The sequence below is a fragment of the Castor canadensis genome, chromosome 11 (genome assembly GCF_047511655.1).
Source record: "Castor canadensis chromosome 11, mCasCan1.hap1v2, whole genome shotgun sequence".
Classification (NCBI taxonomy): Eukaryota; Metazoa; Chordata; class Mammalia; order Rodentia; family Castoridae; genus Castor; species Castor canadensis.
The window spans coordinates 101,788,437-101,846,989 of record NC_133396.1 but is presented as its reverse complement, the minus strand read 5'-3'; the positions used below and the strand labels follow the sequence as shown (position 1 = coordinate 101,846,989).

At 36.6% G+C, this 58,553-nt stretch overlaps 1 long non-coding RNA gene across 5 annotated transcripts; it reads right to left on the bottom strand.

Annotated features, from left to right (window-relative positions):
• Positions 1–16,774: 16,774 nt before the first annotated feature.
• Positions 16,775–39,286, bottom strand: LOC141413888 (uncharacterized). 5 transcript variants are annotated; one of them, XR_012438882.1, is made up of 7 exons: positions 39,016–39,286; positions 37,535–37,604; positions 29,880–29,905; positions 28,779–28,870; positions 27,214–27,355; positions 22,427–22,968; positions 16,775–21,293 (listed from the first exon to the last, which is right to left on the bottom strand). It is a non-coding gene; the product is annotated as an uncharacterized lncRNA (long non-coding RNA). The 5 variants fall into 5 exon arrangements; XR_012438885.1 differs by having other exon boundaries at positions 27,214–27,350; XR_012438886.1 differs by lacking the exon at positions 22,427–22,968.
• Between the last annotated feature and the right edge of the window lie 19,267 nt (positions 39,287–58,553).

The window sequence follows — 58,553 nt, the reverse complement described above, 5'->3', positions numbered from 1 at the left end:
GGAAACAAGAATGACAGGAAACAATAAGCACCTCTCAATATTAACACTGAATGTAAATGGCCTCAATGCCCCAATCAAGACATAGAATAGCAAACTGGGCTAAAAAGCAAGACCCAACCATTCGTTGCTTATGAAAGACTGATCTCACTAGAAAAAAAATAAACACTATCTTAGAGTCAAAGGCGGGAAAAAAGTTTTGCAAGCAAATGGGCACCATAAACAGGCAGGAGTAGCTTTACTCATATCTGATAAAGCAGACTTCAGACTAAAATCAATCAGAAGAGACAATGAAGGTCACTTCATATTAATGAAAGGAATAATTCATCAAAAGGAAATATCAATTCTTAACATACATACACCAAACACAGGAGCACACATCTACCCTAAAAAAACTCTAATGGTCCTAAGAGCACTGATAGACAGTAACACAGTGCTAGCAGGAGAACTGAACACCCCACCAATAGACAGGTCATCCAGACAAAAGATCGCAAAAAAACTTCAGAACTACTCCACACGTTAAACCAAATATACATGGTTGATATCAACAGAGTGTTCCACTCAGGAACTAGACAATACACATTCTTTTCTGCAGCTCATGGAACTTTCTCTAAACTAGATCATGTTTTAGGACACAAAGCAAGTCTCAACAAATTCAAAAAAATTGAAATAACCCTCTGCATCATATCAGAACACAGAAGAATAAAACTAGGCATCAACAACAAAAGAAACCCCACCAAATATTCAAACATGGAGACTGAACAGCATACTGCTGAAAAGCCAATGGTGACTGAAGTAATAAGGGAAGAAATCAAATACTTCCTGGAATCCAATGAAAATGAAAACACAACCTACCAGAATCTGTGGTACACAGCAAAGGCTGTGCTAAGGGGAAAGTTTATAGCTGTAAGTGCCTACATTAAAAGAAAAAAAAAAACAGAGACCTCTCAAGTAAACAACCTAATGATGCACCTTAAGCTCCTAGAAAAACAAGAACAAACCAAACCCATACCACCATATGTAGAGAAATAATAACGATCAGGGCCAAAATAACTGAGATCGAAAACAAACTATACAAAGAATCAATGAAACAAAAAGTTGGTCCTTTGAAAAGGTTAAAAAGGTCAACAAACTCTTAGCCACCATGACAAAACAGAGGAGGGAGAAGACCCAAATTCACAAAATCAGAGATGAAAAAAGGGACATAACCACAAATATCAATGAAATCCAGAGAATCATTAGCGAGTACTTTGAAAACTTATATTCAAGTAAACTGGAAAATCTAGATGAAATGGATAAATTCCTAGACACATATAACCAACCAAAATTGAACCAAGAAGATATTAACCACCTAACTAGTCCTATTACTTAAAATGAAATTGAAGCAGTAATAAAGAGTCTCCCTACAAAGTAGAGCCCAGAACCTGATGGATTCACAGCCAAATTTTACCAACCCTCTAAAGAAGAACTAACACCATATTCCTCAAACTTTTCCAGGAAATAGAAAGGGAAGGAACACTACCAAAGTCAATCAGTATTACACTGATTCCAAAACCAAAGATGTAACCAGAAAAGAGAATTATAGACCAAGTTCTTTAATAAATACAGATGTGCAAAGATTCTCTACAAAATTCTAGCAAACAGAATCCAACGACACGTCAAAAAGATCATGCATGGTGACCAAGTCAGTTTCATTCCCTGGATGCAAGGATGGTTCAACAAATGCAAATCCATAAATGTAATACAGCATATAAAAAGAAGAAAGGATAAAAAAACACATGACCCTCCCAATAAATGCAGAAAAATCCTTTGACAAAATCCAGCACCCTTTCATGATAAAAGCACTTAAGAACTAGGAATATAAGGAATGTTCCTCAACATAATAAATGCTATATATGATAAACCTAGAGCCAACATCATACTAAATAGAGAACAACAGAAACTGTTTCCCTTAAATTCAGAAACAAGACAAGGCTGTCTGCTTTCTCTACTCCTAGTCAGTATAGTTTTGGAATTCCTAGTCAGAGCAATAAAACAAGAGCAAAAAATAAAAGGAATTCACATAGCAAAGGAAAAAGTCAAACTATCCCTCATTGCAAATGACATGATCCTACACCTAAGACACATGAAAAACTCTACCAAGAAAAACCTACTAGAAATAATAAACTTTTTTGTCAAAATAGCAGGATACAAAATTATCATACAGAAATAAGAAGCTTTTCTATATACCAACAATGCACAGACTGAGAAAGAAGGGGAAAATCCCATTTACAATAGCCTCAAAAGCAATAAAGCACTTCAGAATAAATTTAATGAAAGAAATCAGATTTTTTTTAATGAAAACTATAAACCACTGAAGAGAGAAATCAAGGAAGACATCAGAAAATGGAAAGAACATCCATGTTCATGGATCAGTAGAATCAACATTGTGAAAATGGCCATACTACCAAAAGCAATCTACATGTTCACTGCAATCCCTATCAAAATTCCAGTGACATTCTCCAAAGAAATAGAAAAAAAAAACATGAAATACATATGGAAATACCAAAGACCTCAAATATCCAAAGCAATTTTGAGCAAAAAGTCCAATGCTAGAACCATCACAATACTCAACTTGAAGCTATACTACAGACCTATAACAATAAAAACAGCATGGTATTAGAACAAAAACAGACATATAAAACAATGGATCAGAATAGAGGATCCAGACATAAACCCACATGTCCATAGCTAACTTATCTTCAACAAAAGAGCCCAAAGCACACAACGAAGAAACAAAAGACTCTTCAACAAATGCTGCTGGGGAAACTGAATATCCACATGTAGAAGACTGAAACTAGATGCCTGACTTTCACCCTGTGCCAAAATCAACTCAAAGTGGATCACACACCTTGATATAAGGCCTGAATCCCTGAAACAACTCCAAGAAGCAGTAGGAAATACACTGGAACAGATAGGTATTGGGAATGACTTCCTAAACAGAACTCAAAAGGTTCAGCATTTAAGAGGAACAATGAACAAATGGGACTGCATCAAACTAAAGAACTTCTGCACATAAAAGGAAACAGTCACCAGATTCAATAGACAGCCCACAGAATGGGAGAAAATCTTTGCCAGTTACTCATCCAATAAAGGACTAATATCCAGAATCTATAGGGAGCTCAAAAAACTCAGCCCCCAAAGAATCAACACCCCAATTAAGAAATGGGCACATCAATTACACAGGGAATTCTCAGAGGAAGAGGTCCAAATGGCCAGTAAATACATGAAGAAGTGTTCAAATCCCGTGGCTATAAAAGAAATGCAAATCAAAACAGCACTTAGATTTCATCTCACCCCAGTTAAAATGCCATAATCGAGGGTAATAACAACAAAAAATGCTGGTGAGGATGAGGTGAAATGAACTCTTATACACTGCTGGTGGGAATGCAAGTTATTAAAACCACTATGGAAAGCAGTATGGAGCGTCCTCAAAAAACTAGAGCTAGAACTGCCCTATGATCCAAAGATACAACTCCTGGGCATCTACCCCAAAGAATGTAATACAGGGTACAGTAGAGACACCTGTACACTGATGTTCATCACAGTACTATTCACAATAGCCAAGCAATGGAAACAACCCAGATGCCCTTACAACTGATGAACGAATCATGAAATTGTGGTATATTTACACAATGGAGTATTAGCCACAAGGAATGATGACATGGGGCTTGAAGGTAAATGGGAACAATTGGAGGAAATCATGCTAAGTGAAGTTAGCCACTTCATTTTTGTAGTGGAAAAAGACCCATGTTTTCCCTCAGACAGGGTAGATAGATCCAAACATAAACATATGTACAAAAACAAGCATGATCACATACAAACTCAAATGTAGAACATGTTTGTAACAGTAGAAGTACTCTATGGAACTTGGGGAAAGAGGAAAAGGAAAAGATAATAAAAGAGCATCAGTAACATCACATACTATAAGAAGGAAAAGTAGAAGATACAAGGATGTGTATTGAAACTATTAAAAAATGGGGAGGAAGGAGGTAAAGGGGTAAGGGAGAGTATTTGAAGGGATTGAACAGACCAAAGTAAAGCACACCCACAGAGGGCATACATTAAGACACCCCATTGAACATCAACTTAAATATTAATTATGAAAATCAGGACTGAAAAATAGGCACAGTGGGGGGGTACTAGTGAGAAGGGGGAAGGTGAAGGAAGGAGATTAAGGTGATGGTATATGGTAGATGGACTGCATATACCTATATGAAACAGAACTAAATAACTTCTTGCAATTGCTTTAAGTGGGGTGGGGAAGGGACTGAGGGGCAGAGCTGATGTGTGCAATGTAAATAATGTACAATATAAGTCTAATCAGAATTGTCACTACAAATCCCTCCTGTATAATGAATATTTCCTAATAAAAATTTATTTTAAAAGTTATCACAATGAAAGAAAAATTGAAAGGTGAAATTTAAAGATACTATTTGCAAAATAACAACAAAATGGATATAACTCTAAAATATATAGAATCCTTATGTAGTACACACTAATACACATTTATGTAAACACTGATTTTAATGTAAAACATCAGTATACATAACACTGATAAGAGAAACCAAAGATAATTTAAATAAATTGATAGATGTTCCATGTTCCTGAATTGGAAGACTCAATATTATTTAAGATAGCAATATAAACTGCTTAGTAGTTGTGTGTTTAGTTATTCAATATTGGATATTTGGCAAGCAAAGTTCTTCAACTGCAATTAAGTGTAGTAAATTAAAAAGACTCTTTCATTACTTAACCAACGAGCATTGGGAAAGAACACCAAATCACTAAATCCCTTGCCTTTTAATTTTATTCTAGTTCCATAAACTGATGATGATTCATAGCAGTTATATGCATTAACAAATATTTTAACAAAATATCCATGCCTTTCTCACAAATTCTGCTTCAGAAAATGGAACACAAGTATTGCCAATATGTATCAAACAGTAGAACAGAGAAATAAGTCAAACATCAGCTTTTGTTTTAAAAAGCCAATATACTTAAATTTTTGACCTACCATAACTGAAGTAAATCCATTATAACAGAAACTAATTTTCAAGTTGCTAAGTGAAATATTCATTTCACAGATATGAAAGACTCAAAATGTCTATGTCATAAGTTTGATACCTTATTTTGTGAATTGTCAATATTTGTTGTATCCCTAAATAGTTTCAATACTTTACCTGTATCTATAGTTTTCAGAAATTTGACTATGATGGGTCTTTCTTTGCATTTATCTTGTTTTGGGTTGTCCTAATCCCTTGAATAAAGTTTGTCTCTTGCCAAACTTGCAAAGTTTTCAGCTACTAATTCTTTAAATACTTTTTCAGTCCTATCTTCTTTCTCCTTAAATTCCAGGAGTCCAGTGACACAAATGGTAGCTCTTTTGTGAATGTTCCCCAGGTCCCTGATGTTCTGATCATTATGTTCACTCTATTGTCTTTGTTGTTCAGATTGAAAAATTTCTATTTTTCTATCTTCCAGTTCACTGATTCGTTCCTTTGTCCCTTCCATTCCGGTGTTACACCCACTCACTGAACTTTCTCCAATTCTAAAATGTCCACTTGATTGTGCTTTGTATCTTCTGCTTCATGGCTGAAACTTTCTGCTTCCCTGGTATGATTTCCTGTTCTTTCATTTATTTCACACATATTCATAATTGCTTGTGAAACTTTTGCATGATGGCTGAGCTCAAATCTTTATCAAATAATTCTCACATCTGTGTCATCTTAATATTGGCATCCATTGACAGTCTTTCATCATTGAGTTTGAGATCTTCCCCATTCTTGTTAAGATGAATGGGTTTCTATTCAAATGCAAACTTTTTATAATGTTTTGACACTTGAAATCTTATTTAAGTATTCTGTTTCAGATGGCTTCTTCTGGTGTTGTTAGGTCAGAGGAAGTGCCTCATTAGTCCCAGGTAAGGATAGAAACCTAGGTTTCCTATTTGGCTTCCACTGACACTTAAAGGGGGTCTGTCTTCCAACTTTTGCTGGGTGAGGGTAGGAAATGTAGTTCATCACTGGGTTGCCCTTGAATCTACCCTGACCAGGGGCATTGTGCATCATTACCACTTCCATAGGACCTTTACTAACACTAAGAGCATGGTGGCCTTATTACTGTAGGGTGTTGGTACAAGTCCTGACACCTACTAAGACTCCTCTGATAGCACTACAGCAGGGAAAGAGGTAGAAGTTCAGCTCCCTTTGTCATCTCACCCCAACATTTGAAAACTTTCTTACTTTTTCATGCAGAGATTTTCACACTCCTAATCCCCATTCCAACCTAAATATCCAAGTTCATCCTAACTTACAGAATGGAAACTTTCTTCTCTTTAGCATAGTCCAATTCCTTAAGAAAACACTTGTAGTTTGTATATAAGAATAACTTTGTTTTGAGTGACACCTTTAGGTTACTTCCTATGTGATGAATTTTCTGATTTTTTTCTAATTTACTTGCTGAGATGTCATCAAAATCCATATTGAGCTCACCGTTTTTTAAAAATAAGCAACATTATTTATTTGAGTATACATTCAGATTTATAATATTACAATATCATTTCAACATCCATAACTTTATCATTATGACTATAAGCTTCTAAAATCAAAGGATTTGAATTTTTGTAATTTTAACTACTTATTCAAAAAATATCACATAAGAAAATTGACTCATTTGTATGTATTGTTCTATAAATGTACATGTACAAACCTATGTAATCAGCACCAAAATTAGGCTATAGAATCATTTCATAACCCAGAAAAACTCTCATTCTGTTTCATTATAGGCACAACCAATCCTCGCTCATAATCTTGGTAACCACTGATAGTTCATCAGTATAGTCTTGTCTTTTTAGGAATATCATGCAAATGGAACCATATAATATGCTACATTTTGAAACTGGCTTCTTTTACACAGCCTAATACAGGTGAAATGTAGCCATGCTATTGAATATATCAGTAGTGTGTTCATTTAAATGTTGAATGACATTCATTCTATGGATATACCTCATTTTGTTTATCACCCGCTGAAGGAGATCTCAGTTATCTGTAGGTTTGGGCAATTATGTGTAGGGCTGCCATAAACATTAATGTATCAGGTTTTCTGTGAGAATGAGTTTTCATTCCATTTGGGTAAATAACAAGGAATGGAGTTGCTAAATCTATGATGAATAAGGTTTGATTTCAAAAGAAACTACCAACCTATTTTCCAGAGTGGCTGCACCATTTTGCTTACCAAATATGAGAATTCCAGTTGCTCTGTTTCCTTACCAGGTAGTATTGCTATTGTCTGTATTATTTTTTATTTTATCCATTCTATAAGATATGTAGTTGTCTTATAGAAGTTTTGCTAACTATTTCTGTAAGTGATAATATTGTTGAACAGCTTTTTGTGTTTATTTGTCATCCTTATATCTGTTTGGTGGAGTATCTGTTCAAATATTTTATCATCTTATCAAGATTTGTCTTTCTATTTTTGAGAGTTACTTATATATTTTGTTACAACCTATTCTTAGATATATTATTTGAAAACATTTATTGCTTTTTTTTCATTCTCTTTACAGTTGCTTTTGCAAAGAAAAATTTTTCAATTTTGATGAAATTTAATTCAATGTTCTCTTTTATAATTGTGTTCTTGTTATCACGTCTGAAAACTCTTGTCAAACTCTAGTTTAGAAATATTTTATACTAAAAATTTTATAGTTTTAGGCTTAATATTACTTTTGGAAATGATATGAGGTTTAGGTCAAGGTTTTTTTTTTTTACATATTGATATCCACTTGCTCTAATATCTTCGTTGAAAAAAATTAGCCATTCTCAACTAAATTGTCTGTACACCTTCATCAAAAATCAGCTGTACATGTTTATGTAAAATTGACTTCTCATTTAGGAATATAATGTCTCTTTCAAGATCCACTCCTGTATCTTTGTATTACTTCATTTCGTCTTCTTTGGTTCACTTATTTCTAGGAATATTAACAACAAACATCACAGTGCTGACTTCCACTATGTCTTTGTAGTCTTCTCAAAAGAGTGAAGAGTTTTCCCCAAGCCAAATTGCTCTTCATTACACAGCAGCAGAAGCTTATGTCTGACAAAATCACTCATGAAACCAGCTTGTCCTGCAAACCCTCTTCCATATATTCCAACTGGAAACAGAAATAAGCTTTCTCCAAATTTTTCCTTTATCTCCTCTCCCCTATACAAAGCCTTCAAGGAAGTGCTTTCACATACAAATTAATTTATGCAAATGGTTCCTATGGGCCTCTGACCCTAACAAATCAGAATCCAATAAAGGCATAACTTAGCCTCACACTAGTACTTCACACTGCATTCAGAATGTTTCCATGTTTTAAAAATGTCACCAATAATGAAATGACTGGAACCTGAACCAAAGTGATGAGAGCAGGAATGGAAAGTATAGTAGTCAACCCTCCCTTATTTCAGTTTCAGATGCTTAGGGTCAACTTCAATATGAAAATATTAAATGGAATTCCAGAAATACATAATTCATAAGTTTTAAACTGCACGCGGTTCTGAATAATTTGATGAAATCTTGTGCCATCCATCTTGACCTGCCTGGGACTTGAGTCATCCTTTTATCCAGTGTATTCATACTGTACATACTACCCGCCCTTTAGTCACTTAGCAGCCTTCTTGATTATCAGATTAACTGTTGCACTACAGGACTTGTGTTAAAATATCTCTTATTTTACTTAATAATGGTCCCAAAATGGCCAGGGTAGTTATGGTAGCAATTTGGATGTGATGAAGGGAAACTATAAAGTGCTTCCTTTAAGTGAAAAGATGAAAGTTTATAATTAAATATGGAAAGAAAAAAATTATAAACTGAGGTTGCTGAGATCTATGGTAAGAATGAATCTTTTATTTATGAAATTGTGAAGAAGGGAAAAAAATTCATGCTACTTTTGCTATTACACCTCAAACTGCAAAACTTACAGTCACAGTGGTAAAGTACATAGTTAAGATGTAAAGCCATCAAATTTGCATATCTATGTATAGAAGAAAACATAATATATGTATATGTGTGTATATGTATATACACATACACAAATGAGATCTACTACATGAATTCTCACACATCCACTGATGATTTTGAAACAATCCCTTATGGATAAAAAGTGGACTAATGTAAACATTATTACAAAATATAAACCAGAACTTGGTCCAAGATTGAAAATGGAACATGAGAAAGACACTGGAATGAAAGATCACTCTTACCATTCAGAGCACAAAATTCATGAGATGATTCATAGAGATATGAAATATGATTTTGAAATAATTAAATAGACTTTAAGTAGAAATACTCAACAGAAAGTTGGAAATGTGGTTAAGGGCCACTTAAAGTATAAAATAGGGAGCTACCAAAATAAGGTGGAAGAGTTAAGCTTCAAGAATGTGAGAACAGCAAAGGGCTGAGGACTGAGGATCAAAATTAATGAGTAGCACACAAGTAGTTGAGTAGATAAAAACCAAGAGAAAAGATGTCAATATAAACAGAAGAAGGCTAATTGAAAATAGGCCAAAAGCTTTTCTTTGCCACAGGTGTTAATTTTTGTTTTAATGTAACAATATTCCAGTTGTTTAGTTTGTTTTGTTCACCATTGCTTTTGTTTTTGTTTCTGTGCAGTTTCCCTGTTCATTGAAGTAGCAGTGCTATTGTGCTTGCACTGCTTAGATTGTTGAATAAGGAAGAAAATACTGTTCCCTACTTGTGGTCTGGGACAACCAGAAGACTGAGATTTTTATACTGGAAAAATTAGGATAATGCATAAAACACATACGGAAGTATGTAGGAATGACTTGAATCCATCTTCTTAAACATTGTATCATTTATATTTCATGTAATCTTTTTTCTTATGTTACTGATGTAATAAGTCACATTTTCCTTTTTCCTTAAGATAGTAAAAAGTATTTTTCTCTAGTATTTCAGACTCACATAAATACATCTGAATATGCAAAATATTCTTTCATATGTGTATCTAATATTTAATTTAGTCATTTACAAATTTTTAGTACTTGGTTTCAACATAATTTTTATTCATGACAAAAATATTTGTAGAAAACTATAATTTCAAATTTTTAAGATAATCCATTTTTATTCATTCTCACATGAAACAGATTTAATATGAACATAAATTTCAATTAAATGCACAAAGGTGACATTTTATTGGATTCTAATATGCTTAGGTTCTCTCTGCTATGAAATTCCCATTGTGCACAAATGGTCCAATGACTTTTTTTTCGATAATGAATGCAAACCTAGAGTTAATCCTTCTCCCTCAGTGTATTAACCCCAAATCTCACTTCTAATAACTCTATTCTCTTCTCCTTAAAAAATCATTCTAATTACTTTCAATCATTTTCTGCTATAAAGTTCACTAGGTTTTTGTTATTTACACATATTCCATATAGTTATGAGCGAAGAATGTGTGTCTCTATTAAATTCAAGTATTCAGATCAAGGAGCCTGTGGACAAAAGGCATTATTTTAAGGCTTTTTTTTAATTCATTTATTCACATGTGCATACATTGTTTGGGCCATTTCTCCCCCCTACTCCCCACCCCCTCCCTCTCATTCCAACCCCCCCTCGCTTCCAGGCAGAATCTGTTCTGCCCTTATCTCTAATTTTGTTGAAGAGAAAACAAAAGCAATAATATGAAAGACAAAGTGTTTTTGCAAGTTGAGATAAGGATAGCTATACAGAGATTCCTAGCATTGCTTCCATGTACAAATGTATTATATCCCAAGTTGATTCACCTCTGACCTTTTCACTAGTTCCTGATCCCCTTCTCATATTGACCTCTGTCACTTTAAGGTTTCTATATTAGTTCCTCTGCAATGGGGACATCAAACACTTTCCTGTTTTGGGTTTCTTACCTATCCCCATACCTCCCGTATGTGCTCTCCCCTTAGTATGTGACCCAAGTCCAACCACCTTGCTGTATTTGCCCAAGATCTAACATATGAGAGAGAACATACGATTTTTGGTCTTCTGAGCCTGGCTAACCTCGCTCAGAATGATGTTCTCCAGTTCCATCCATTTACTTGCGAATGATAAGATTTCATTCTTCTTTATGGTTGAGTAAAATTCCATTGTGTATAAATACCACATTGTCTTAATCTATTCATCAGTAGTGGGGCATCTTGGCTGTTTCCATACTTGGCTATTATGAATAGCGCTGCAATAAACATGGGTGTGCAGGTGCCTCTGTAGCAACCTGTGTCACATTCTTTTGGGTATATCCCCAGGAATGGGATTGCTGGATCATATGGCAGATCTATGTGTAGATTTTTAAGACGCCTCCAAATTTTTTTCCAGAGTAGTTGCACTAACTTGCATTCCCACCAGCAGTGTATGAGGGTTCCTTTTTCCCCACATCCTCACCAACACCTATTGTTAGTGGTATTTTTTATGACGACTATTCTAACAGGGGTTTTCTGATGTTTTCTCCTGGGAATTGCTCCTGATGAAATGTGCACATTAGGGTGGGGTACATAGAGTCTAAAGCAGATACTTACTATTATGGCTTAAAATTTGTTGACCAACAGTTCATAACATTTTTTTCAAGCAAGACATGTTTTTTAAAAAATATAATCTAAGTATAATCTGTTTTCAAAACTGAGCTTTAAAGCATTTTCTCTACAATCTCTCCTGCTTCCCTTTCTCCACCTTACTGCTTTGGCTCTCTTATCCTTCTTGGCTTCCAACTTCTGGTAATGATCTGCAGTTTGCCCCTTTTGTGAAATCACTGGGCACATGACCCTGGAATGATCTACTACAAAGACCCTAAGTTATAAGTGAAAAAACTGAGTCTTACAGATTTTAAAGAAACCAGTTCAGCATCATGCAGCTAGCTCATTTGTGGTTGATTAAGAGCTAGTATATTTTTCAAAATACTAGGCTGCATCATAAAGATGGATAACTAAAAGTTATTTTTAAATGTGTTTCCCCTAGGAGGGTAAATCATTCAGTGGGAAAAATTGGGATGACTTTAGGATTTAACTTAAAAATTGTTTTAAAGCTACAAATGCAAAGGTATGAAAAAGATAGAACAAGAGCAAGAACAGAAGCCTGACTCACAGTTCATCCACCCCACTCCAGCCACGATGACCTTCCCTTTAGTGGGGGATGGAGAAAATGGATTTTAAATCCTATCTTACCAGACGACCTTAGTCGAGACCATTTCAATCATTCTAAATATTTTTATAACCTTGTCTGCCTCAGAATTCTTCTTGAGCTGCACATTTACATGGACTATGTATGGATACATTTTTGTCAAGCCATTAAAAATGTCTACATATACCCCAGGATAAAACTTTCAATACATTTTTGCAAACAATGAGATCTCTCAAGTGACTCTTCCCAAAATTAAGCAGATCTTCTCAATTTTTTCCCCATTAATACTTACATAAATAGATAGGATTTTATTTGAAATGTAGTTTGTCTTATGAAAAACAAAAGGGAAAATATTAGATTCAGCTTTTAAGGGACATTTGATTGCAGAAGTCAAAAAATGTATAAAAATAAGTTAACTCTATTCTGGTGTGCTGAAGTACCAAGAATTGTGATTTTGCACAAACCTTTTCATTGTTAAATATTTATAGAAGGAGAAAAGTACCCATGAAAAAGTTGGCAAAAAAGCAGAAGATAAAATATTTCTGCGATAGACAAAGTAGGGGAAAAGAATAATGTAACTGACAGTTTACCATGTGTTGGACCTTCGACTTATAGTCTTATTTTATCCTAATAAATTAAGGAATTTTATATGTACTTAACCTATGAAGGAGGAAATGAAGCCCTAAGTTCATATATAGTTAAGGAGCCATGGAAAAATAGACTCAAATGTTGCCCCTCAGATTTTCACTGTTCTTTCCTAGGATTATTGTAACAGCTTCCTGTGAGATCTCCCCCACCTACAATTGACTGTCCTCAAATCAGTCACTACCCAGGAAACACAGCCTTACTAAAATGGAAAGCAAGCTGTGTCCCTGTCCCCTGTTTGAATCATTCTGGTTAGGGCTTTTGTTTGTACTCAGGATAAAATGCCATTATTTTCCCAGGTCTACAAACCCTAACTGGTCTGGCTTCTATCTCCAACCTCATACCCTATCAGTCACTCACTCAGACCCTTCAGCCACAGTACCTTCCTTCTGTTCTAAGAATGCAAACCCTAATCCAGCTTTGACTTTTCAACATGCTACTCCCTCTGACTGTCCTAGTCTTTCCTTTAGGTCAGGTTATGGCAAAACAGATCTACAGGCCATATCTGACACCCTCACCCCTGTCTGTTCTTGCAAATAAGGTTTCGCAGGTCTGCAAGCACCCTCATTCTTTGTTATGTCTATGGCTGCTTCCACAATACAATGGTGGAGCTGAGAAGTTGACAGAGACCAAATTAGCTGCAAAGCTTAAAATATTTATTATCTGGTCTATTGCAGAAAAAAAGTTTTACATAAAAGCATTTTCTCTAGTTTGTGGACTGGCTGCCTCTGTCTTATCATTCCTAAGAGGTTTTCACCTCAATCACCACCTCCAAAGAGAGTTTTCTCTTATCACCCAATCTAACATGGCCTCTTGCCACAAACCATATCACCTGTATTATTGTCCATTATTTATTAACTTATTCACTATCCACCTCCCCTGTCTAGAATATGTGTTCCATGGGAAGATAACATTTTAAGTGTAACTACATTTTGAAGTTATTAACAGAATAATATCTTAATAAATATATTTAGTAAATGAATGCAAAGATAAAATGTTTGATTTTTATTGCTCTAAAAGCTCAAGATTTTCCATTATATTATGTTCCTTTCTAACAACAAAAGACTGTCTAGCCACATGAAATAACAAAAAGAATGAAGCAAATTGGGCTCCATTCTGCAAATCACTTTCATATTCAGTGGATATAGATATCACACCACCCTCAGGAAAACCACAAAGCCTATGAAATGCAGAAGACACATTTGTAGAGTGTACTCCAACTTAATTGGCAGTGTCACATCGCATATCTATCTATAACAACCAGGCACGAGCATCTGGAAGGTTTCCACAGGGAAGGAAGTTTGTTCTGGATTAGTCCTAGAAAACACTTCAAAGCATGCAGTTTTTCATTTGAGCTCAGCAACTTTGCTTTTTTCTTTTCCCTCCTTCCACTGATGTAATTACTGTCTTCCTGCTGACTAATCCTGGCATATATACAACACTCAGTTTAAAACTACCATGATCTGAAAGTGGGTGTCCACCAGAATTCATATTCTGGAACCTTACACTTAATTTGACATTATTAAAAGGCACGCTTTTAGGGAAGTGATTAAATTATAAGGGCTCTGCTGTCATGAATTGGACTAGTGTCTTTTATTTAAAGAGATTTGAGTGAATTTTTTTTTGCCCTTTTTGCCTTATGAGGATATAGGAGGCACCATCTGTGAAGAATAAACCTTCACCAGGTACTTAATATGCTAGAGATCTTGAAGTTCTCAGCCTCCAGAACTGTGAGCAGTGATCTTCTGCTGTTTGTAAATTACACAGTCTAATGTATTTTGTTATACAAGCCTGAATGGACTAAGACAAAAACTCATAAGCAAGACAATTGTCCACATTCCTAATAGTTTATTTCCTTTTAATTTTTGTTCATTTTGAAGTTCATTTTTTATATACTTTTACCTGCTACTGAAATTTGGTGCCAATGTGGTGGTCATATAAACAAAGAAGTGGCAGTAAGTCAGCTCATGTGCTGCCCCTTTCTTGAGAAAGCTCATCCTTAAGAGCCAATTGTCTTCCTTTAGGTGGTCATTAAGGGATAGGGGTGTCAAATCCTTTGGCAAGCCAAATTACTAGCACTACCTCCTGGTTGTCGCTGACTGTGTAATATACTATCAAGAAATTCTTGCTTGGGCTCTGATTACCTGGGACATCCTCAATTGATTTATAAAGCTATGAAGTGAAGTTATAGGATTAGATGATCTCTAAATCCCTTCAGTTCCAAGAACCTGTGTTTTATGATAACTGGCAGGGACTTCAAGGCAGTGAGCGAGTATATGGAGGATTGGCAGTGAGGTTGTATTGACAGGAAATAGAGTGTTGTGTGGTTTGAGGATAATTCCTGAATTTATGTGATCCTCAGTTTCCTGGGTATGATATGGAAATAATAATGCCCACTTCTTCTGTAGACATGAGAATTATAATTCACTAATTGTGTGAAGCACTTAGAGCTGTACCTTTCTAATAAATAGAACCTATTTTATTGTTATTTTTCCAGTATGTTCTAGTTTCAATATATTTACAGTAATATGATACCACTACACTGGTTATATTTTTTATGAAATCATTATCCTAGAAAATGGGACATACTAGAGATAAATTTTAAAGGACTGGAAGAGTAGGGAAGAGTTGATAACATGAGCCAACAGAATGAGAGCTTGTATCAAAATTCATAGAGTTAAGCACAGGTCCCCACATGAACTATGGCCTATTTCTTTCTTTAAATAAAAATCTTGCTCTCCAGGGGGACCCTTATTAAAGATCTCTGTGAATGTAAGGGAGAGATAGGTAAGAAAATTTGGCCTTTATCTTTGAGCTAACAAACAGCTCTTAATAATGTAAAACAAGATGGAACCTACCTTATTAGAACCAAGATTTAGAAAGGAAGGAGCAAGCTTTGGGTAGGTGGTATCGGCCCAAATATGGTTAGAGGGGGCCTATCTTGTACTGAGGAGACTTGGGAATTGGTAAAATTCCTTATTATATTTACCAAATTTCTTAGCATTGAAAACCTTTACTTTCTAAACTTATCCAATTTATTCTGTGTAATGAAATGAAGAAAATCATATTCTCCAAAATTTCTCTTAGGGAAACTTTATATTTATTCAAAAGAAATTACTTTCTTTGGAGTATGAGACCCTAAGGAAATGCTCAAGTAACACAATACAGCAATTAAATTGTTCTGCCTAATGAAGGGATGAGGAGTTTTAACAAGAGAGAATCTTTGAGAGGGAAAAAGGGGCCAGTGAGTCAGGAAGATAGTGGGAGTTCCTGAAGAAAGTAGCAGGAGTGGAAAACCCCTATTGAATAAGTGGCAAACTGATTCAGGAAAAGGTTAGAAATGCTAATTGTAGGGGGAGTTTGAATGTTTGCTTTGAATGTGCAAAGAAACCCCCTCCTTTGTGTTCCCTGATAGATCTTCAAGAATATCATTTTTATTTGTGCTTCTATGGATATTTTGAAGACCTAAAGAGATGTTAAGTTCTGTGTTCAGGTTAGTACAGGAAAAAATAGAATGTTCCAGGAATTCATAACTTAGAGAACAGGAGTGGGGGAGGTAATATGTGAGTCAGTCATATTTCTTTATGACTTCTAATAATATTTTTAATGAAGCTTTAAAAATGCCTCATCTCTACTATAATACAGAAATTTAAGACCAGAGAGAGAAGAGAACTCTAAATGTGATAGAAAAACTCTTTCAAGGGAGAGAAACTTAGAAGGTAGCATTCAGGAAATAGTTCTACAGTCTACCCAATAGGATGTCCCACTCCACAAACTTGTCTAGCTCATTCCTTGGAGAATTTTATGCTCTCTTCATTGAGGGCAGTGCTTTAAAAAAGAAATATAATGGAAAGAAAGTATGTAATTTTAATATTTCTAACAGCCAAAATATGAAGATGTACACATAAAAGAAGTAAATTTCATTTAATGATATATTTTATTTAACCCAATATTTCTAAAATATTATCATTTCACTATACAATTAGTATACCATTACTATTAATGAGATAGTTTACATTTTTCATACTAAGTCTTTGAAATCCAATGTATACTTTATACTTACAGCATAGCTCCATTCGGACTAACCATATTTTAAGTCCTCAATGACCCTAGACTGGACAGCATTGAATTAAGATGTCAATCCTATACACAGTTGTATCACAGACAAGTACAAGTAATTTCCAACTAGACCTGTGGACAAATTGATAATGAACCCATGTTTGAAATGCTAATTGCATAGCATCTGAATTTGGAAAATTAATAGTTTTGAATTACAAATAAATAATTTTTAAAAGAGCCCCAATAATTATTGAGCAATACTACATGTAGCTACAGAAACAGGTGTCCATATATTATCACATTTAATCCTTTAAAGCACACCTGATACAGGATCATTATTGAAATGGAAGTCATGGACTTGTGCCCAACATCCACTTCATCCTTCTAGGTTTCTGAAGTGCAGAGTAGAAAGCTAAAATCTATAGTTCCTAGACTCCCTCAAAACTAGATTCTTAGTATGTCTTAGGTTCAGCCAATCAAGTACACATTGATGAGATTTTGATGCTGGAAGTGAGATAGAGGTTGTGTATCTTCCATTTTTGCCATTTCTATTTGGCAAGCCCAGAGACAGTTTCTCCAGAGGTGCTCATCATCTTGTCTTTACTTATGTGTGTTGAGAAGCAGGGCCCTGGTCTAACATGTTTCTAGAGCAGATTGGAGCAAATGCAATTCGACTCTAGAGGCAAAGACAATAGTGGCAGCATCTTTCTAAGTGTGTGGACTTTTGAAATTTATGGATTCTTGATGATGATGTGTAGAATGAATCAATCTATATCTTGTAAGAGAAGCAGGAGTTCCTTTGATGATTCAGTTTTGTGGTAAGAATGACTGCTGCATTCTGTTCCTTTTTTCCCATCATTCTAAAAGCCTTTCCCATGCAATATCACACAGATCCATCATGTAGATCATACAATGATGTTAAAATAGGGTAAGTACAAGGTGACCAGCATGCTAGAGAGCTTGGTAAGATACATTTAATACATGCATTGAAAAAATTCAGAACATCCAGAAATTCATCATTCAATTTTAAAGGTCTAGTGGTCAGAGGTATGCTACAATATTTCCTCCAAAGGAAACAATAAATTTCTGAATCTTGCATCTCCTACTACAAAAAAAGGAAACATAGTACATAAAAGGCATTTGCTCAGTTACAGGGGCAATGCAGTCCACATCTGGTTATAATGCTTTGGCCTTTATATTACCTGAGAGACTCCAGCTTTAAAGTGGGGCCTGGAACATAAGGGTCTCTATAGCAGATACAGAATGCAATACTCAGGCTATTTGCTTTACAAACCTTACTTAATTGGAGGTATCAATGATAGGAAAAGGTACAGTGTAGAGTTCATAGTTCATTCAGAAGGCAAATCATATCACAGGCCTCTAGGTTCTGAAGCAAGGTCATGCCACCTAGAGCAAGGGATCACATTTTCAAAAAACCAGCTCTGGCACACTACTGGGCCCTCATAAAGGTAAAATGGTTGATAATAATGGACACCAAGGACCATGCATCTAGAAATTTCCTTCATGAGTTGGATGCAGCTTTGACTCTCAAAGTCATAAAGTCAGTCAGGCTTAATAACAATGCATCATAAGATCCAAATTGTACATCAGAGATCGAGCACAAGCAGGACCGCAAGGTAAATAATCATTTAGCATAAGTCCCCATGCTATCCACTATGGTTACATGTACATCTCCCCACCTCAATGCATTCTAGTGATTTTTATGGCAGCTCTGTGTAGCCAGCTAAAAGAAAGAAAAGTCCCAAGCTTGGTTTTTAAATGGGTTGACTCAATATGTGGGTGAAAGTAAAAAATCAGTGATAATTGTATCAGAGCCTCACTAAGGGAAGTCTTCAAAGAGAGAGGCAAGGGAAAACTTTCCCAATTGGTGGAGCTTTGGGCAGTATACTAAGTTATTCACTTTTCGAATAAATGATAAGTGTCCCAATATTAAAATATATATGGAATCATAAGCAGAGCAAATAACCTAACTTGTTAGTCAGGGACCTAAAAGGAAAAAGATTGGAAGGTTACAGACAAGGATGTCTGGAGTAGAGGCTTGTAGGTGGATAAATGGGAGAGGGCATGAAATGTGAAGATATCACATATTTATGCCCACCAGGAAGCATCAGCTATGGGAGAGTTACTAAACAACCAATTAGACAAAATGACTCAGCCAGTTGATATCAGCCAGCCTTTGTTAGTGGCCACCCCAAACATGATTTAATGAGCACATCTTCTTCTATAGTAGCAAATGTAGAGGCTATGTGTGATGGTTAATCCCAATGGTCAACTTGGCTTAATTGAGAGACACCTGGGACATTAGTAAAGTACATGTCTGAGTGTGCCTGTGAGGATGTGTTCACAGATAATCGGCATGTGGTACAGTAACTGAGGGGGGAAGACCTGCCCTGAACGTGAACTATGTGAGCTGTACTACCTGATAGATGCAGACCCAAATGGATCAAAAGCAGCAGAAGGAAGTCTGCTAGTGCAGGTTCTCTCTCTCCCTTTCCTTTTCCCTCTCCCTTACTCCCTCTCCTTCCTTCCCTCCCTCTCTTCTTCCCTTCCCCTCCCCCTCTCTCCTCTGTGTCTCTCTCCTCTCTCTTTCCTGGCTACCTTATCTTTTTCTTCCACACACTGCCACACATTCCCTCCACCATGATACCCTGCCTCTCCTTTGCCCCAAATCAATGGAACTAGCTGATATTGGAATAAAACCATGAGCTAAAATAAATCCTTCTTTAATTAAGTTGGTTTCTCCCAAGTATTTTGCCACAATGACAAAAAGTGGCTAATACACTGTGCATAGCCCCAAAGACATGTATTGTCACTTACCAATCCTTCTATAGCTACTGCCACCTCTGATTATTTAACAGTAAAACCCAGGTATGGCTCTGTTTATCACAAAGTTATCACCAGTTATTTGGTGGCAAGTTAATTACATTGGGTTTTTTCCTTCATGGAAAGATAACAGTTTATTCTCACACCATTAGAAACTTGCTCCAGGTATGACTTTACTTTTCCTACCTACAGAGCATCAACTTCCACCATTTTTTGGGCAGGGTGAGGCACAGGATAGACCCATCTTGCAGTAAAGCATGTGCATGAATGGGCCAATAACCATGGGATCCACTGATTGCATCACGTACTGCAAAATCCAAAAGTAGCCTTTCTGTTAGGGCATTGAAATGGCCTGCTAAGGCTGTAGCTCAAGTACAAGCTCAGAATCAACACTTTAAAAGCAGAGGGGTCTTTTCCCTCCAGAATTCAGTATGTGTACTGGATCAGAGACCACTATATGGAGCTCCATCCCCAGTACAAGAATATATGAGTACAAGAGCAAGGAGTGAAAATAACAGTAATGCTACTTCTTTACTGTCATTCCCAGTAGCCCCTTGAGGGAATTTGTACTTACTGTGTGTTAATTCTGTGCTATGCAAGGTTAGAGGTCCTGGTTCCTAAAAGGGGCACTCTGTGTAGAGGAAACAAGGGCGAGAATGAATTACAACCTGTATCTGCCACATGGGCATTTTGGACCAACAGGTAAGAAAAAGAGCCATCATCTTGACGGGTTGATTAACTTCGGTCAACAGAAAGAGTAGGTATGTGTTTACACCATGGAATAAATAAAATAACAGGAATAAAAATGTGTGGGACCAAGTGATCCATTTAGATATCTCTTGGCAATTTGTTATCCAGTTGTGATTGTGAAAGGACAGGTGCAGCATCCCTTGTCTGTGACCAGGGACTCAAACATCTCAGGAAAGAAGGCTAGGGTAGCAAATCAAAACTGCCAGGACCATTAGAGGTGATGGACAAGGGTGACAGGAAGGTAGAATTAGTAGATAAGGCAGGAAATGATTGCTTTCTGTTGTGACCCCAAGACCAACTACAATAATGAAGACTGTAGTTTCTCACACCGTCCTCTGTCTTCCAGGATTCTCTTCAAGAAGAGAGGTTCAGTAGATCCCTTGAAGATCTACATCCTCAGTGTATAATGAAAATGTTCCATACAATATAAGAGGTAGACTGTGGGAGACATGAAGATATCCTGTTCAGATTACCCCATTTAAGAAAAAATTTATTACTTACATATGAGAAATATACATAGCTAACAGCCTCAAGATGTTAACTTCTTAAGGTCCACCTGGCTTTTGAGTCAAGATCATGCTGGTGTGGAGTTCCCCAACGAGTGACTAAATAATATCATGGATAATGTCCCAGCATTTCCACCAACACTGGATTCCTTTACCAAGCTGTCATTTCTCCATTGCTCACCATTGTGCCATCAGGGACTTTGTCAAATCTGTATCATGGACTTCTTAGCCTAGCTTCTCTCTTTTTCCTTTTATAGATGATACACCATAAAAATCTTTTTGCACTCTAATCTCCAACTCAGATTCTGTTTCCTAAAGGACACAAATGAAGCAAAAAGTTAGCTTTTTCATCAAGTTTATTCTTTGTATGATAAAACAATAAAGTATAAACACAAGAATAGTGTTAACATATTATTTCTAATTAAATAATGTGGAGCAAGGGAATAATGAGTAACAGAGATGTTATTGGTGGACCAAGCCTGTAAAGCCTCTTTGAGAGGGTAGCGGGTAACTAGAGATTGAATAAAGCAAAAGTATAATGAGATATGCAAATGAAATCTGAAGAGATTAAGTTATTTTTTATCTTCTACCATATTCACCACAGTGACTTCATCAACATCATCAATTTTATTGAGCCCAGTCCATTCTGGGCTAAAAAATAGTGACCTGGTGTCCTACCTGAAAGGAATATCAAGACATTTTGATTTCCTGATAGAAAAGATTCCTTCAAATATCTTCTCTTTAACCTTCATATCTCTAAGTATTCTTATTACCCATCTTTGCCTGTCTTTGGGGAAGAAGAGTCTTCTCTCGTGGCCAACACTAATCCTTCCATTTGTAACAGAAGACAGGCAATCTAATGGTGTTCTCAACTGCCATAAAAAAATTACACATTTCTGCCTCCAGGGAACACTGCCATTTTCACAAAGTATGAACCAGAAACTGCTGATGCATCATACAATACAACAGATGAAGCTCAGTGCCATATTGCCAAAGGACATGTTCAGTAGAGTCTTCATTAATTCATCATTTAGTGAGCACTTGCTTGTGTGCCTGGTGTTAACAGTGGCTATAGAAAGATAGCCACAACCCCAAATCTTCAGCCAGCTGTCTCCTGCTGTAAAGTCTTACTAGGGCATACCCAGCAGAGATGACAGTTCAGAAAAATGCATGCATTTGTCCCTAAATAGGGTATAGTGTCATTCTCCAATGACCAGAGCTATTTCACATGTGCAGCTTGAGATGTCCTTCAACCAGCCCAACTGGAGTCTAGATGTAAAGCCTTAGAATAATTTCTTTTCCACCAGGTCTACTCCAGGAATTTTAGCAGCTGGAGGGTTTTTGTTTGTTTATTTTAGATGTGAGTTTTTAATGAAATAGTAAAAAGGGGGACAGAAAGGTGATCCTAAGCATAAAAATGTAAGTCTTCCTAAAGCCCAGAGTACCTTGATCCAAAGAGCTCACTCTAGGAGTTTACTCCAGGTTTTCCTCCCTGGCCTTTCCAGTATTATTGGTCTTTCTTGGTACAGGATACTCCGAAGTCAGAAGGAATAGGTATTACTACTGCCCCAGGTCCACGGGAAACAAGAGAAAGGAAAAGTGTCAATAACTCCAGTGACCTTCCTCACAAAAAATACATGATCTCTTTGGTCCATCTGTTGAAAGATACACAGCTTTTCTTTTTGTCTCCCCAACACCAACACTGATTCATAGTTTCCCCAGAAACTAGCTTCTTCTATTGTCAAGCATTTATCCTGATTTTCATGACCTCTCATTTAAAAAGCATGATAAATGATTGAGAAATTATTATATGTAAAGTCCAGTATTTCCTCTATCCAGGTGCATCAGAATTTAAATTCAGCTAATATTCTTGCCATTTTTGTCTGGATAAACACTGAAGGATTGTCTCCACGTGACAACACAATGCACTCACAACTTGCAGTTCTGATCTCTTCTTCACTCACACAACTTCAGAAATTGTGATTTCCTGTCAATGTGGAGACAATAAAAACTTTAGGAGCCATGGTGATGAACTCTTAGAAAATCTTCATCCAATTCGCAATCAGATGAATTATCCTCTTTCTCCCACTAAGATAAAGTCTACTACTTGTTCAGAACAAAATCTAGCACTATAAGCTTTAAAATAGCTCTCTCAATTGTATAACAATATACAATTTGAAACATGTTCTTAGGCACATTGTCTGCTCTGAGCTTCAAAAATGGAAAAAATAAACATTGAAAAGTGAGCATAGCAGGAATTACTAACTCCATTTTATAAAAGCAAAATTTGGTACACATTTATGTGAATCTGCCAACTCCATTTATTCTTTACTGTAAGTGCCTTTGTCCACAGTCCACAATGTTTGATCCGCAAAACCACTTTTTTGTATAATGTGACTCCCATCTCTGGTCAGAGTTGGCTGAATTAGGAAAATTGATCTGATCTCGGTGGGATCACTATGAACTGTGACAGAAATAAAGATTTTGGGAAGTGAAACTATAGAGCAGAAAGTAAGATGGGGAAACAGGAAGTAAGTGGTAGGGAAAGAAGAAAAGAAGTTATCCACAGACAAAACTGTGACACTAAATTTGAGAGCTTTTGTCAGAAAAAAAATAGTAATCTGAATGGGAAGATTGCAGAGAAAAACAGAGACAAAAATTGAGAAAGAGTTCTAAAATTTCCCAATTTCATGGTTTAATTTCTTCATAGATCTGGTTACATTCTTGTCTTTCAGCTGTATGGAATACTGTTATAACTTACAATGATTTTTTTTCTTTTCCTTGAGCTAAGCCTAATTGGTTTCTATATTTGCAGCAACATGGAAAATACAACCCAAAGTGATTAAATTTATCCAAGATCACATTTTCTGATAATGAAAACTGAAAATTTCAAACCAAAACATAGATCCCCTGACTTCTGTTATGATGAATTATTGCTTAAATCAAGAGGCAGTGAAGATAGAAAGGTTTGTATATTAAAATTAAAAGGAAGAAGATAGCTCTCAGACTGAAAATGCCAAGATGATTATGCAGGTACAATGATGGTTCCCAAAAGATATGTTCACATGGATCCTGTGAATGTGACCTTATTTTGAAAAAGAATCTTTGCAATGTAATTAAGGCTATTAGGATGAGATCATTCTAGAGTAAGATGGTCCTTAAATCTAATGAAAAGTGTCTTTATAGGAAAAGAACATGGGGAGGACATACAGAAGAGAAGTCAATGTGAAGACAGATGCAAAGATTGGATCACAAGCCAATAAGCACCAAGGGTTGCCAGCAGTTCCTAGAAGTCATAAGAGAAGTATGGAATAGCAAACCTATGGCTATCTTGATTTCTTTATTCTTGTGGTAGAATAAATTTCTGCTGTTCTAAGTCACCAATTTGTGGTAATTCATTATAGCAGCCACAGGAAACTAATACAATGCTGGCAATGTAAATTAATAAAAAGAATAAAATATTAGAGAATGTGAACTTATTAACAGCCTGGGCTATTTAAACTTCAATGTCCACATGAGAAGCTAAAGGCTACGAGTCACTTAATTCTGTTTTGGTCATCTAGCTTTTACTTAGCACTTACTGAATGTCAGGTGAAAAGTACCCACTGAGGATCCAGAGAACAGTAAAAGGCATTTGGCCTTAAAGAGTTACTGAAAAGTAGCTATTATTCTTAAGTTTATTAGTTTTTATTTGTTTGGTAAAGAGTTATGGAGAAATTGGGCTTTTTCTTTCTTTTTTCTTCTGCTATGGCCTCATCAGGGAAGAAATAGTGCTTCCTTGTTAGCACTAACAATATACTACACATGTACCTCCACTATGCCCATCATCCTTAAAAGGAATCAGTACAATGTTTCTTACTCTGGATGATCTTAGACTGAAGGAGAGTGACAAATGATGTCTTTTTGCTGAAATTCTAGAATTATTAAAACCACCAAATGGAATGGTTGCAGACTATGGCCAAGGAGAGAAGTATGTGACATAGTTCCAGGCTCTTTAACCTCTAAAGAAGAAACAGGAGAGAACTGGATAAAATGAAATGGCTTAGCATCATAGAGAGCTGTGCCCTCTTCATGCACAGCACCGCATAAATAGAAAAATCTCAGAGAGAAAGGACTGATCACTCTCCGACCACCAACTAAGTGCCCCTGGGCCTTAAGTTTGGTTTAAAAGTTGGTTCTCCTGATGGTGCCCTTGTCTAGTTGCTGAAAATACAACACCACTGGTTAAAACAGTGACATCTCCCCATTTGCCTTTATTGCTGCTTTTTCTCTTCCCAGCATCCCAGCAAGGCTCACTATTAAGGTCCAGGAATTCTGTAGACTTTGATAGACATAAGATCTCAATCTCCCAGGCCCTACTTCCACCCTAGTCTTTTGATAGGATTATAAAATATATTTATTACATAAAATGCTACTTTTCTTGAACAGAAAGTAGATGACAATAAGATAAGGAAAAATTTTGTATTCCTTGTCCTTTAAACTTATTAGACATTTATTGATCAGTTATTACATAATTTTACTAATGCTCAAAGTCTCTGCTATTCTCCCAGTGAGTAGAAACAGTATGTGTTAAATAAATATATAGTATTTAAAATGACAACAAAGTATAAGAAGAACAAAGGCAAAGGAAGTACAGTGCTAAGAGGGCAACTCTTATTTTTTTATATAATGGCTCAGAAAGGCATTTTAATGGAAGACTTTGCAGTGGAAATTTGAAAGAATAAAGGAGCCAACCATGCAATTTTCTGAGCAGAAGAAATGAGGAACATTTCAAAGACCTAACGGCAAAACTGTGTTTAGCAGGTTAGAAGAACAGCAAAGAAGCCAGTGTGGATAAAACATGGTCATGTGGAAGAAAGAAAGAGCGAATGAACTAGCGAAGTTGTTCTCAAGTATTGCTACACAGAATTACCTGAGGAGGTTTGTTGTTGTTTTGTTTGCCTTTCACTAATACCAGATTATGATTCCTATTATGATTTAACCAGAGCAGAAACCAAGACCAGGGCATCAAATTATTTTTAAAACTCTCCCAAAAGATTATAACATGCAGCAAATTCCAATTCTGAAAATATGATAAGGTTCCTAGCAGCATGAGCCCATAGAGGGTCATCAGTGCCTCTAACAGAGTGAGATTAGTCATGTCTGTGTGTGGTTCCCCAATCAGTTCTATGTCTGTTTCAGAACTTGGTTCTAAGTTGGAGGCTTTTCAGATGAGTGCAAAATAAAGAGATATGAGTTGGGATTATGCAAGAAAGTGACAATGAGGGACCATGGAATCTAAGGTGGATAAGGAGAGTTTAGGGTAAGAAGGGAGTAAGGAACAGTGATAGGATTACAAACCCAAGCAATGTGTGGGTCAAAGATTCTATCCCTGGGATACTGAAGGGAGAGAGTTGAAAAGACAGGCAGTGGTGGCGGTGGTAGAGATTACAGGGGGAAGATACAGTTATTGATAGAGGAAACATCTAGTGTATGACCATAGAAGATGTGATAAAGGTAGAGTGAAAACAAGAATTATTGAGGGATAAGACAAAATTGTGTGGCCAGAGTTTTGGAAGGATGAACCATATGTTTATCAAAATCACTAAGAATTTTATCAGCAGCATTACCATAGTAGTGATAGCAATCTAGAAGACAGAATGTTCAAAAATGACAGGCATAACCAGTGGTGTCTACAGTGACTATAAAAAGAGGGGTTCAGGCAGTGATAGAAGGATCTTCAAAGCAGGAAAGTTTTTAAGAATGATGGAGAAAACATGGATTGAAAACAACAGAGAGGTACAGAGAGCTACCCTACTCTCAAGCCCAGGAGATAAAATGTATGCCATATGAGGGAGCTGCAGAAGATACAGTGCCTTGAGCAAACAGGTGAAGGCAGTAGAGAAAAGATTATGCCAGCGTTAGGCAACAGATTCCCCTACAGAAAGGATTTGGGATTTGGGAGGGGCTGAAGGGCAAATTTGATTGTGGATAAATGTCTGATCCCAGAGGGATAACTTGGCATATTTGATGTGAATATATATATAAAGCTTTACAAATGGTGCCTAGTATAGAGTAAGAGCTCTAGAAATGTCAGTTATTATTAGTAACAAATGATCTTATGTATCCAGGAGTACTGCATTGAAGAATTCAGCCAGTCCCAAGTTGAAAAATGTTTGAAAAAATTTCAGAAATTTCCAAAGTGCAAGACAGGAAACTGCTATGCATCAAGCACTATACTGAGTCCACTCACATGACCTGATGTGCAGGCATCCCTGCTGCAGCCTCCTGCCACTTCACACACCTTCAGTCTCTCTCCAGCATTCCTTGTCTGAGCATTGTTTTGAGTCTTGTTTGCATTCTATGTAAGTAAACCTACAAGAGGTGCATCTGTACTGGATGTATACAAATATTTTCTTGTTATTATTCCATAAACAAATAGTACAGAAAAATAACTATTTACATAGCATTTATACTGTATTTAATATCATAAGTAATCTAGGGATGATTTAAGAAAGATGAACATAGGTTATAATGCAAATACTATGCCATTTTATATAATGCACTTATGCTTCTGAGGATTTGGGTATCCATAGTGGTCCTGGAACCAATCCCCCATGGTTGTTAAGGGATAAATGTATCATGCTGACTGGTGAGAACAGGGATGTATGTCAACATGGAATTAGTTCCAAAGGACTTTGGAGATGATTGCATTAATAAATCTGTAATTTCTGGGGATAAGGTAATAATATAGATCTTTATAGATTCATGTGGAGTTGTAATAAAGGAGAGTATTAAGGTCCTAGAAAAAAGGATTAAAGAACTTGGACCATCAAAATCTTATGTAGTTAAAGAAAAGCAAATTTTAAAATGCACAAATCTCTATAGAAAGAATGGTATCAGTAGACCTGAAATTCCCAGAAATTCTTGAAAGCTTGAAAACAGTAGCAATGAGTAGCATGTAGCGATTGTAATTACATTCACACACTCTCTAACACTCCTTCCTTCAAAAGGTGAAACCAAACCCTCTTCCCTGTGCTTAGTGACTTGCTTTTAATTGAATATAGCATACAAATGTGATGGCATGCAATTTTCACAGCTAGGTCATAAACAGCATTATGATTTTTTACTTGTTCTCTTTCTTAAACACTCACTGAACTTTCATGCCATGAAATTATTTATACACAATGAAATTTTATTCAGCCACAAAGAAAAATGAAATCTTGTCATTCTCAAGTAAATGGATGGAACTGGAGATCATCTTAAGCGAAGTTAGCCAGGCTCAGAAGGCCAAAAATCACATGTTCTCCCTCATAAGCAGATTATAGACTTAAAATAAAAGCAGTAATATTAGTGGATATGGGTCACACACTAAGGGGAGAATGTGCACAGAAGGAATAGGGAAAGGGAAGGAAACCTAAAACTTGAATGTGGTTGATTTGCTTACTGTAGAGAAGCAAAAAAAGTAATCTTAAATTGGCAGAGGCCACAGTGGGAAGGGGACTGGGAAGCAGTGAAAAGGTCAGGTAGAGATTAACCAGTGTGGGTTGTAATATACTTGTGCATGGAAGCAATGCTAGGAATCTCTCTTTATAGCTATGTTTATTTCAAACTAGCAAAAACACTGTCTTTCTTATTATTATGTTTTCTCTTCAACAAAATCAGAGAACAAGAGGGCAGAACAGGTTCTGCCTGGAAGCAGGGAAGGGTGGGTGGCAGAGGTGGCCCAAACAATGTATGCACATGTGAGTAAATGTAAAAAAGATACAAAATTTTTTAAAAAGAGAGACCTCTTGCCAATGACCAACTCTTACTCACCAGTCATGTCAGTCAGCCATATTGGAAACAGATGTGAGCACATACACACAGCCCAGTTAAACGTTCAGAAGACCACATGCCAACACCTTGACCTTATAAGAGATTCTGAGTTAGCATCACCCATCAAAGTTACTCTCAGTGTCCTGAACCATAAAAACTATATGAGATGCTAGATAGTCATAGTTATTTAAAGGTGGCAAGTTTTAGCCTCCCACCATGGTTAATACATTATGTTTGAAATTTGACTGAACACATTTTTGGTAGAAATTTTTCTTCATATCCTTAATTCCCAAAGCAAGGGAATTAAAGAGTCAAGGAATATGTACCCTTTTTAAGCAGAATACATACCAATTTAGGACAGTGTGGAGATAAAGTAGGAACAGAGATCTTTCTTTTCCCCCACTTACTGACTAACAAACATCTTATCCTGAAACAAGTCATGCACCAAGCTCAGACAGCAAAGGTTTATTTTTTAAAGCCTCCCTCAAAGCATGGAAAATAAACAGATTTATTAGTATAGTAATGCACAAAAGCTACATTAAGAGGCAGTCACTCTTGGCAGTGTAAAAGGTCTGATTGTCTATAGATGTTTGACCCTGGGGCTATATCATCCAGCTTCTCTTTTGTTGTTTTGTTTTATCTCTACTAAAATGCACTGATTTTCCTTTCAAGCTACAAAATCAGTACCTACTTGTTGCAACAATAAAAACAAAGCAACTGCCAGCATATAAAGAAAAAACCAATAATCTCCCCCTTTTCTTTCACTTCCAAGATAATCAATATTAACAGTTTGTCCTATTTCTTTTTACCCTATTCTCTATGCACTTACAAATATAAAAAAATTCTTTTGTTTCTTTTATTTTTATTAGACTATACCACATACATTACTCTGAAACATGCATTTTTTCACTTAAAATACAAGTGTCACTTCATATTAACACAAACAGATCAAACTCAATGTTTCAGATTGCTGCATAATATTCTATAATAAGGAGAGATAATGGTTTATTCAACTATTCTCCTGTTGATTGTTGTTTCCAGCATTTATGATTAAAAGTACAGTATAGAGCCAGAGGTATAGCTCAGTGGTAGAGCACTTACCTACATCTTCAAGGTTCAGGTTTGATCTCCAATATTGACAAAAAAGAAACAAGACAGAGAGAGAACAGAGAGCAATAACCATCAACCATCCTTTCACTTGGACCTATATGTCTTTTCTATACCTTATTTCTCAGTGATTTATGAGTAAAATGGTCACTTTTATTTTATAATAATATTTTAGATAATCACATGTCTCCTAATACTGTTTGGACTTGTATTTCTCCACTAGTCATGTTGAGCATTGTTTTCATTTATTTTGGGATATTAACCACTGTTTTGGTCTTCACAAGATTTGCTGAACTAGACAACAGAAGAGTTTAGAAGTTTTATTTTGTTTTGTTTACTTTCTGAGTTGAATTAATAAACTTTATTATTTAGAGCAGTTCTAGACTAACAGCAAAGTTAAGCAGAAGGCACAAAGTTCCCATACCCTCTCCCCAACCCCCAGTCTCCTCTGTCATCACAGACACTAGTACACACAGTATGGTTCATCAACCGACAATGATATGCACATCATTATCAACTGAAATCTATAGTTTGCATTAGCATTCCGTTTTGTGTTATATGTACTATAAGTCCTGACAAACATATATTTTCCATTATAATGGCATACAAAATAGTTTCATTGCCCTCAAAAATCACCTGTGTTCCACCTATTCATCCTTCCCTCCTCTGTAACCATTGGGGGTGTTTTTCAAAATGTATCTAAGGCTTCCAACACAACCCTTTAAGAGCTAGTTAGATTCTTTCTGAAACAGGAAGATAGACATGGTAGTGATGGCTCCCAGTGGCTGCAATAAAACTCTAGGCTGATAGCCTTTGACTGAAACAAGATGAGTGGTAAGTCCCATGTTGCATGCTGCCAGATATCAAAAACTGTTCATTTTTTTTAGGGAAACAGAAAAGGTGAGAGAAGTTAGAACTGTTGATTCAGCTTGTACTAAGGAATCAGTTCACTCATGCAACAAATTCTAATATTCAGAGAAAACACAAATCCTTTATTTTTTATATAATTAATCTGCCTTTCAGATAGAACCTCTATACTCATTGGTTAGCAGGAATAAAGAGAGAGAGAGGTCTCCAGCCTACTCTGCAGATTTTGTACTTTACAGAGTCCCTAATCATATGATCCATTCCTTAAAATAAAATTCCTTGAGAGACACAGAGATAGAGAAAAAAAAGAGAAATGGAGTGATAGCTGTCTCTCTAGACTACCTGTCTTCTGGTTTATCTATAAATAAGCATGCATATATACACATGTTGCAGTCTGTGATGTGTAGTGGGTGAATCAATGATCTATTCTTTTGGCTTGAGTTACACTTCCATGAACATCAGCCATATCTTCCTGAGTTCAGCTGGATGCTCATCTGTGAGTGTCTACCACATCCTCCTTCCAAGGCCCCATTTGCCAATCCTTTCCTGCACTCCAGCATCAATTATGGAATTGGGAATCTTTTCCACACGTTTTCTGGGCATACTATGGCTTGGAAATGCACTGCCTGCCTTCCTTCTGTCTGACCACATAATTCTGCTCTTTTATCCAGGGTGGGCTACCCAGTCCTGGCCTGGGGACTCCTGCACATCAGTAACTTGGGTTCCAAATCATGTCTAGGATAGGATAGCCCTGCCCTTGACATTGCTCTCACTTTTCAAATGCTCCCCTCACACATCTTGAGCTGAGAACCCACATGTTGCATCTCAGGCTCTCTTGAATTTTCTTATTGTCCCTAAAATAGCTAATGATCATAGAAATAGTTTCTCACCTGCACTGTGGCAAAGGTTAGAATTATATGAAGGGATACAGAGGCTTCTAGAATAAGATAGCAAATTCTTTTTTAGCACAATAATCTAATTTGCAACATTATTTAGCTGTTGCATCAGAAGCCAAATATTATCTATGTTTTACTCTGTGCATTTGTTCTTTAACATTTATATCCTATCCTATTTATTCCTATCATATCCCAGGTAGATCTGCAGACCAATAAAGTAAAGGACACAGCCCTATGGCAAACAAGTAACAGTTACATTATGTTCACTATATACTGTTCTAAACAATTACGTATATTAACTCATTTAATCCTTATAACAACCCTATGAAGTAGATACTAATACCATTCCCAAATTGAAGAAACCGAAGTAAATGAGTATTAAAACTTGCTCAAAGTCACACAGATATAAGCCATGAGCTAGGATACAAACCTAGGAAGTCTGTCTGTACCATCTTTACTATTAATCAGTACTCTAAGCTGGCATTACATTCTCTGTGACTTGGAAGAATTGAAGTGTGACTGGTTCATGTGACATGAAGCAAATGATCAAATAATGACCAATGCAACATATCTCAAGTTCAGAATAACCTAGAACAACTTCGCAGGGAGTCAGAAGGTTTTAGAGTTAGGCTTAAAGAATGGATAAGACCAGCACACATGTTGAAAAAGATAGGAAAAAACAACCATCATATATGTGTCCCAATTTAAATTTTCATTTATAAAACATACTTCATCTCCAGAGTCCCAAAACTTCAGCAACAGATGGAATTATTTTGAAAAGTAAACTTTTTAATAGTGCTTTCATATGTAGATGACATAATTATATTCAGAACTTTACAGGAGCATTTAAAACATCCCTTAATGTGACAAATTGTCTTAGAGAAGCTGGACTACATCACCTCTATGAAGACATATGGACACATGTTTCCCAATAAAGGATAAACATGCCTTCTGAAGGCTTCTGTCCTAGAGGATTTTGTGGTTCATTATTCACTATAAGAACATTGTCAGTGGCCATCCTAGGAAGTCAGGCTTCTCATCAGTTTGATCTGTGAGTATCCAGCTAGTACCAAGAATTCTGGAGAGCAGGAGGATGTTCCAGAACCATTATGAGAGTTGAAAGGGATGGGTACAAATCTCTGAACTGATGCAATGAGGTCACACAGGAGCCAGCAGGAAGCCTGTGAGCAGGCATCCTTAATGAATGCAGAAAGTCAGCCACATCTGCATGAACTTGTGATGACTTATAATACTTGTATGATACACTCCAGGACCAAACCAAATGACATGCGCTCTATCTAACAAGATGATTACTGCGAAAGGAAAGCAGTGTCATTTATTTGTTAGAATATCACTGACAGACACGAAATTTCATGAACAACAGCTTTTAGTACCAAATCACCGCACCAAGAATGCATGAAAGGGTAGACCGTTCAAGTTCCCTTGACTAACCCCCTCATTTGTGTACTCACCAATTCTAACCTAGATATCATGGGGTGATGTTAGATAGCTGGTATGATGGGGCCTCAGAGTTTAAGTCAAAGTATCCCTCTGAAAAATGAAGAGAATATACTGGAAGAAAAAAAGTAGCAGATTGAAGAGAATAATACCAGTAGGAAAAAATAGATAGGAAGAATAAATCAGATTAAATTTCAAGTTAAGATAAGTGAGCAAAGACATCTCAAATTCTGAGTTGAAATAAGGGTAAAAAAGAGAGACCACCAAAAGGGCAAGGGGGTCTATCTTCACTGAAGAACTGACCTAAAGACTGTGAGTTCAATGGAGAACAAGAAGGTAAAACAGGTCCTGTCTAGGGGTTGGCACCAGTGGGAGGGGGAGGATGTAGGGAAAGGGTGTAGGAGTATGAATATGGTGGAAATATTGTATACTCATGTGTGAAAATGAAAAGGTTAGACCTGTTGAAATTGTTCCAGGAATGGGGAGAAGCGGATAAAGCAGATTGATGGAGGGGATAAATTCAACTGTGATATATTGTAAGAACTTTGGTAAGTGTCATGATACACCCCCAGTACAACAATAAAAAGACCTCCCCAATAAATAAACAAATAATTATGTTCCTAAAAAAGGTTAAAAAAAAAAGACTGCATTTGAAACCAAGCATTCAAAAAGTCCTTTTCCTTTGGTGAATTTTTTATGAGCATATTATAGATTACGGGGGGCACATTGTAACATTTACATAAATGCTTACAATATATCTTAATTAGATTTACTCCCCTTTCACTCTCCTTCATTCCCCTCCCCCCTTATTAGAATAATTTCCACACTTTTCATTGTTTTATGTTCAGATATGAATACAAAATACTTCTACCATATTCACCCTCATTCACCTTTCCTTATGCCCTCCCACCTCCCATTGGTACCCACCCCCAGAAAGGACCTGTTTTACCTTCCTGTCCTTCATTTATTTAAAAGGAACATTTTTGTTAGTTTATGATAGTTACACAGAGAGGTTCATTGTAGCATAAATTTTTGCCCATAGAGAGTTCTGCATCGCACTATGAACTCAGTAGCCCATCATGGGGAAAGGGCACTTTTGCTGCAATCCAACTCCACAACAGTCTCTCTGGGAGTAGTGTCTCCCAGTTCTGCCCCAGTGAGCCAGAGTGGAGGTGCCTCCCTCTTCAGGGATCATCAGGGCTATAGCTCTCCTGAATCTCCTGTAACAGATCTCCCCAGAACAGGAGAAGTTTGCATGTGACATGTGGATGCTTTCAGACTTTTTCTTCTCCCAGGGACTTTGTAGACCTCTTGCCACTGACACCTTCCACTAGAACAGAAATTTTCAAATTGCTCCCGGGGCCAAGGCTTCTACAACTCAAGGGAGGTAGAGCCCTTTATCTTTATGAGTTACAAGAGTAAGATTTTCCAGCCATGAGAAGCAGAAAACTCTTCAGTCTGGGGCCATCTCAGCACCTGCTAATTCCTGAGCTGTCTATATTGCAGAAAACCAAAAACAGTGCAACATCATGTCCTAGTCCACCTACTGAGGGCCATGCTGCTCTTACATCTTTTCCACAATAAGACAGGGTCCTTCTCAGTCCATACCTTCAAGGCACATACCATATAGTGCAATATGAGGCATGACGGTCCTTTGCTCCAATTCAGACAAATGTCAGAAGGAAGTTACAATGGAGAAGAAATTAAAAGAATTTAAACCAGTATCCTGTTCTCTGCCTTCTTCCCCCTCCCTTGCATGCAGACACACATTCAACTATAATTTCATCCTTTATCTCACAAACTCCATCACTTATCACAACAAGTGTTGCAGCTTGGTTCTTTCTTATGTCTTACAAATTCAAGCCACTCAACAAGTCTGCTCAGTCATTTTGGCTCTGGAGGGAAGGGGCCTGCAGAACCAGAAGAAAATGTGAGTGTGGGCTGCATGATTCTGGTTCAGTATCCATCTAGTACAGCTGTGGCCCAGCTGGTTCCTTTTGCCAAGTTAGCTTTGAAGTAATCATACTTGTTGGCAATAAATGCTATTTTTCTCAAAAATAACAGTGAAATCAAATATGAGAAAAAATATTCCTCTCAACTGTGTGGAATTGGCTGTATTACTAGAGAACTAATTCTATCCATCAATGACTTCTTGGGAAGAATGATATTAGCCTCGACTTCCAGCTCCTATTAGATTTCTTTGGTTCCTGGCTCTCTTTGGTAAAAAACGCATTTCTTGTTTCTATTTCCTGCTCATATCCCTCCAAGTAAAGGTTTGCTTCAACCTCCAGGGAAGACCTCTCTCCCAGGGATGAGAAGGCAATACTTCTTTATAGGAAACCCTCAGGACAAGCATTAAATGAGGAGCAGATAAACCACATCCACTTCCAAAGAAGGCTCTAAGGACCACTTGCAACTCCTGAAAGAGAACCCCTCCCCCACTCAGAGCTATGAAATGTAACTTTTTTCCAGTGATTAGTAAAATGTCCCTTTATTATTGTTTTGCCAAGTAGACAAATTTTTAAAGAAAACTATTATCATTACTTCTTCATTAAATTAAAAATACATTTTATATAAAAAATTAAGGGATAATCTTAGGACAGTTCTTTAGTGTTTAATTTAAATAAATTCAGCATTATTTTAAAAATTCATCATATTGCCATTTTTTTACTTTCTTTTCCTCAGGCTAATAAAAAAAAACTTAACAAATGTCCAGTGCTCAAGCAGTAGAGCACCTGCCTCAAAAGCATGAAGCCCTGCCTGATGTGAAACCCCAGTACTACCAAAAAAAAAAACACCTTAGCCCAAATGCAGTCTTTGTTGCAATCACTGGGCTAGAGTTAGGAAACTTGATTGAATTTATTTATATACACATGTAGATATAATATTCCACAATCACAAAATTGCAGAATATACACTGCACACAAAACATTTTTCAAAATTGACCATGTAGTAGGCCATAAAGAAAATCTGAAAAAAATTCAAAAAATTAAATCACACAGGGTATATCCTCTGATTTATAAAGGAATTAACTAGAAACTGCAATATGTTTCAAAATTAAGAAAAACAGGTGCTCTACCCCTTGAACCACACATCCAGGCCATTTTGCTCTAGTTATTTTGGAGATGGGTTTTTGCAAACAATTTGCCCAGGTTGGCTTTGAACTGTGATCCTCCTGATCTCAACCTCCCAGGTAGCTAGCATTACAAATGTGAGTCACCAGTGCCTGTCAAGAAACACATTTCTTACCAACCAATGAGTGAAAAATAAATCTCAATGGAAATTAGAAAGCTACTTATTTGAGTGATCATAAAATAAGATGTTTAAAAATTTATCAGGGATAGTTACAGCTGTAATGATAGGGAACTATAAAGTCTTAAATGCATGTTAGAAAAAAATCAATCAATTATGCATTTTTAACTTATATCCAACCAAGAATCTATAAGTTAGTAACTTAGAAAACTAACAGCAATTTAAAACTAAAGAAAATGATACAATAAATGCAAATTTTAGACAAATAGAAAACAAACAAAAGATGCAGGTCAACAAAGTCATGTCTGTTCTTTAGAACAATTAATGGAGTTGCTAAGCCCCTACCTAGACAAATCAGAAACAAAGAGGGCTAGGCACCATGGTGGTGCACACCTGTAATCTCAACTACATGAAAGATGGAGATGGGAGCATCATGGTCCAATGCCAGTTCAGGTGAAAAAAAATGTTAGCAAGACCCTGTCTCAAAGAACAAACCAAGTATGGTGGTACAAATGTCTGTAATCCTAGCTATGCAGAAGGCTGAGGTAGGAGGATTGTAGCCAGCCCCATGCAAAAACATCTGATCCTGTCTGAAAAATAAGCCAAACAAAAAAGAACTGTAGTATGGCTCAAGTGGTAGAACAAGCAGAAGGCCCTGAGTTCAAAACTCACTAATACCAAAAAATAGCAAAAGCAAGCACATAAAAGCATATGTCGTAATATCACAGACACATGAAAAATCATAGGAAGATATTGCAGACAATTTTATATTAAAAATTTGAAATTTTTTAGGTGAAATAAACCTAGAAAAATAGAACACAAAAATCTACCAAAAACACAGAAAATCTGAATAGCCTTTACAGTAAATAAATTGAATGCATCCAGCCCTCCCCCACCTGCACTTTAGCTTTCCGTGGTTTCAGTTATCTGTGGTCAACTATGGTCCAAAAACATTAAAGGAAAATTTGAGAAGAAAAACAATTCCTATGCTTTAAATTCAGTGCCATTCTAAACAGCATGACAATACTTCTCACCATCCTAATTTGCCCCACTTGGTCCCACTCAGGATATGGATCATCACTTTGCCCATGTTGTATGTGCAATCCACCCAGCAGTCACTTAGTAGCCATCTTGCTTATCAGATCAACTGTTATGTTTATATAATGCTTCGTTTACCTGATAATGACCCCAAAGCATAATGAAGCTGGAAATTCAGGTATGCCAAAGAGATGCTGTAAGGTGCTTCCTTTAAGTAAAAAGGTGAAAGTATAGTTAATCTTGTTAATCTCTCACTATGCTTAATTTACACACTTTACCATAGATATGCAGGATGTTTATATAGGGAAAAAAGATCGACTTTAGTGCTATTAATGGCTTTAGGCACCAACTGTGGATAAGAGGACAGACCTACTATATGTTAAAATCTTTTTACCAAAAATTCTGACCCAAGATAATCACTGGGTCAGTTTTACAAAACATTCTTCAAAGAATAAAAATGAAGGAACATTTTCCAATTTATTTGTTAAGAATAACCTAATTGTAAAAACTGATAAGGGTAGCAGCATATTTAAACCTGATAATGTATCACAATTATGTTGGATTTATTTTAGGAGCAAAAATTGGGGTGAACACTTTAAAATCAATCCACACAATTCACCAAAAATGCAGAAATAAAAAAAAAATCATCACTTCAATACATATGGAAAAATCCTTTCAAGAAATTCAGTTTCCATTCATGATGATGAAACTCTTAGCAAGAGAATCTCAGAAGAGAATAGAGCAAATGCTTTGTAGAGCATAGATTTATTTTGTGGCATTATTTTGCATGTTCAAAATGTATTTTGGCTTGCTCCTTAATTCTGTTACTGCTCAGGGTGATATTGAGCTGATTAATGAAGAGCTTAATAACTGTACACAAAAGCCCTCTGTTTAGAAAAAAGTATTTCACATGCTCAACAAGGCATTTAAAAATTAACTGAGTTTAACAGCAGCTTGAAACATCAGTAATCCAAAAGAAGTATCAGAAATAAAAGGAAAAGATTATAACAATGGTGACATTCAAGCCCAGTCACATTTATTTCCAAGATCTTGGCTGGGGCTTGGTGACATAACACATTGCACTCCAGAGTTCAGAGATGAACTCTTTTTCTATTGTTCTAAAATATCAGGATTGGAGATGTAGCTTACATACCCACCAGACACAGAATTTCAGATAAGTCAAGTTACTACAAATTTCTCTTGCCCTAGGATGGGCTGAGATGAACCTCCACAAACTTTCCCATTGTCCCAGAACCCAGCAAGGCCCAGGAGAGCACCTAAGGCCAGCACTGATAAGCACTAACGTGGATAAGGCTTCAGTAATTCTGGAGTCAATATTGTGTCCTCCTTGTATAAATCACATTCTCCAATTCTGAACCTAATGAGAACTGATTCACTCTTCAAAGAAAAGGAGCCTGCAAGTGACTGTGAAAACAGTGAAAGCTCAAGAACAAGTTGTACATTTCTGCAGCAGTTTCTCTAGCTGTAGAACCATGCTCACGTAGTAAGCAGTAGAGTCTCTAGGGAACAAAAACCCTTCCTATGTATGTCTGAGAAAGAGAAAAGTAGAAAAATATTTACCCAACAAAATGTCAGGTAAGAAAAAAAGCAGATTGTACCTTTTTATTAGCAGCTTCTTTTTTCCTTTTTCCACATGTGCTCCAGCCTACCTCACTACAATCTCCTTCTTGTCTGAGCAAAGTCCTAAACCAGCAGCCTTGTGGACATAGGTGACAGCACCCTGTTCAGGTGCTAAATGTCTCACTAATTAGTGAGAGCTTCTGTTTAGGGCTCAGACCTTCCAAGCTCTCCATACACAGGTTGAGAGGTGCAGTAGCTTACAGAGTTATCAATAATTTCTGAACAATTTTTCACTTCTGCACACAGGTGCCAAGAGTTTAAGATTCTGAAATGTAGGAAGGGAATGACCTTTGGCTGAAAAATCAATGGTAGTTAATATTTTAAAATACCATTACTGCCTGTATCCCAACCTTTGTTGCCCGGATTTCAATAATGAGAAGACCCAGCATCATTTGAAAGCATTCGTGTCAGGGAATAGCTAGAGTATAGATGGATACAGCCAACAATTCAGTGCACTGGGAGCCCTGTTTTAGAGGTCCTTGTTTCAGTCTCAAAGGACAGCCCTGCTTGACCTTCCCACTGTCACTGCCAGATGGAAATGTATCCCTGAACTGTAGCCCTGTGGGTAATAGAACAGATCCTTAGGTCAGGCATGCGTGTGTCTCTCATCTTACTTAGAACAGTCTTTCCCCAAACAGGGTCTTTCTCCCTTCCTCCCTCCTTCCCTTGTTCCCTCTTTCTTCCATCCTCCCTCCCTTCTCCCTTTCTTCCTATATCGATTCTTCTCTCCTTTCATACTTTCTAGTGCTTTTTGAACACTCACTAGTACTTCTAGGTGCAGAAATGGATGTGGAGAAATGTACGACCTAATCTATGGTCTCCAGAAGTTTACAGTTTCTTAGCACTGTCAGTTAATGACAAATTCTCATTTCTGTCATATCTCTCGCTACACTCAATTCATTCTCCATCAGTCTTTGTGGATGTTCAGTAACCTATCCTTCTTTCCCTAAGACATAGAACAATTGATTCAGAGTATCTTTTCTCTTTGCATAGTTCATTGTATTATTAACTATGAACTTTGGTTCATAGTTATAAATATCTTAGGGGCCTCAGAGATCAAAGCCCAAAGCCCTATACCCTAACCTTTTCTGGCTTAGTCTTCCCTGAAGAGGCCCCAAACCTGGAGTTAAGGATAAACCATGCCATAAATAATTTCTGCTTCCCAGGGTGCAGTTTGAAGATGTAGAAACTACTGATATTTCATAAAAGAAACCATGAAGTCAGTATCATGTCAGGGAAAAAATAAAATGCACTTGGTAAGTTGCTGCCTCTAGAAATATTATTCTCTATAATCTTAATTTTAATAGTTTTATCAAGTTTCCCTCTGTTCTCAAGTTTAAAATCTTACTATTAATAAATCAATAAAAGCTTATGGGTACTGAGCACAAATTTGCATATGGTAGTCATTCAACAAATTTCTTAAAGAAATAGATATTTCCTAAGTTCAGTCCCCTTTTGCTTCTTTTCTAATAAAGATTTTGACCCCTTTGAAATCTGAAAATAAAATAAGTAGTCATTATCAACTGTGTAACTAAAACCACAATGGTTGGAGAGTATTGTTTCTTCTTTTTACATCTGAATTCCTTCTCTTGTCATAGAATTATAGTTTTGGTAAAGATGTGGAGAGTAGTTGTGGTAGATTCTTAGGAAAAAAATCTAAAACTTTCAAATATAACCACAAAAAATAATCCAATGGAAATATGCAAAAAATATATTCCTAGTATGGACTTCTAATCAGCTAATAAAAGAAATTAACTATTACTACATGCAACAACTTATATTAGGTTTATTATTCATTACTTAGCTTTTTCAGATGGAGAGATAGAACATTGATTATGCCTCATTCCTCTACTGTCAAATGAAAATGTAATGTCATGTGTTCTCCCTAAGCTTGGCTTTAGCAGCCCACACAAATTTGGATGTGTTTTGTTATTATTTTTATTCAGTTCAAAATGTGTTCTAATTTTCCTTGTGATTTTTTTATGATTCATGAATTATTTATAAGTTTGTGCTTAGTTTTCAAGCATTCAGGTATTTTCTACATATCTTTCTGTTACTGATGTCTAATTAAATTCCATTACAGTAATAGAAGATACTCTGTGTCATTTTAATCCTTTTAAGTGTATTTAGGCTTGCTTTAAATTCTAGAAAATGGTCTGACTTGGTAAATCCCCCATGAACACATTTGAAAAGAAGGGTACTCTGCCATTTTTAAATAAAGTGTTTTTATAAGTTACAATAAGGCCAAGTTAGTTAAAACTGTAGCTCTTTTTTACTCTTCAATATTTTCTTTGTCTTCTGTATTTCATTATTTTCTTTTCTTTCATATTTTCTTCTTTGTGCTGAATTTAGGTCTATATGGTATATTAATTATTGAGAGAGAAGAATTGAAATATTCAATATGGGACAATGTAGTTGTGATTTGTCTATTTCTCCTTTCAGTTCTATCAATGTTTTTCATTCATTTTGAAACTCTAATATTAGGTTCATGGATATTTGAGATGTAATTTCTTCTTGGTGAATTGCATGTTTTTATCATTTTGGTTTACACATTGGTTACTTTTTCAAAAACTTTAAAGGGGTTTCAAATATCTAAAATGATCTTGAGAAAGAACAAGGGTAGAGAACTAACAATTCCCAATTTCAAAAACTTTCTACAAAACTATAATAATCAAGACTGTGCTACAGGCATAAAGTAGACATATAGATCAATGGGATAGAATTGAGAGCACAGAAATAAGTCCTTTCACCTTTCGACAACTGATGTCCAACAGGGATATCAGGGCAATCCAATGAGGAAAGGCTAGTCTGTTCATCCTTGGTCTGGGACAACTGTATATCCACATGCAAAAAAAGTGATCTTGAGCTCCTATCTCATACCATAAAAAAATTAAATCAAATGGCTCAGAACCTAAATACAGGCACTAAAACAACGGAACTCTTTAGAGGAGAAAACTTATATTTAAATTTCTGTGACCTTAGATTAGGCAATAATTTCTCAGCTGTGACACTCAAAGCATAATCAACCAAGTTAGTAAATAAGTAATTAAACAATAGGACTTCCAAAAAGAAAATGTCATGCTTCATATGACACTATCAAGGAAGTGGAAAGGCACATACTTAATAGGAATAAACATTTGAAATATACATGTGAAAAACATATCTGATCAGTGTCTAGTATCTAAAATGTATAAAGGACTCTTACAATTACATAATTAAAGGAAAATAACAATACAAAAATTTTAAAGTATCATTTTCACATTACAATGCCTTGGCCCTATTGCTGAAAAATGTTTACTGTATACACTTGGATTTACTTCTGTATTCCCCATTCTATTACACTGATTTATATGTATATTATTATTCTAAAACCATATGTCTAGATTATTGTAGATGTATGATAAGTCCTGATTTGCTATTGTTTTCTTTTCAAAAACCATTTTGGTTGTTCCAGGTATTTTGCATTTCAATGTACATTTTAAATTGATTTTATAATTTCCATTTTTAAAAGCCTACTGGAATTTTGGTTGAGATTATTTGGATTTATGCACTAAGGAGAACTGACATCTCAACAATACATGGTCTCCAGTCCATGTGTATAATATGTATCTCTGTGTATTCATTATCCTTTCATTGCTCTCACAACATTTTATAGTTTTCTATATGGAAGGTCTTCACGTGCTTGTAAAAGTTATCACTATCTTATTATTTTTAATGAAATGCAGATATGATTGCTTTAATTTCTGATTATTTGCTGCTCATGTTTAGATATCTAGTTGATTTACACATGTTGGTCTTACATTCTGAAATCTCACTAAATTTATTTATTACTTCTAGTACATTTCTATCAATTTTTTAGGCTTTCCTACTCATACAACCAGGTCTTATATGATTATTCCTTTATTTTTATTCCTTTCCAATCTTTTTGTCCTGTCCTGTCCTGTCTTGTCTGATTTGGTTTTTTGAGACAGGATCTCATGATGTATCCCACACTCAAGATCGTTCTTCCTGTGCTTCTTAGTGTTGGGATTATAGACATGTGTCACCATGCCCACAGTTTCTTTTACAATCTAAATGGCTTTAATTTCACCTTTCTGCCTCATTACACTGGTTATAAATAGCAAGACAATGATGAATATAAGTAACAAAAGGGGATACCCTTGTCTTATTCAGAGAGATGAAACATTATCTTTCACTATTAGTTATGATGGCAGTTGTGAAAATCCCCTTCTATTCCTAGGTGGCTAAGAGTTTTCCATGTAAGAAGGTTACATTTTGCCTAATGCTTTTTCTGAATCAATTTTGAGCTACTCATATGAATGTTTTTACTTTATATGATAAATTCATCAATTTATTTTCAAATTTTAGACCAACCATTTATTAAGGAAAGCCTTACTTGTTCAAAGCATGTGATATGATCCATTTTCTACATTGTTGGAGTTTATCACCAGCACTTTGCTAAGGAGTTTTGCACCAATATTTTTTTAATTATTATTGTTTTATTATTCATATGTGCATACAATGCTTGGGTCATTTCTCCCCCCTGCCCCCACCCCCTCCCTTATCACCCACTCTGCCCCCTCCCTCTCCCTCCCCACCCCATCGATACCTGGCAGAATTGCACCAATATTTTTAAGGGAAAATTCATCTTTAGCTTTCTTTTGTATGTTACATATAAGGTTTTGTCTTATTTAGATATCAGAAAAAAGCTGGCCACATGGAATGAAATTAAAAATATTCTTATTTTTTAACTTGGAAGTTTGTGACAGATTAGTACAAATTTTTCTTTAAATGTTTGATAGAATTAATTAGCAATACCATTGAGTCCTGGTACATTTTTTAATAATTTTAATTTAGTTTAATTCACTCAATAGAACTGTGACCATTCAGATTTCTTATTTCTTATTGAGTTAAATTTGATCACCTATGACTTTCAAAGAATTTACCTACTTCCTATAAGTGTTTTCACTTATTGGCACAGTTTTTTCATAATATCCTTTTCTTAAACTTTTTATATGTACAGAATATATAGATAGTATACAGTCATTCTTATTTCTTCCTTTCTTTCTTTGTTTACCCAGCTAGAAGTTTGTGAAACTTATTTGTCATTTCTAAAAAAAGTCTTTTGGTTGAGCTAGTCATGGCAATACATGCTTGTACTCTCAGCACTCAAGAACCTAACATAGGAAAACTGTGAGTTTGAGGCCAACCTGGGCCATGAAGTACCAGGCAAGCCTAGAACTATATAGTAAGACCCTACTCAATACACACACACACACAGAGAGAGAGAAAGAGAGAGAGTAAAAACAGCAACAAACCTTTTGATTCCATTGACTTTTTGTTTATTTTCTATTATTTGATTCCAAGTCCAATATTTATTTTATTCTACCCTATCTGGCTTAAATTTCTTCTTCTATTTAGCCTCTTCAAGTAGAAACTCAGCCAATAGAATGTAGACCTTTCTTTACCAATACAGACATTGTTTTGTTTTGGAGGTACAGAGGTTTGAACTCAGGACCTCACACTTGCTAGGCCACTCTACCACTTGAGCCACTCTGCCAGACCATCTTTACCAATATAAACATTTAAAGTTAAAAAATTCTAAATACTTAACTCTACAGGTTTTTATATTTTGTATTTTCATTTTCATTCAGTTCAAAGTATGTTCCAATTATCCTTGGGATTTCTTCTTTGGCCTATTTAAGAGTGTTGTTTAATTTGTAAATATTTATGGATTTTTCCATTTATGTTTGTTATTGACTTCTAATTTAATTCCATTACAGTATTAGAAAATACTTTCCGTCATTTTAATCCCTTTAAATTTACTGATACTTGTTTTAAAGTACAGAAAGCGGTCTGCCTTGGTGAATGTTTCATGTACACTTGAAATGAATGTGTATTCTGCTCTTATTAGGTAAGTGTTAAAAAGTTGTAACTGTGTTAAGTCGACTGAAACTGTAGTTTCATATTTTTACAATTTTTCTGCCTACTTGTTATATACATTAGAGAGAATCATTGAAATCTCCTACTATAATTATGATTTGCTATTCTCCCTTCAGTTTTGACAGTTCTCTTATCATGTGTTTTGAAACTCTGTTATTAGGTGTGTATAACTTTAGAATGTTTTGTCTTCTTGATGGAATGATTGTTCTCTTTTTCATTGTGAAATATCTCCCTTATGTCTGGTAATATTCCTTTAATGACATCTAACAAAGCTGAGATTAATGCATTCTTATACATAGTGTTTGCATGGTATAAAATGTCCAATACACTTTCTTTTAACCTATCTTTTTCTTTATAGTTGAAGTGTGCTCCATGTAAGAAGCATGTAAGTATCTTGCTTTTGTTCTGACAATCTTTCCATTTTAAATGGAGTGTTCACAGCAATTATACTTAATGTAATTACTAATATTTTGGGGCTTAATCTATCATTTCACTATTTGTTCTATTCGATCCACCTCTTCTTTGTTCCATTCTTCCCTTCTCCTGCCTTGTTTGTAATACATGAGAATGTTTTTGATTCCATTCACATCTACATTGGCTTATTAGCTATAATTCTTTGTTCTACTTTCAGATGGTTGCTCACAGGTTTAAACCATTCATCCTTAACTTGTCAGAGTACACCTTCCAAAAGCATTATACCATTTCACATATAAGGTAAGACTATTACGAGGTACTTCCATTCCCTCTCCTAACAATGGTGCTACCTTTTTCTTATATTTCATTTCTATATGGTTTAGAATGCACTATACATCTTTTAAAGAAATTTTAAAATGATTTTAAAGTATATATTACATTCACACATGTACCATCTCTGGTTTTCTTCATTCCTCTCTAGATATATGCATTTCAGTTTGCTATCTTTTTCCCTCTGTTTGAAGAACTTTTAATATTTATTGTTGTACAGTTCTGTTGACAATAAATCATAATAGCTTTAGTTTGAAAAGTTATTTACTTGGTACCATAGTCTGTATTTTTTCTGAATATAAAATTTTAAGTGAACACATTTTATTTTTTAGCACTTCAAAGATACTGTTCCATTGTCTTCTAACTTGCATTATTTGTAATAAGAAGTCTGGTTTATTTTCATACTCCTGTAAAAATAATTTGTCTTTTTCCTCTGGTAGCTTTAAAATATTTCTCTTGCCATCACTGGCAGCCGGTGACGTGCCTTGTGTGGTTGGGGATATATGTGTGTGACAGTGTGTTTCTCTTACTTGTGTCTCATCGAGCTTCTTGTTCTGTGAGTATTATAGTTTGGATATAGTTTGTCATGTGCTAAAAGCTTGTTCTCCAGTATGGCAGTGTTGAGAGGAGGAACCTTTAAGAGATAAGGCCTCGTGAAAGTAATTAACTCATAGAGCACAACACTTGGAAGAAATTAATTCAGGTTTGGGACTATATTAGTTCCCACAAGTATCAGTTGTTATAAATAGGTGAGTCCGGTCCTCCACCACAACATACACACCCTGCTTCTTCTTTCACCAGGATCTCTCCTGCTCATATGTATTGCAGTCATGATTCCATCCATCATGTTGTGATGCAATCCGTCATGAGGCTCTTACCAAAGACAAGTGTTTGCACCACACTCTTGGATCTCTAGAATGTGAGCTAAATAAATCTCTTTTCTTTACAAATTATCCCTTTCAGGCATTTTGTTATAATAACACAAAAGGCTAATATAGTGTTTTTATAATTGGTATCAAATTTTAAAATGGCATTGGCATTATTTTTATTATTGGTGGTCCTAGGATTTTTTAATTCAGGGCTTTGCACTTGCTAAGCAGATACTCTACTACTTGAGCTGTGCTCCCAGTCCTTTTTGCTTTAGTTATTTTTTTAATAGAGTCTCACATTTTTTACCTGGGCCTTTCTGAACTACAATTCTCCTGTTTATGTCTCCTATGTAGTTGGGGTGACAGGCATGTGCCACCCCACCCAGCTGATTGGTTGACATGGGATCTCACTATCTTTTTGCCAAGGCTGGCCTCAAACCTACATCCTCCCAATCTCCACCTCCTGAGTAGGTAGAATTACAAGCATAAGCCACCAGGTTCAGTCTTCATTGTCATTATTTACCCTAATTGCTACTGTAACTTTCCTTCTCTGTTCTTTTATCCCAAGACTACAATGACTTTTATATTAGGCTGTCTTATGTTTTTCCACAAGTGGCCGACACTCAGCTTATTGTTTCCAGTATTTTATTTCTCTTTGTTCCCTTTTGGATAATTCCATTGCTGCATTTTCAAGCTCAATAATCTTTTCTTCTGCAATTCCTAGCCTGCTATTAATGTTACCCAGGGAAATTTTCATTACAAATATTTTATTCATTCTAAAAATTATATTTGATTATTTTATATCTTCTACCCATCTCCTAATTATATCCATGTTTTCTTTTAATCTTTGAACACATTTTAATAGTTGCAATTATCTTAATAACCTCAGCTTCTGACACCATCATCTCTTTCATTTCTCTTGTCTCTTGACTGATTTTCTAACTGTATGTGACATTTTTCTGCTTCCATATATCTAGAAAATTTTTAGTAAATTCTGGATGTTTTCAATTTCATGTGTGAAGAGTTTTAATGTTTTTCTTGCATGCCTTTAAAGAATATTGAACTACATTTTCCTATCTATTGGGTTACTTGTGGAGCAGTTTGTCATTATTGAGCTTTCTTTCTAAGTTGAATATGGCATATCTCATTAGCCTTTACTTTTAGAGTTGAAGTGGCCCAACTCCAAAAGTAGGTACTACTGGAATCTCAGTTGGATTCTTGGAGTGTTTAGCTAAGCTTCTCTGTTCTAGCTGGTCACACATTAACATCTCTCAGCCAGGTGCAAACTGCAAAATCTGTTTAGCCTACATATTCCCATAATTGTTCTCTTCCAGTCTTGTGGTGTCTAATTCAATGTAAGCATAGTTTAATGTTCAGTTAAAGACTCTGGGTGCATTTGCATATTTCTGGAATTCTTATTTTGTGCAATTTTCTTTTTTCTCATATTCTGGCCTCATACTTTCTAGCTACCCCGACAAATCTGAACTTCAATTTCTGTCTAAGTTTAGAAAAATCCTGTCTTCTGTAAGACTCCATTTCCCTGTGTCATGTTTTGTAACATACCTCTAGATTTAAAAACAAAAAAAAGCAAACATTCAGCTTATTGTTTGTACCTTTCTTCTCTCAAGAATCAATTTCCCACTGCTTATTTTCTAAAATTTGAAAACAGTTGCTTCATATATTTTCTCATTTAAAAAATCTTTTTTGAAAGGACTAATAAGTAATATTTATTCCCTCTTAACTGGAAACTGCAGTATATAATTGACTTACTTGACTTTACACCTTTCTTTACATACTATCAATATGCTGCCTGTCAGCTTCAAACTTTCTTTTCTTGCTTGCTCCAAAAAAAACACCAGAGCAGAGCTTTGACATCTGGCACAATGTTAAGCTTTTTCAGTACAGAGCACTGCAAAAACATTGCAAGACAACAGGACTTCTCTTCTTGAGTCCAGAATAATCCAATTGGAAGATTTCTTTAGCGTGGATTGACTTCATCAGCACCAAATTCCTGCAACATGGTAGCTTCATCAGCATCAGCTCCTGCAGGGCATGGCAATCAGCAGTAATCAGTTTTCCTCAGCATTTCTCTGTCTATGATGGAGCACCTCCAGAAGACACCTTCCTGCAAATAGCTTTCCCTAGCACACTAAAGGGCAGATTTCTGGAAAACTCCAAAGTGTGGGTTCCTAGCATGTCCTAGTAGAATGACACTTTGCCACATCTCTGACACTGTGTGCCTATGCTATACCCTCTCCAATAAGGTCTACACAGTCATTGAGCAAGTAGGATTGTTCTTTCTCGGTGCTTTTGAGATTTTTAATATTCATCTTCATTAAATTTTCCTGAATGCACACATACAGTTATGAATTAAGGTAGATTTTTTATTAAGATCACTGCACAGAAAGAGCAAAAACAACATAGCAGCATCGCCATTCCCAACACCATGCAGAGTGAAATAAAAGCCAGAGGGAAAAAATACCCTGCACAAGTGGCAGCTTTACTCTGTATGCAAGGGTTGGGAAAATACAAATGTCTTCATGTTATAAAGTTAAAAGACCACTTTTTCCTCCCTTCCTTTTTGAGAGAGGCTCCTTGGAACAGGATGGAAAGGATCTTTAATCTCTGCATTTCTTCAAGGGGAACATAAGCTCAGTGTCTATAACTTTTACAACCTAGAAATTTCTTTATGGCCTCAGTCTTCTGCCCCTTTGAAGCAGAAACACATAGGATACAGGGAGAAACTGCTGGCAGAAAGCTGCCACTCTCTTACAGTTAAACAGGAACCAGCTGGGAAGTGACACTATGTAGAACCATTTGGGAACTCCCTGAGTCAAAAGCTCTGCCACTAGCTTCAAGTACATCTTTGCCCAAGGTGAGTAGGAAACCAGTTAAGAATCTCAGTGCAAATCCAAATGGAACTTGTACAAGTCAAAATCCAGAGTTGTGGCACAGAGAATGACAACAAATTCAGACCCTGGCACAGTATCATTAATATAGGAATTGCATGATTGGGTGAAGCATAACCTATGAATTGGTGGGGACTGGAAGACATAGAAGTCACCACAAACAGAGTAGGGAGCGGGACCTAAGTCAACACTGTTGGGTCTGGAGACCTAAAGGGCAGATGAGTGAGTCTCCCATCCCCCATGGAAAGCACTTCTGAGAAGAAGTTATAAATCTGCATTTCTGCATCCTGAAAAGGAGTTGTAAATCTGCATTCCTGCACCCTGAAGAGGAGATACAGGGTCTGCCACGGGGCTGATGAGCAAAATGCTCTCAAGATTGTCTCCCCCCAAATAAGGGGCAAACAAACCAGTTCACCTAAGAAAGCCTGTGAATCCATGGCCAGTGAAAAGAGCCCACCTAACTGTTACTCACACCCAGAGTTAAAACGTCCATAAAAGCCCCAGCCTTCACCTAAGCAGTGAATCACCGGTTTCCAGGCTCCGCAGTACTGCTCTCGCTGTAGCCTTTCCTTTCTTTCTAATAAATCCTACTTCATATACCAGCTTTGTTTCACAAGTAAATCAGCTGCCTCACAAGCCAGTTCTCTGCCTGTGAAGGCAAGGACCCTTGACACTGGCCCACAATATTTCACATTTTGGTGACTGCATGAAGGGATATCTCTCCTTCACTGAGGTCAGTATGGCTTGGGACCCAAACCAGCAGGGGCATGCCTAAGGTGCACCCATGAGCCTCAGGTCCCCTGCTGGATGCTTCTACTGGGGGAAACCGTCTGCTGAGGACTAGCCAAAAACAGACTTCCTTGTGCTGCTCACAGTGTCTGTCTCTATTCCTAGTTTCCTGAGGGACTTTCCCATCAAGGTATCAAACCAAGGACTCCTAGTCAACTTTGGACTCAGGACAAGTCCAGCTCTGGGGGTGATTTTGCTCCCTCCCTGCGGGCCAAGACCAAGCCTCGGGTTTATTCGGGCATGCCTTATGCTAAGTTGGAGAAGATGTGATGGATTTTGGTACCTGAAGATTTTTCATCTTTTCCCACTTGTTAAATACCCCTTCTGCCTGAGGCAGTAACCAAAGAGTGGAGATTTTGTGTGGCTGACAGTGTTCCAGTACTACTTAGTGGGAATGACCTGAAAGTACACTTAATCATTAATCCATTAGGTGTGTGTCCTGCCTCTAGGCTCTGCCTTCCCCTCCCTTACCTAAGATGTCGGGTCACCCCTTCTCTCCACACTAGAAGCAGCAGACATACTTTTACTCACATACTCCCTCTCCAGTCCCACTGCCTTGTCCTTCACCTCTGCCTGCCTTCCCTTCCCTGTGCTTACTGAGATGCTGGCCTCCCATGGAAAACTCATACCATGGTAACTTATGACTTTTTTAGTTACTCCCGCACCTAGTTTGTCATGCCCCTCGGTCCACAGCAATTTTAAATTGGCCGTTAGGTGCCAGGGATGCAAAGGTACCTGCAGAAAACTGCAGCTGCACCACATGCACACGCCCTAACTCCGCCCCCACAGGGGAGGAGGGAAAACAAACAAGCATGCGGCTGCACAGAGGCACTGGCCTGTCACACTGGACTCCTTGGGCCCAGTAACTAAGGCAATCCACAGAAAGGGCCTAGCATGCATCCAAAGCTGCCAGGCATACACAGCAGGGACTGCGACCCACCACCACTCCCGCAAAAAAGGATGAGAAGAAAAATAAACGTGCGCAGGTGTGCATACACAGGGAGAGGGGAGATGGGCCACAGGAGCAGACCTGGGCAGTCAGGATTGCTAATCCCAGGCATGGGGGGCAGGGGCGGCAGCACTTTGCACAAGCCCCACTCCCAGCCCCACCTCATGCCTTGACCCTGACCAACCCAGTCCTTGGAACCAATTCTTATTTCAAGGTTATGGTCCCCAAAAGCACTAATGTAACCTTCTGGGAACAGCTATGGTCTCTAAACTACTCATTTAAAATTTCCTATGCTTTTGGCCTCAACATAAAAAAATTTTTCCTCCAAATATTAACACTAGTCATCCCTTGTGGCACTGTGATTGCCCCCGGGCCCGCTCTGAGTACCCTTCTCTAATTTTACAGGCACCTCTCCAGGTGATGCATCCTTTTGTTTAAAAGGTAGCCTTTGTTAAAGAGGCTGCCTGCTTTTGGCTAAAAGGCAGGATCCTAGCGTTTTTCTCTCACTGCGTCAGTAAGGTGGCCTAGTCTGACCAGTCACTGCATTTCCTTCAGTCCTGGTCATGGAAGCAGAAGGAAATCACAAGACAGAGCCACCCGCTCTCATTAGTTAGGTCTGATCCCCAGTTGGGACGCCAACAAAAGGGCAGTCTGACAAGTTCTTCTAGATAGGACCTGCCTCCTCCAGTCTTCCAGCCTCAGTACCTAAGTAGTCTCTGCTGGCCTGTCTATTGAAATGTTGGAAGGACCTTGACCCTATTAATCTCAAGAAAAATCCCTCATCTTTCTTTGTACTGAGGCCTGGCCTCAATATCCCTTGGGTGACCAAGGGAAGTGACCCTTAGAGGGCTCCTTAAATTATAATACCATGCTCCAATTAGACCTTTTCTGTAAAAGGAAGGAAAAGTGGACTGAGGTCCCCTATATACAGCTTTTCTTTTATCTCTAAGACCACCCAAAATGGCTCCCATAATTGCTATTTAGATACTCAAACACTGGCCATTCTTTGTAAGTTACAGGATAAACATGGGGAAGGAGGATCAGAAAAGCCCCTTACCAATGACAAGGCCCCCATTCCTACTGCTCCACCTTTTGCCCTACCTTCTAAGCCACCCCAATATTCAGAACCTCCTAATGGATGTTTCCCCGTTCAACAGGGAGTGGTAGGAAAAGAGCAAGTCTATGTCCCCTTCCAGTTATCAGATCTAAGGGAAATTTAAAAAGATCTGGGTAGCTATGCTGATGCCCAGACCAATACATCAAACCTTTATCTCTGTGATCCAAACCTTTGAATTGGCATGGAAGGATATCATGCTTCTACTGGACCAGACTCTTTCCTCATTAGAAAAGCAACGGGTTCTAGCCCAGGCCTCTCAGGTTGGAGACAATGTCCATCTACAGCGAACCCCAATACTCATGGCACCTGGAAATGAGGGAATAAATATGTCTATACCCACAGGGGCACAGGCAGTCCCCTTGACAGATCCACATTGGGATCAAAATGGTGAGGAGGATGAATGGCATTGACACCATTTCATCCATCTTATAGTGGAAGGGCTAAAAAGGGCCAAAGTTAAACCTCTAAACAATTCCCAGGTACTGTAGTACAAGAAGACCCTGATGAAAACCCCCTTACATTTCTACAGTGTCTTAAGAACCCAGCAATGTTGACTTATGTCCTGCTCCCTACTGTACTTGTGGTGACTTCTATGTCTTCCGGTCCCCACCAACTTATAGGTTATGCTTCACCCAATCATGCAATTCCTATATTAATGATATAGGCTCTGAATTTGTTGTCACTCTCTGTGCCACAACTCTGGGCTTTTGACACCAGTCCGCAACATTTCTCACTGGCACAGTAACAACACCAGTGGGAAGCTGGCCTGCAGTGGACTGGAAAGTGAAGAGTCACTGGGCCCTAGGAGGCAGGACTGGAATTTGCAAACAGCATTATCTGCTACCTGGGGCTCTCTGCCAATGAGCTAAATCCCCAAACCAGACAACCTCCTCTGGCCTAATCTGTTTTGACATTTTTTGAAAAAATCCTCTGAGGGAGTGAGGAAGCCACCCTCCTCCCAACAATGAAGAAATATTGACTGTTTTTCTTTGGAGGATTTTGTTTGTTTGTTTTGATTTTTGTTTTCTCTCATTCTTGCTTTTTTGTAGTTGTTATTGTTTTTGTCTTTATCTTCTTTCCTGATTGTTTTGTCTTTCACTATACATATTCTACTGTGTTCTCTCACACTTATTTCTAATACCTTCATAACATATACCTTTTCCCTCACCCATATCTTTTTTTTTTCATTTGTCTATTCTCCTTTCTTATTATTATTTAATTATTAATATGTATACCTTTAAAAATTAACTCTTAGATTATCCTATAAATATTCTAGTTCCTTTTCTTTACAACCTTATTTGGGAGGAGTGGTTGATGTTTATAATTGTTTTTATTACCTCTAAATATCAGGGATTTTTTGAATTGTTGATTTTATTTCTGTTTTCTCTCCCATGAGTGGTAGTGAAAGAGATATCTAACTTAATAGATGAGCAATCACAACATAGAAATGCAGGTAATATGAAAAAGCAAGGCAGTACTGACTCCACTGATGGTCAGCAACTCCACAGTAATAGACACTAATGATAGTGAAGTGGATGAAATCCCAGAAAAATAATTCAAAAGAAGGTTGTAAGGATGAATACCAAATTAAAGAGGACATATATAAGTACCTGAATAAATTCAAAAAGAATACAAGCAAATGACTGAACACTTTCAAAGAGAATGAAATTAAGCAGCTGAATGAAATAAGGAACACAATGCAGGGTATGAAAGAGAAATCCAACAAAGATAAAGAAGCACTGGAAAAAATAAATTGAAATTCTAGAAACAAAAGCGGAGTTGAAAAACTGAGTTGAAATCCTGACCAATATCTTGGATCAATTTGAAGGCTGACTATCAAGGCTTGAACACAAGGTAGAAGAATTAAAACACTTAGATAAAGAAAAGAATAATAAACTGTGACTGGAACGTGCAAGAACTCTGGGACACCATTAAAAGACCAAATCTACAAATTATGAGCATAGAAGGAGAAGAGATACAAGCTAAAGATATAGAAAACATATTTAATAAAATAATAGAAGAATTTTTTCAAATCTTGAAAAAGAGATGGTCAAACAACATAAAAGACTTGTAGGACAGACACCAAGCAGACAAGACCAGAAAGTAATCTCCCCCACTGCATATTATACCTAAAACGTTAAGTATACAGAACAAGGAAAGAACACTGGAAGCTTAAGAGAGAAGTGTCAAGTCACATATAAAGGCAAACTCCTCAGAACAGCAGACTTCTCAACATAAACTCTAAAGCCAAGGAGGACATGAAATGATGTATTTCAAGTCCTGAATGAAAAATAACTTCTAACCTATATTACTGTGCCCAGCAAAGCTATTGTTCCATAACTGAAGGAAAAATAAGAACTTTCCGTGGTTTAAAAAAAACACATGATCACCAAGTCAGCACTTTAGAAGAGACTTTAGAAGAGACAGAAGAGGAATATAAACACAGCCATGAAAATACAGGCGATAATAAATCTTAATAACCTACCAGATAAGGGAATGGGGATTAGGGAAAATCAAACACTATAAAAATAACGAAGTAACAAGAATTACTATATAATTTTCAATGATACTCTGAATTCTAATGGTCTTAGTTCTCCAATCAAAAGACACTGCCTATATTGTAAGAATTTTGTAAATGTCACTGTGTATCCCCAGTAGAACCATAATATAATTAAAAAAGACAAAGCCATAGCATTTTCACAAAAGGTACCAAAACCATAACTGGACAAAAGATGCCTCTTCAACAAATGATATTGGGAAAACTGGATAACTGCAGAAGACTGAAACTAGATCCCTATCTCTTACCCTGTACAAAAATCAATTCAAAATGTATCAAAGATCTTAATATAAGACCAGAAAGTTTTAAACAGTGGTGGAAAAACACTTAAAGATACAAGAATAGGCAATGCTCTGCTTTGGACTTCAGTTGCTCAGAAAACCATTAGTTCCACCATTAGGGAAAAAATAGTTACAGATCTAATCCTTAGTATACATAAAAAGTAAAATATTTATAGATAAAATGAAAATAACCATTCTCTATTCTTATAGTGTACACATTTTCATGGCTCAGGAAACTTAAGTTTTTATAAAAAATACTAAAAATCCAAGGAAAATTTGTTTTCCCACATTATCTTAGTCATGGGTATAGTGGCCATTACTTATATCTGCTATTTCTGCATTGTTTAGAATTATCTTCACTAATTACTATCAAAAACCTCATCACTCCAGTCCTTTCTTATAGTTAACAATTCATCATATTAAATTCTTTATTTTAATTACTTTGTGGCTATTGTCTCCTGATGAGGCCCTGGCTGATACAGAATTTGACTTTGCCCTCTTATACATACGTTTCCTATAAAAGATCTAAAATACTTGTTATTTTCTTTTTTCTTTCTTTTGCAGTGCTGGGGTTTGAACTCAGGGCCTATACCTTGAGTCACTCCACCAGCCTTTTTTTGTGAAGGGTTTTTTTCAAGATAGGATCTTGCAAACTATTTTCCTGGACTGGCTTTGAACCACGATCCTGCTGCTCTCTGCCTCCTGAGTAGCTAGGATTACAGGTGTGAGCCAGCAGCACCCGGCTGTTATTTTCTTCTGCCTAACAGACATTGCTTGCAGTTTGTTCAAGAGAGTTGTTGAGTGATGTTTTATGAAATGTTATGACAAGCAGGATTTTTATGATTGATATTATGAAAGAGAGGAACAGAAATATTGCAGTCTTAAGGCAAGACTGTGAAAGTGTACTATTGGTCCCACCAGGTTATCCTTAAAATTGGAATGGACTAAAAGTCATTGTCCAAGGCTATAGCTACATAGCAAATGCCATGCCAAGTGCCATTTACTCCAGTAGAGCTACTACATCTGGGGCAGCAACTGCAACTAGTGTTATAAACTAAATAAGTTTACATCAGTTCACAGTCTTTCTCCAGTTTACATCTGACTTATTCACAGCAGAGATTAAAGACAGGTGTGATGGATGTAACCCCCTTTACATCTTTATATGGTGTCATTAACCTCCATAGTTCCCACAGTAATTCAGTACTACTTCTTGTTTACAAACTTGATAAGGAGAAAAAGATTCAAGAGCTTTCAGTCAATACTTCTTCCATATGGTCCTCCTCCTGTGGGTCACAGAGCCACTTTGAGTGTTCTTCCAGTTACTGTCTATGTCTATTCTAATTATGTGTAACCACAGGGTGGGTCTTTGAACCAAATTACAAGACAGTATGTCAGACCCTAGATAATACTACATCTATTACCTGAAGTAAATCAACACTGTGGACTGTGTTGGTTTACTTTCTGGAAAGTAGTTGGACTACTTTCCAGACCTGTGATAATTCACAGACTAGGAGCCCTTATATTGAGAGGAAGACCAAGGTTCCATGAGAAAGTACCATGATCACTGATGCAAGCAAGCATTTTAAATCTTCCACTAAAACTTCTCCCAAGAGGCCCTGAGTTCAAACCCCAGTACTGCAAAAAAAAAAAAAAAAAACTTCCCCCAAAGAGACATGTGACCATGTACTAGAATGACTGCATTGAGGAATACATGCTCTATAGATGCCAGTCATCTTTCATTGTTGCTCTGTGAATTGACATAATGCATTTGTAACTTATCACAATCTTTCTTGGGGTTAAAATTGCACCATTTTGTGTTAACAAAAGCATCTTATAGAAGTATATTTACATTTTTAGTGCTGTAATTGTCATATGTGTGACATTCACAGACACTATAAATTTTACAACATGTCATAATATTTTAATAGGATAATGTATTTGTAAAACAATTGATAGAAGAAAAAGATATTCTTCCAGATATGCCCACATATTTATCATTTCTAGTGATCGTCATTCTTCTCTATAAACCTTAAGTTCGCATCTTACATCATTTCCTGTCAGCCTATTAAACTTCCTTTAGCATTTCTGGTAGTGTGTAATTTTTTCAAATCTTCATTTATTTAAAAATATCTTTACTTCACTTTGATTTTTAGTGATATTTTGCTAAATATAGATGTCTTGCCTAACTCTAAAATTGTCATTTAATTGTCTTTGATGTTCTCTTTTTTCTTGTGATTCTCAGAGATTCTTGGATCTGAAAATTTACATTTCTTACTAATGTGGGAAATCTTTGTATTTCTGTGGCACATTCTGTTCTCTCCTTTTGAGACTCCAAGAAAATGAGCATTTGGTTTCTTATTTGTTGCACAAGTCATTAGGACTGTTCACTGTTTACTATTCGTTATTTTCTGATCTTCAGGTTTAATAATTTCTGTTGCTCCATCAATAAGTTTGTCAACTATATTATACCAGCTCCAGGTGATTGTTAAACAGTTTAGTAAATTTTTCATTTTAATCTTCAAATCCAGATTTTTGTTTTGAGACAGGCTTTACTGATCAGCCCTGGCCAATGTGGAACTCACTATGTATCCCAGTCTGGCTTCGAACTCATGATCCTTCTGCCTCAGCATGCTAAGTGCTGGGATTACCACCACATCCAGCTTTCTTGAGTGAGATTCCACATCTCTTTACTCATTAAATGCTTATTTCTTGTAAGTGTTTGTAACTGTATACAATAACTGCTTTAAAGTTGCTGACTACAAATTTAAGTCATCTAAGGGTTGATTTATAGAGACTGGTTTTCTTTTGACTGTAGCTCACAATTTTACGTCTCATGTTGAGCATTTTCTAAATGCATGTTAAACATTGTGGATAAATGATAAAGATTATGGATTCATTAACCTTGATGCACTTGTATATCTTAAGTAAACTGTGTATCAGGAAGCCTCACTAGAACGCAGTGCTTGTATTTGCTGAACTCATTCACTTTGACCTTCTCCTATCAATACATGCAAGAATGAAATTCACCAATTGAACTAGGCCATTCTCTTTTCTGGATTTCTACAGCTCTGTGTCTAGACTACTCATGTTGTATTAAAAATGAGTTGCAAGTGGATTGCTAGCTACTCAAAGCAAGGCTCAAGTCTTATTTATTTATCTCTGCATCCCTAGCCTAAACCAGTGTCTGACACAGAGTTGGCATGCTTGTTATATTTGCTGAAATAATAAGCTAAATAATTAAAAGAGTCAGAAGCAATACAATGCTAACACAAAGTATGTCATTTATTTTCTTAGTAAGGACTCTAATGTAAAGAAAATAACTGAATATATTAAGTGCCCATGGTAAACATTTAAAGAC